The following is a 71,854-nucleotide window of genomic DNA, read 5'->3' on the forward strand; positions in this document are numbered from 1 at the left end:
ATAGATTAAGACAATTCGGATCGAATGTTTAACAAATTTTGTGAATAAATTAGAATAATTAAAAAACAATATGAGATCTAGCTGCTACATATTTTTAATAAAAAAATAAGAACAATTTGTGAACAATTTTGCTACAAGAATATTTTAAAAAAGCAAATTGGTTCAAACTCGCAAGTAATTTTGTATATTTTCAACAGAAAAATAGATGTGCATGTCACAAGACTAAAGTATGCACGTACATTTTTTAGATTTTACCATAAAACAATTGATAAAATAGCAAGATAAAAGGTGCTACACCTAGGTTGAATTAATACAATGGTCTTGCAATTCTAATATGACATGCAACAATTCAATTTCTAGGAATATAAATTGTAATAAAGTAAATAGCACAAAGAGATATGAAAATTTTATCCTACGATATTGATGACTTGCCGGTCACCCTTAATCCACGTTGACGTGAGTTCAGTTTCTAATTGTTCATCTATCAAATATGCAATTCTCATAAAGAGCAACTTGATCTTGAACCAGATTGGTATAATAAACTACTTTAATATCTTGATTTCACTAGAGTAGCACTTTACCGTTCCGGTGAGCTGTGCTCCAAACCTCTCATAAGCTTGAACCTCCAAGATGTGTGCTCTAAACCTCATTTTAAAAGGCTCAACGGTCTCAACTCCTGCAAGCCATCTAGGAAGCGGCAACCTCCAAAGTAACAAGTTGATGTCGCTTGCTTGAAGAATCCCTAGTTCCATACAGCTCAAATGACGCAAATCTATGCACTAGATGATCTCACACTCTGAAATATGAAATCACTAAATCAAGAGAGGAAGAGAGGGATGACAAGAGCTCAAGTGTTCAGTTTAAGTGTGCAAGGGAGCTTCCTTAAGCTGGTGGGGGTCTATTTATAGGCCACACTGCAAAATGTGATTTTTACCTTTGAAATCCTCAAAAGACTTTGTTACAGCGGTTAGATCGACCCTAGTGACGGTTAGACTAGCCTCTCATCCAACGAGTTAGAGCATTAAATGCTCTGAGATACAAAATATGAGAGTTTGAATAGGGTAGCGGTTAGACCGCAAGCACGGGTCGATTAGACCACGACCCCACACTTCAAATGCTTTGGGAGTTTTGGACTCCTTCGGTTAAATCGGTTGGCGCTTGAGGTTAGACCGCTACCCTCTTCTTTTATACTGAAAATGACAAGTGGTTAAATCACGTGGGGTACCTGGTTAGACTGGTACACCCTCTCAAGCTGCCTCTCGGTACACCATCTTCATGTACTTTCCTCATGTACATCTTCTAGCTCAAAATTCAAATCAGGGACTAATCTTCGTACATTTTAATCAAACAGGTTAGTTCATAATTGATTGTTGTCATTAATTATTAAAATACGAATTAGGAGTCTAAACCCTTCAATGCGCTTTTCGACCAAACGACTCCTGCAGAGACAAGTCACGAACCATGAAGGCATGCGGCCACCCATTCTGTCCAATCTACAATACAATGAAGCAGTACTAAACCAAACCAACATGCCTGCTGCTTATCCTCCACTCGTTTTGTGTTGTGTATAATTTAAAACATTAGCTATAAATTACTTTTTATGCATTGAATTTGTATAATTGAAAATGATATGGGTGGATTTATCTTGAAAAATAGTTTCATATTCGTATAACTTTACTATATTCTATAAATATATTTAAAAATAATAGTCAAAGATATATTTTAAAATAATACTTATTTGTGACTGGGGATAGTACTTTGCAAATCTTACTTGGAGCATATATTTTAGCGTGAATCCAGAGCTTAACTTAGAGCCGTTTCTAATGGGATGCGTATTCCGGCTCTAAGTATTAGTCCAATGCTCGATGATCTCGTCACCCTGAACTATTTCCATGAGCACATTGATGGAATATAAGGTACTTTTAGATTTAATTTAATCTATAAATAATTTATAAGCAGAAACTGATAAACTGATATGATCATATCATCAGAGCATAATCTGTACATATATATGAAATCACTACATATGACTAGACTTACTATACTCAAAATTAGGAACTGTAGGAAATAAAGTACGAGAAACATGATTTTTATGTATTGGTCCTGCATGGTGAAGGTTGTTGAAGATACTGGTTACACCGTATTGATGGCACGATCGATCCTGCTGACGACGCGTCGAAATTGTTGACGATGACAGCGGACAGCGCCCAAGAAGACGAGCCGTGATGAAGAACTTGAGCAGTCGCGCGGAGCGCTTCCCAAAAACCTTATTCGCCCTCTGCCGGTGCAAGATCTTAAAATCGAGGGTTTCAGAGACCTGCTCTCCCGACATCGGGATGAAGTAGACTACAGCGACAGCACAATAGAAAGAGAAAGAGGCAAAACCCTAACTCTTATATAGACTCGCTAAATGAGAGCGTTCTCAATTTTAAAGCTACTCTCAATTAGCAGTCTATATTGTACGTGTTCTTAAAGAGGTGGGGGTCCTTGCATATATATAGAGGAAACCCCCCCCCCCCGCCTCCACCTCCATTAGCAATATGGTACTAATAAAGGGTGGATCTCAACATGGACCACATATCCATAATATGGCCATTTAAGATTTATTAGGAATTATTACATGGACCGGCCCTAATAATTCTAATAATCCCTCACCAGATCTCAAAGTCCCATAGAGAATTACCAGTTTCCCACTGTTGTTTGATATACTAGTGTTTCAATGGAGACTGTTAAGTTGAACATCCACCTCAATCATCAAGCTACACTCATTCACAACTTGAACAATGGACTATGCCTTGAATTACAAGTTTTGTGCAAATAAGTTTCACTTAAAGTTATAACTGATACTTAGCTACCAGTAGACTACCCCGTGGGTGGAGCATATAAGTCCTACTCCATGATCTCTTCATGAGTTTACTAGAGATCACCCAAATCTCATAGACTGCGACCAACAATCAGACTCATATAGGTGTGTTCTTTCAAGAATGCCCTGTAGGTCAACATCTTTGCTACTTAAAGCCAACAGAACACATTAAGGCATTAGCCAACCTGCCTTACAAATATCTAAGAGTATTGCATCTTCACTCGAGTGGGTCAAACAACAAAGGTACTCTCCTCTAGTTAGATCAACAGTCTGTTCTTCCCAGGTCCTAATTCATGGGATCTCCGATCACATAGGTTGGGTTACCACTATGGTATAACTCACATGGGTCTTATACCCATCTTCTTGGATGCATTATCTATCACACTCTGTGATAGTCCCTTTGTAAAGGGATCTGCCAGGTGCTTAGCCGTTTAGATATAATCCAAGGTTATCACTTCAGAGTTTCTTAATTTCCTGACAGACATCAATACTCTCTTTACGTGCCTTGAAGACTTGTCATTATCCTTAGAACTGTTTACTTTGATAATAACCGTCTGATTATCACAGTTCATAAGGATAGCTGGTACTGGTTTCTCAACCACACGTAAGTCCATCAACAACTCACGCAGCCATTCTACCTCAACAGTGGCTGTGTCTAATATAGTGAGTTCTGCTTCCATAGTTGACCTCGTCAAGATGGTCTGTTTGCAAGACCTCCATGACATAGCAGCACCACATAGAGTGAATACATATCCACTTGTGGTGTAAATCTCATCAGCATCAGATATCCAGTTTGAATCACTATAACCCTCCAGTACCGATGGGTACCCGGAATAGTGAAAGCCATAACTCATAGTACCAAGCAAATAGCGCATGACTCATTCAAGCGCACACTAATGTTCAACACCTGACAGACCATACCTTTTACTACAAACCCATCAGGTTGTTCCATATAAATTTCCTCATCCAACTCTCTATTAAGGAAAATTGTTTTAACATCCATATGATGAACGATGAGACCATGTGAGGCAGCCAAGGAAAATAGCACTTGGATAGTAGTCAATCTCGTAACAGGTGAATAAGTATCAAAGAAGTCTTCACCTTCCTTTTGGGTATAACACTTGGCCACAAGCCGAGCCTTGTACTTTTCAATAGTAACGTCGGGCCTAAGCTTCTTCTTGAACACCCACTTGCAACCCACAGATTTGCATCCATAGGGTCGTTCTGTGACCTCCCAAGTTCCGTTTGCGAGGATGGAATCCATTTCGCTCCGTACAGCCTCCTTCCAGTAGTCTGCATCTGGAGATACAAACGCTTCTGAAATAGACTTGGGAGTATCATCTACAAGGTACACAGTGAAATCATCACCAAAAGACTTTGCAATTCTTTGTCTCTTACTCCTCCTAGGAGCTTCACTGTCATCCTCCTCAAGATCTTGCTCATGTACTTGTTCAATAATCTCAAGAGATGGAGTAGGTTTAGAGATTATCTCAGAAAATAGTTTAGACATGCTATGTAAATCTTTCATAGAAAATATGAGCTAAAAAAACGTTGCATCATGAGACTCCATCATTATATCGACATGCACGTTAGGTACCTCAGATTTAACCACTAAAAACCTATAAGCAATGCTCCGATGAGCATATCCCAGAAAGACACAATCCACTATTTTAGGTCTGAGCTTGCGCTTTTTAGTTATTGGTACATTAACTTTCGCCAAGCATCCCCAAGTGCGCAAATAAGAAAGTGATGGCTTTCTCCCTTCCCATTCTTTATATGGGTTTTTTTCCTTATCCTTGAGAGGAACTTTATTCTGGACATGACATAAAGTCAACAGGGCCTCCCCCACCATGCCTTAGATAATCCCATAGTGTCTAACATGGCATTAACCAAGTCAGTCAATGTGCGGTTCTTCCTTTCGGCAACCCCATTTGATTAGGGTGAATAGGGAGGCATCCTCTCATGAATAATCTCATATTTCTCACAAAATAAATTGAAATCACTAGAGAAATACTCTCCATCACGATCCGTCCTAATTCTTTTGATCTTTCTCTCTAGTTGATTCTCAACTTTTGCCTTATAGATTTTAAAGTGATCTAGAGCCTCATCTTTCGTTTTCAACAAATAAACATAGCAATATCTAGTCGCATCATCAATCAAAGTCATAAAATATCTTTTTTCACCCTTCGTCAACACACCATTCATTTCACACAGATCTGAATGTATGAGTTCTACCTATCGGACAAAATCCCGTGGCATCTTGAAGGCAAGCACCTCCATGCCGGAGGGATGCGAAGCCCACTAGCCCCCGACAGGCGCAACCAACAGACCGAAGAGGTATGGCCCACATGACTCAGACATGTATGGTAACAGTCACTACCCTACAGTCTCATCTAAAGACACAGTTCATACGTCGTTTTATGAAGGTCATGCTGACAATAAGTAAAAGCCCACTCTGCGTGGCACGGGAAATAGTATGGTATCCCTAGCTGGTTGTTGCAGGAGCCGGGCAACGGCTAAGGGCAAGGGGGTCGAGGATCACCTCTCCCGTCTGGCCTTCGGCTTCGCCTCCGACACGCCATCACAGGCTCTAGGAGGATTACCTCCAGAGCCAGGCAGCAGCTACGGGCCGAGGGGATCGAGGACCACCTCTCCCACCTGGTCTTCGGCTTCGCCTCTGACACGCCGTCGCTAGGCTCCGGGTGGATTACCTCCAGAGCCGGGCAGCGGCTAAGGGCCGAGGGGGTCGAGGACCACCTCTCCCGCCTGGCCTTCGGCTTTGCCTCTGACACGCCACCGCCAGGCTCCGGGCGGATTACCTCCGGAGCCGGGCAGCGGCTAAGGGCCGAGTGGGTCGAGTACCACCTCTCCCGTTTGGCCTTTGGCTTCACCTCCAACACGCCGTCGCCAGGCTCCAGGCGGATTACCTCCGGAGCTAGGCAGCGGCTAAGGGTCGAGGGGGTCGAGGACCACCTCTCCCGTCTAGCCTTCGGCTTTGCCTCCGATATGCCTTCGCTAGGCTCCAGACATATTACCTCCGGAGCCGGGCAGCGATTAAGGGCCGAGGGGGTCGAGGACCACCTCTCCCGCCTGGCCTTCAGCTTCGCCACCGACACGCCATCACCAGGCTTCGGGCGGATTACCTCAGGAGCCGGGCAGCGGCTAAGGGCCGAGGGGGTCAAGGACCACATCTCGCGTCTGGCCTTCAGCTTCGCCTCCAACAGGCCGTCTCCAGGCCCGGGCGAATTACCTCCAGAGTCGAGCAGCGGCTAAAAGGGTCGAGAACCACCTCCGGACCTTGTCCCCTAAGGTTCCAGATGGGTTGCGCTGGGTTGGAAATCTGGAACAAATTTGGAAGAAGACCCTACCAGCGTCGAGCCTGAGGAGCACGCGATAACCAGAAAAAACAAGGTCGCCATCGCTTCACTTGGACCTACTTAATTACCCTACGTATCCACCACCGCCAGATTCCCGAGGCCACCTCTCCCTCTGACGGAACAAAACCGGCGATGATCTATGCGAAGGCTCGGCAAGTCGTTCGTCCAAAAAACTAGACATCACTTGCGAAAGGGACCAAGAAAAGCGGCTCGAAGGCACGAAGGCACACAGACACGCGGTCCCCTGCTCGAAGGACCCCCTCACACTTCAGCCCAAAAAGAGATACAATCGCCCCAAGGGTCCAAATTATATTATTCAACAAATCGTGCATCTGGAGGATGCGTATAAAGAAGCAAACAGTACAAAGGCCGCTGCAGAGGAGGCAAACCAGGGGAAAAAGAGTACAAGGTTGCAAAAGATAACTATGACTCACGGCAGGGCCATAGTCGAATGGTAGAACAGGGATGTCCACGAAGCACCCTTGAAGGCCACCTTCGCCTCCTACAGATCCCTGCAGGGGCCGCACATGGAACGGTGTATACACCTCGTCTGCGTCCTGCCACCACGTAAGCTGATGCAGTAGCCGACCCCTGAGCTGTTAGAAGATGAGGAAGAAACCGAAGGAGCCACCATTGGGTCCTCCTCCCGCTTCTTCCCAGCCCTCGCCGCCGAAGTCCGCTCCTTCTCGTCACTCTCCCTCTGCAGGAGATCCCAGTCGATCCCCGCATCATCGTCGAAAATATCGATGCTCTCGAGAGGCATGGTCTCCCAAACCGAGGATTGAGCAGGGGTAACAGGCAGCTATGCGCCCCGTAGGGACGAAAGCCGGACGGCCACCGGCGCCACCACCGGTGGCCGAAACGGCCTAGCCCTAATAGAACCAGTCGAGATCATCGATGTTTCCGAAGAGGATGGGGAGGAAGATGATGCCATATTCAAAGACAAGTTAAGTGTTCACTCCTGAGGCGGTGATAGATCCAGCCAGATGACCCCCACTTTATACTCAGGCTGAGCGGCCACGCCCGCCCAGGAAGAGAAGCGGAACCAACTCGACATCGCTCTGTGGCATCCCTCATTAATCTCTGGAGGCCCGTGGCCATATCCCGCTCGTCCCACCGATACATGGCAACATCCCACGGTAACGCCTTATTTTCTCGCATGAATGTCCCATCACATTCATGACCTAGACCCCTTTCGGCGGCTGCCAGGGGCATGGGCACAAGACCTAGATGAACCCACACATTATCCAGTCAGAAACGCACCAGTGACACATCCCATCCTACCATCCTCAAACGGGCAAACATGGGGATTCCCTGATCCCACACGTGATCCCCCACATTGACAAACTCAAATGGTGAGCAGACCCATCACTAATACAGTCTGAAGAATCTAAATCAGCCTCGGCATGAACCCTAGAGCACATCACCTCCACCAACGCCCCTCAGGCCTCGAGTCCCGATACCGCATACTCCAACTCCAACAGGCTTCGAAACGTACCTTGTCTGCTGATACGTCTTCGGTGTTCGACTCCGACTTCGATGCCGACTGCACCTCCGTCCTCAGCATAACCCTAGGGTGTGCCGCCATCACCAATGCACCGTCAGCATTGAGCTTCACCATCAACGCCCGCAGTTCCCACCGAAATACTCCTCAGGGATAGGGAATGGCCTTCAGGCATTCTTGTTACAAACCCAGGTTGGAGTTGGTTTTCCTCTACATCCTCTCACCCCTCCAAATGTTGAGACCAGAGAATGAGGGGGTACTGTTGGAGGAAAATAGACCAGCCTGAGGATAATGGTTGATGATCGCTATCAAAGGTCCCTCCAGTGCCTTCGGCCTCCGAACTCAGCAGGAGGCCTTATCCTCGGAGGCTGCGGACCCCTACAGGCTGCCCCTCCAGCAAGTACGTGGCCCTTCAAAGACTCGAAGCTATAGCAAGGTCCTCCAGAGCCTTCGGTCTCCAAACTCAGTAGGAGGCCTTATCCCCGGAGGCTACTAACCCCTTCGTGCCGCCCCTCCAGTGCCCATGCGGTCTTCCGAAGCCTAAAGATGCAGCCGACCTCTGGAGATAATATTAGGGAAGAAAGTACACCCCCCTGCAGCTGACCTAACACGAGGTGACGGGCGATTAATACCGGTGCATGTGGTGCTTATCCTGACATCCCAACACGATGCAAGTCGTTCTGACACCTCCGGCAGAGTGGCGTCAGGCCGTAATTGGCAACCGGCTCACCCCTCAGGGGGCAGGCACCAAAATAGTTACCACGGTAGATATTTATCTTCCATGTAGGGTAATAGGTAGTTATCCAGAATAAGGCCTAGTAATTCGACCAGGTCCTAGATATTTGTACATCGTGATAACTTGTACACTAAGCTACGTACTATATTATAAATAGGGGGTCGTGGTCACCTGGAAGGGAGAAGAGAAAAAAGAAGGAGCCCACTCAACACAGCACAGAGGAGCCTAATCACAAAGTTTTTCTGTGATATTCCCCTTAGCTCGGTCTATATTTTTACTATCAATACATTCATGGTGTTCCTTACTCTCAAACTTCGTCTCCAAGCTTGAGTCTCCTCCTTAGAAGAAACTCTTCCCGTACTTGTTGGGGCAAGACGAACTCTTGCTCCAATAGATATCATCCACGTATATTTGAATAAGTTGGAAATCTTTTCCATACATAAATGTAACAAGGTTTTATCCACCAACCTCATCACATACACATGCTCTAGTAAGAAAGACTTAACCTATCATACCAAGCCCTAGGCGCCTGCTTAAACTTATACAAAGCTTTCTGAAGCTTGTGTACTCTATAAGGGTATTTGGGGTGCTCGAAATCTGGAGGTTGCTTAACATATCTTCTTCTATGAAACCATTTAGGAAAGCACTTTTGACATCCATTAACCCTTATGACGCCGCAAATACTAGGAGGATCCTAATGGCTTCTAATCTAGCTACTGGTGTAAGGATCTCTCCAAAGTTTATCCCCTTTATTTGAGTGAAACCCTGACCATAAGTCTAGCTTTGTTTCTAACTACAGACTCATCCACCCCCTGTTTGTTCTTGAAGACCCATTTGGTGTATATGGTGTGAATGTTAGGGGGTGACTCTACAAGGACCCAAACTTAATTTCTCTCGAAGTTTTCTAGTTCTTCTTGCATGGCATTAACCCAATTTGAATCAAATAAAGAATGTCCAACATCATATGACTCAAAAGAAGCAACAACTACAGAATCAGTGAAATGAGCATAATGAGTAGATTTGGACAATCATTACCCTTTCATTGATGTTGACAATCATCATATGTGAAGAGTGTCGTCGCTGAATATGTTGAGGAGCTTCGCGCTGCGAGATGATCTCCCCTCAAATATTGCCGGTGTAGGCTTGAAAGCAGGTGAAGTTGAAGTAGATGTTGCACGACCCTCTGCCGATGTAGAAGAGGCAAGAACCAACTCGAGAACAAGTGTGGTAGTAGGAAGTAGTAGATCATCCTCGTCATCCCCGAGAGTTGAATGGTCATCATCTACAAAGATGTTTTTACTCATCTTTTGATCACCTGCACACTCAAGAACAAGGCTAGCACAAGAGGTTGATTCATCAAAGGTCACATCACAGGACTCCATGATGGTGTTAGTGTCAAGATTAAGAACCCTGTAAGAATGACCATGAAGCAAATACCTCAAGAAAATACCATCAAAAGAACATGACTCAAACTTGTCAAGATTGTCACATTTTAGGATGAAGCATCGACAGCCAAAAACTCTCAAATGAGAAACATTTGGCTTCCTCCAAAAACGCAACTCATAAGAAGTTAAATTCAATATCGAGCACAAGAAAATTTGATTGGAGATGTAGCAAGCAGTGTTAATAGCCTCAGCCTAAAACTTTAAGAGTCATATGCTCATCAAGCATCGTCCTAGCCATCTCCACCAAAGTGTGATTTGTGAGGAACCGTCCAAATAATATCCTAATTAATCACTAGGAAGATCATTATTCATAATCACCACCTCGATGATTAACCAGAATATCATCCCGGTAGCCCCGGCACGTGTTTTGTGCCCAAGGATCGGAACACATGCCTTCCAACAGGTACATCACAACATAGCTTAATAAAGAGCGAGTAATAAACATTTACATTACAAGTATTAAGCATGCAACTGATTTCAACAATTTACAACAAAAGCGAGCTAGGAGGAGACAAAACCCCTCAACTCCTAACCAACAAAAGATCTATGCAACGGAAGAAAATAAACTATACAACAAAAGGATATGGAGCCACATACCCTTAGGCTCCATACCAAGAGCACCGAATTAGGAGTAGAATGTGCTACTCCTGCCTGCCACCTTGATCGGCAGGCACAAAGTAGCCAAACAATGCCTATTCCTCGCCAACCTGTGAACCTGCAACAACTTAAGGGCAGCACCCTGATTACGAAGGTACTTGCAAGTCTTACACAGTATGGGTATATATATTCCCGACTCCAAGTGTCATGCATTAAGCAGGTAGCAAGAATTAACATGGTTAAGTTAATTAAACGGTAAGCAACCTAGACATAGGTGTGAGCAACTAGCTTAACCAACATATATGAAACAACCCCGCACCACCAACTGAACATATATAAACGTAACCAACAAGTGTATCAAAGTATAACCGGTGCCAACTCGATCACCATGCCCAAACCACCACACTATATCCAAACCACATCCACATCCACATACCCGAACCATAACCACACCAAACCATCTCATATCCGAACCAACACCACTATAACTCCAACATAACCGATCCACAAACACGTAGCCGAACCATCGCCCACAACCGAGACTCTACAACCGGTGCAGATAAGTGACAGACATGCTCATAACCAAGAGTGCGGCAGTTCGAACTGTTTTTACACCCTGACCCACACAACACGAGGACCATACAGCTTGTGCCACCGGCTAAAGTGCACACAAGGGGTACCCGTGACAACCTTTCCCAACCAGCCCCAACCGTGTGTGACATGCAACGCTCGGCGTGGCGGTACCAGAACTACTCCCGAAGTAAACTAGTACCGCTTACAAGCCCGCCCGCCCACATCGTCGTTGTTCAGGCCCCACAAAGCCACAGCTGCAAAGGTATTCGGCTCGCCTTACCATTAGATCGGCATGCGGTGAGTAAGGTAAGTGTTAAGGCCGACTACACCGACGAGTGGTGCTTAACCAATGCAAGCGGTCTACGGTGCCCGGTTTTCCTCTACCGTCCTACCCAGGGGAACTCCACATTCGGGCAGGCTAAACACCCTCCTAGCACCGCTCACACCTCGCCTCATACTCACCACTCAACCAACCACCACATCTCAACCACCTTGACATCAAGTATTTGTAACCATAAACATAACTTTAAGACAGGAGCGACCCTAAGCTCGCGAACAACAGAGTACGCCGCCGTTCGTCTTCTACCGATGACCTAATGCATTGCTAAGCATATAAGTCGAGCTTACACCTAGACAAAACATCATCTCTGGGCTACAAGGAACATACATGAACAGGTGACCAAGGTAGAAGAATGCAACGGCTTAGGTTCTACCCAAGGGTACCCAACGACACATGCATACATACATAAACATATTTAACAATTTAGACTTCAGGTTAACACGATGCAATATGATAGATGCTTGCCTTCCTGTCCTAGATTAGAAAGATACGGCGCGACGGGATCGCCTTCGGCCTGCGGAATCGACTGATCGGCGGTCACTATAAGACATACACGCGTGCAATGCCATGAGTATGAATAAAGTGCAACAATGCATGCCTCAATATTCATAAGATGAAATGCCATAAAAATATGCTTTACAATGCATGAAAACATTTTTTCTAGCTAGAAAAAGTCATAAGAAAACTAGCAACATTGGATTCACCCACTTTGGACTTGTGAAGAATTATCGGTGAATTAATGAAGCTTTAACTTAATTAATTAATCTCAGAAATTTAATTCAACATTTAATGGCTGGGGATATTTTTAATAGATAGAGTATTTTATTATGAAACCAACAAAATTGGTTTCATAATTTTTGGAGTTACAGAGAATTTATTATGAATTTTACAAGTTTCAGCCAACAGAAAACTGTGTTGTCTGGGTATACAGCGGTCAGACCGCATGTATACTGGCGGTCAGACCGCCAAGAGTCACGGTCAGACTGCCAGAAACACGGTCAGACTACCCACGTGTAGAGGATTTTGGCCTCTGGCGGTCTGACCGACCTTGGGGTGGCGATCAGACTGCTGTGAGTCGCCGGGGGCACTTTGGGAGCTCATCGGCGACGATTTCGGCGACATTTGGAGTGGGGACTTGGACCTAGAGCATCACATTGACTTCCTCTACTGCGTAGGACAACATGTATATGCCAAAATCGAACAAAACTCGGCTATTGCTTCTAATTCATCAAGAACCCATGAACTTCAAACTCCTAGCTCAAAATTCAAAATCCAACCATCCAAAAGGCGGATTCTTGCCATGGGAGTTTAGGGGACTCACCTAATGGCCTTTACCGAGGTTGTGGACCACCGATTGAAGGAGAAAACGGAGGGAAAAGCTCGGGAGGCGAAGAAATCCGGTGTTCTTCACATTTCAAGCCTAAACAACAAAAGACATTAAATCCGGCTCAAATCCTCCGGGAAAACGAAAATGAATTGGAGGGATGGATAGCTCATGGGCTTGTGATCACAATGGTACCACATACTCACCTCAAATCCCTCTCTTGAGCTTGAATTTTGGAAGAAAAGAGAGAGGGAGTGAGAGGGAGAGGGAGAGGGAGAGGGGAGGGGAGCATGGTGGGGTGGCGTGGGGGAGTGAGGGAGGAGAGAGAGAGGGCTACAACTCTAGAGGGAGAGAGAGTGGGGTGGTTGGCCCACTCCGGTGGGGCCCACATGTTAGAGAAAGAGTCTGTTTTAACTACGAATTTCATTCTTTTCTCTCCTGGATTTTTTCCTCTCATCCAATTGACTTGAAATGAATTGCTCTAGAGTTACAAAACAAATTACACAAAATTAAACATAATGCTTAAGAAGCATAATTATACTTAAATATGTGATTAAGGATTTGGGACGTGACATGATTCTTTCTCTCAACCACACCATTCTACTGAGGGATGTGTGAGGTAGAAAATTGATTCTCAATGTCATGTTCAAGAGAGAAAGCATCAAAGAGATAGTTTTTGAACTCGGTGTCATTATCATTGTGAATTGCTTCTAATGCACCAGGGAGTTCCTTAAATAAACTCAAAGTCAAGTTCTGAAAGTGTGAGAACACTTCATCATTGCTTACAAGAAAAAAGACGCAAGAGTAACGAGAGAAATCATCAACAATGATAAATATATACCACTTCTCTCCCGCTGAAAGACCCAGGAAGGACTAACAGTGTCTATATGGAGAAGTTATCCCGGTTGTTCAGTCATCACATATTAACTGGTGGGTGAGCAGCGGCAACCATCTTGTCATACCAACAAGAAGCACAAACAAGGTTCTTCTGAAACTTGAGCTTGAGAAAACCTCGGATCAAGCCTAGGGCACACAAATGAGAAAGCAAATCAAAACTCATATGTCTTAGTCTCCTATGCCACATCCAAAGATCAGAAGAGGATTGAGCAATTAAGCATCGAGAATAACCAACAGACTCAAAAAAATCAGCTTCAAAAACTCTCCTAAATCTAAAAATCTGACAAATCAAAGCTTCCGAAGAATCAAGAATTCAAGAAGTATCGCGTTTAAAATGTCCTTCCAAGTCCCCATCCAATAAATGAGATACATAAAGTAAATTATATCCCAGATGCTCTACCAAAGCCACATATTTGGGAATGAAATTCTCATTCACCCTTACCACACATTTGGTTTTCACCATTCCCTTTCGATCATCCCCGAAAGTAATATACTCGTGTTGTTTCGTCAGGGTGAGATTGGAGAACCATGATGAATCTCCGGTCATATGGCGCGAACAACTGAAGTTGATGAGTCACTTGTTCTCTAGGCCTCCACCTGCCACCTACATATAAGAAGAATAGTAGGTGGACAACTCAGTACTGGGGTTAGAAAGAAACCTCTTGGAAATCCAGTAATGGGTCATCTGCCCCAAAGCAATGTAAGCAAGTGCATGCAAATGAACACTAGCATACTGGGAGCGAGTACTACGAAGAGAAAAATGTGGTCCGCCAAAGCATTGTGACTCAAAGCCTCTTACACGTGGATCAAAATCATATAAGTCATTGTAACATCCAAGCCAGGCACCATCTCTAAAGGAGAACTAAAGAACGTTTGAAACTCGTGGGTGGGGAAGTGAGGAAAAGGCTCATGTACACCAACAAAAGGGCGGTACATGTCCCGAGTGCTCCACTCCCACTCACGTCGCTCATCTCTCCTACGGCGAAAGCAAAATCCAACCAAGTGACACTCTCTCTGGTAGTAGGTGCAATTGTAGTATCTCTCAGAAACTCAACTGTTAGTTACTCTGGGCTCTCCCATAGGAACTCTCACCTTAGGTTGTGAAGTCTTCTTGATGGGTTGTGATGTGGTTTCTTCTTGATGGGTTGTGATGTGGTTTCTTCTTGATGGGTTGTGGTGTGGGTTTTTTCTTGATCGGTTGTGGTGTAGGTTTCTTTTTGGATTTTTTTAGCTTCTAGGGTAGTAGATGTGGTGAACATAGTCTTACTCTGCCCATTGTAAGCCACCCTCTCAAACCCTAACCCAAGAGCCAAAGCCGCCTTATCAACACACATCTTGGTCTTGGCCAAGATCAAATTCATTTTTCCCTTGCCCTCTGATCACTTCTCCACTAGAGAAAGGAGGTACTCATTCTCGATCAAGAGCTTCTGAACTTTCTCTCTAACCCAGCTGGGCTTGTCCTGAAAAACTATGTAGGTGGAACAATTTGGCTGCATGTCCTTCAAGCACCCAGCACTCTCCAATCTAGATTCTACCTTCTTAAAGCGCTTGTCTTTCAATTCGACATCATTTGCAAGTGAAGGGTAATTCTTGCAAACATCTAAAAGAGTAGACCTAGACTCCTCAAGGAGTTTCTTCTCGGCAATCTCAAGTCGACTGACGACTTAGCATGCACATTCCGAAGCTCGACAAGTTCAACCAAGACAATCAAACTCTCATATTCCTCAGTATCAGACCTAAACCTAAGCAATGCAAGTTCAGTAGACACAAACCCATACTTAGGCCTAAGCTCCTCAACTCATGCACAGGTAACCTATCCTGGCTAACATGAGCATCATTCAAGGTTGACTTGGACGAAAAGATGGTCGTAGCAAGGCAATACCTCGGAGGAATCGAGCTCGGGGTTGTTGTTGTTATCATCATCGAACGCCATGAAGCAGAGGCCGGTGAAGTCCTTGTTTTTCTTCTTCTTCTTGTCCTTTACTGGCATCTCCTCCTCCTTCGATCTCTCCTTCTCGCTTGAAGAAGTGTCGATGTCGCTAAGAGCTGCTACGAACGCCCTTGAAACCACCTTGGCCACCTTCTTAGCCATCTTGTCACAGTTCTTCTCAAAGAAGAGCTTCTTGTTATTCTTCTTGTGCTTGTCTTAGTTGTGGTTGCGATCTTCCCTCTTCTTGAACTTAGGGCAATCTACCTTGAAGTGAGTGGTATCACCACACTCAAAACAAGCACAAGAACCTCTCTCCTCCGGTCTTTTCTGTTGTTGTAGAAGCGAGTGAACTTCTTCATAATGAGCACAAGTTCCTCATAATCTAGTGTGTCCACCTGCTCCTTTGTGATAGAAACCAAGGAAGACAAAGCAAATCCACTCGGTTAAGTGTTAGCACAAGAGAAGCTAGCTCTAGCCTGATTGCCACCATTAGATCCAGAAACTAATGCCATGTTCTAAGACAAGGGGTTTTCGAGACCTATCCGAGCCGCTTTGGCTATCTCGATGGACTTGAGCTTGCTGAAGAGGTCATCACAAGTCAATGTGTCATAACTTGGCAACTCTTCAATGTTTAAGATCTTCATTTCTCATATGCTACGATCAAGAGTATAGAGAAGCTTGATCGTACTTTCATGATCAGAGTAGGGCAAAATATCAATGGATCTAAGGTTACTAACAATTACATCAAATCTAACAAATATAGCATCCAAAGATTCATCGGGCCCTTGCACAAATATTTGATATTCTTGATTGTATGTGCTTTGGCGTCTAACCTTAATCTGATTAGTGTCTTCATGAAAAACACTTAGAGTAGACCAGATCTCCTGGACAGTACAGAGGCACTAGACCCTGTCAAACTCATTCCGATTCACATTTGTAAACAAAATACTTATGGCCTTATTGTTGACCTCATACTATTTGATTTGAACCTGAGTCGTGTGAGCAGCAGGGATCTCATAGTTGGAATCAACTATTTCTCAAATTATACTTCCTTAGCTTAAAGATAAGCTTCCATGTGCACCTTCCAGTATGAAAAATCTCGATCGTCAAATGACGAAATCTTCCAACGTCACTCCATTGTCGTCTGCGGATCACATAGCCGGTTAAGGTCAACAAGTGATTAAATTGTCTCTGATACCAATTGTAGGACCGAGAATGGCAATTAGAGGAGATAAATTGGTGCCTTGCAAAATTCCTTCGAATCGGGTGGCCTTCTCCTTTGTTTCACCCAACGCACCTAAAAAATTCACGTAGAAGCAAATAGAGAGAAACAAAGAAAGAAAACGATAACATGTGACTCCATGAATAAGATATAAACACAAAGTTTCATTTAAGATCATTCCATGACCCTAGTCATAAAAAACCCACAACTTTGAAAGAAACTCAAAAAGATGTTCACCGGATGAAGAAACTCTCCAAATTGATGATTTAGAGGCAAGAGAATGCAAGACCCAAATTTGTACTATTTTACGAACATTTATACCCCTGGCAACAAAGAGATCAAATTCACAAGGGTGAAAAAACTATAGCTAAAAAAACAAAAATTACAACCGAAAAAGAAAAACTTGCAAGAGAAGTAAGAGAACCAAAACAAAACAAGAATATGAACACAAGCTCATGTGAGAATCTGCGAGAAAATCAACTTCATTAAGCAAATAGGTCAGCCCTATTTTAGACAGATTACAAAATATTTTTCTCTCACAAAAACTCTAACTTACTACAAAGGCTAAGGCTATCTTCTCCTCTCCTCTAAAATCTATCACTAAGCTCTCAAATAGTTAGCTCAACACTCCCCTACAGCTCTACCCCTCTATTTATAGGCCTAGGGAGGTCCCTTAACCCTTAAGTTTCGTTGTTCAAAATACCCATCACTCACAATGGCTCCTACCACCACCAGGGTATTTTGGTCTATTTTCTGCTCCGTTCATCGAACGACCATGACACCTTCACGACTTAGCTTCGCCTCGATGTTTGCTTCGCGATGATGCCATGTGCACTCCATCCCTCCACGATATTGAGGCCAACCCGCGAAACCTCCTTGCATGCTTCTCAAAGCGTGACTCACTATTGCTTGCTTTGACCCCAAGCAAGCAATCCGATGTCGACACGTGTACTTCGTCATGCAATCATGACCGCTAAAAAGTCTCCCCCAGCCCCAATCCCTCGGGTTGCGTTGTCACTTGCACTGGCATCCCTTTCACTTGACTTTGTCACCACGTCATCTTCATCCTTCTTTCCATACTTTGTTTGACCTCCATGTACACAGCTAGGATCACCCTTAACTCTGTCCGGCCTCCTTAATCATCTCACACCAAACTCCTCGCTTAGTTCTGATCATCCCACCAAAGACCGCCAAGTTGCATCTATCACTACACAACATTAAATAAGCAAACATGTTTCTCTAAACCTCCAAAAACATCTCCAATTAACCCAACATCAAAATCCATGTCGAAAGACCAAATCCATGAAAAATTGTGAACACCAGATGTTCTGATGTGTACCCGTCTCTGAACACCGAATCATCCAGTGTGTGCACTGGTTTCTCTACTGAAAACCTCACTAGTGAAACCTCCGGTGTGTACCAAGCCCATCACCAGATTATCCGGTGAGTACATCTATATCAGACCCTATTTTACAACCTCTGATAAATGATCCGATGTACCCTCTGGTGTTCACTCTGCTCATCGCCGGATTATCTGATGTGCATCTTCTCTTGCACCAAAAACAAACTTCTCTGAAAAACTATCTGGTGTGTACTGAGCTCTATCCCCGGACCATCCGGTAGGTCGAACTCCACCTGACACTAAAAACATACCTATCTGAAAAATACTCTAGTGTTCACATCCCCTGAACACCAGATCATCTTGTGTACAATCCATGTTTTGCCTCTATATAGAAAAAAACTTTGATGTGTACTACATATGATCACCGAACTATCTAATGTGTATAATTTCCCTGGATTCAAAAACAAAAACACAAACTAGTTTCCTTTTCACCGTTGGTCTGACATTATTATATTTACAACATATATACATGCACATACAACCTAAAAACTCATCAAACCAAAACTGAAATCTTATCCATCCCTTATTATAAATAAATCAAAGCACAATTCCCCTTGATTTTTCACCGATGCTGGGTAAATAGTGGCTTGCTTGGGTGCAGATATCGAGGGATGTAGGAAGAGGAGGAAATAAGGTTTCAGAGTGCAGTAAAGCGAGCATTCATACCAGGGCAGTAACAAGCAACAAAGCTCCTATTTACTTTTACCCACCACTTACCAACAATCCACATTTAACTTACCATGACCCGTGCCCAGGTCTGCAGCGAATCAGGGGGAGTAAAGTTAGAATTCAAGGCGTCCTCAGCTTCGTGGCAGAACGCCAATGCGAAATTGACAGGAATTTTGCCCAGGGAACAATGCAGACAATAGTGGAGTACCACAGTAATTCTCAATGGACAAAGAAATGTCACAGATTTCAGTCACCAAATTTTAGAAGGGGTTATCATGTTGTTCGGTCTGGGAGAATTTCTGGGTACGCATTAGTCAGCATTAGCACCAGTTTTTGTTTTCTAGCCAGTCTGGGAACTTTTTTGAAATAATATTATTTTATTAGAAATTTGTAAAAATAATATTCAAAATTCGATATTTGTATAAATAGATACTTGTCGTCACGTAGAGTGCCGACTTAGTAACTTGCCGGCACTCCACGTATTAGAAATTATTTTTACGATTTTCTAATAAAATAATATTATTTTAAAAAATATGTCATTCTGTGACCATAACTGGGGTAGCCAAAACTATTTGGCCAAATTCTAGATGGGAAGAAAAAGTTTTAAACCAATCAAATACTATGTACCAATAAAGTTTCGAACTTTAACTTCTAATACTATGCAGCTATTTGACCTGTTTATACTTCCACTTTTATTAGACTTTCATCAAAAGGAAGAAGCATTTGTACCAATTTTGAGAAGCACGAAAAACAAAGCAATGAAGTTTGATCTTCATTAGAACATGGATTGTTTCCTGTAGACGCACTGAGAGAAGATAAAAAAATTTAAGTTTTTACTCAAAGATAAAAATTTACAGTTTATTGTTTCCTGTACGATATGAACATACCCTACAGTGGCTGCTGGCAAAATGAAAAACAAACTATGAGCAGGCACCGTTACAAAATTTAACTCACACGCATGGGAGAGAGAAACCACCAAAAATTTAACTCAGCACAATGGATAGACGATTACCAGTACTTGAACCACCTAGTAGCAGATTTTGAGAAACCTATCTTAGTTCCAACTAGAAATAATCTTGACAAAGGAAGCACGGCAATGGTCGAAAGAACAGAGAGGTTTTTGTGTTTCACTCCTCTGTTAGCCGAATACAAGTTCTGAAGTACAAGCTGCTGATGTCCAATCTGCATGGCAATATATGATAATTACTTTCATGAGAGCATACTTGTTGGCCATGAAAGGGAAGTGCATGTTTTGAAAAGGAGAAAGTCATACATCACTTGTTGTCCTTGAAAAGGAAGTTAGTGCGATTTTGTTTCTTGAAATTGATACCACATCCTGACCCCAGACAGAGAAGTTGGAGATGCCATCTGGATGACTTCTGAACAAGCTTGACTGGGTTGCCAGGTTCCTATAACATTTTCCAGCAAAAAGCTTTGAGAATTTTGTGCAAATTGGAAGGAATATTTTCAAATCGGCTAGCCAAGCCTAGTCGTAAGGGTACCAACTAGGCGTGTTTACTAGGCGACTAAGCACGATTAGTTATCGATTAGGTCTGATTAGTCGGTGGCTAGTCGGCTAGTCGAGCAGTAAAGTCGTCTTGTTACTTATGATGTATCGTGTACTATAATATAAGTGTATAACTATATAAGTAGTTGATCACTACTATAAATTATACTAATTCAGTAATCAGTACTATACTATTAGGCTACACTACTATAGCAGCATAGCACCAGTGCACACTGCACAACGACATTATATAAATTGGTAAACAAAGCAAGCATCAAGCATGGTCACTTACTTGCCCGGAGCATTTGTCTTTGGCTCTTTGCTGACTTGTTGACTTACTGCTAAAACAACAAAGAAAGAAATAATTAGTTATACAATTAGACATGTAAAATAATATTAAGAGTAGTAGAGCATATAAAAAATATGAAGGAACAGAATAAATAATTAAGCCAGCAAGGCAGCAACTATAGCAGCTAGCAAATACATAATTAAACAAGTTCTCAAATGAAAATGACACATATCTGGGAGTTGCAAAATAACCAAGACATCAAAAGCTGAAGTGCTGAACACAATCAGCCATCTAAAGTCTAAAGTTCTAAAGCAGTAGATCATCATCCAATTGGAAGCCCCCTCCACCATCATCTTCATTCCCCTCCAAAGCTTGATCAGATTCACCTTGTGAACCTTGTGGCTGCACAAAATCTTCATCTCCCTCATCATGTTCACTGCTTTCTTCATCTTCAACGATATCTTCAGTTGTAGTTGTGCTTGCATGCTTCCTTTTCCTACCATAAGTATGCCTGATAGAGGTAGACTTAGTAGTAGTAGGCATAGCATGAGCAACAGCAGTCCTAGGCAAATTACGACCTCTCAGACCCTGAGTTGCACCAACAGCTTCATCAACTTGAGCCCAAGTTATATCATTCCTATCTGCTGCAAGGCCTTGATGAACTTGTTCACAACTGCCATCAACCCACTCATTCTCCCACTGAAATTCTTCTAGGACCAACGAGTTGTATTTCTTTCCTTTGGAACCGAGCTCTTGTATCTTTTCAAACCTATTTGTCATCTTCCAGTTGTAGCTAACAAACATCAACTTGTTCAATCTCTTGTGCTCTAACCGGTTCCTCCTTTTGGTATGGATCTGCAAAGAAAAAAATGCAAATTCACATGTGAAAGGTGGCATGCAGCCTGATGCACTCGAATTTATAGCTACCAATTACTTACATGAGCAAATGCACTACAATTGCGCTCACATCCGGATGATGAACAACAAAGACTGACGATTTGATTTACTAAATATTGGAGCTCAAATGCAAGGCCACCATATGCACCCCACCAATGAACTACAATACAAATTACAAAATGATAATCATTAGTTCATCATATAGAGCATAAAGAAAAGGAAGTGTTGAACGTAACATATAGTTATACTCTTAGTAACTTACTAGACTCTTTCTATCTCTGTCTCTTATTGCTAATGCCTTTGAGAAGCAATCACCTTCTGACCTCTCATAATCATCAGCTTGGCTGCTTATCTTGCTTTGTTCATCATCATCAGTCACCATCTTCCATAGCACATCATTGAACATTGACCTTAGCCTTGAAGCTTGTCTTTTGTCAGCTTCCCTTATGGGAAAGAACTTGGTTGGATTCAAGAAAAGGGCTACCCCATACAACTTTTGCTCTATTTGGTTGTCCCACCTCATGTCAAAGTGGTTTAGTACCTCATGGAGTAATTGTTGTTTTCTTCTCAAAGAATCCTTGATGTTGTTCTTTGCAGTATCCATGGCTGCCATGATCTCAGGAGCTACAGGTGTCTCATCACCATCTGCTATCCTCAAAGCAATAAGAAGTGGTTGTGAAGCTCTCATGCAATTTTCCAATGAAGTCCAAAATGTCATGGAAAGGATAATTCTCTCAACCATCCCCCCTTCAATTCCTAGATTAGACAAGCTGCTACGCTGCCACTCCTCACTAACAAATAGATTTCTTAGACCATTCTTGTTCTTATGCATGATTGCCAATGTGAGAAATGAGGTAGCAAAGCGAGTTACAGTAGACCTCACAAGATCTTTATCTATTTTATCTCTCATTAGATCAAGAACCCTCCCATGCTTGTAGATAAATATGCACACCTTCTTTGCATTATTAATGCATTTGTTCAATTCATGTATCTTTCCAATGTCCTCCAACATCAAATCCAAGCAGTGAGCAGCACAAGGTGTCCAAAACAAAGTTAGGATCCTCTCCATTAAAATTCTTCCCGCTGCTTTGTAGTTGGATCCATTGTCTGTGACAATCTGCACAACATATTCCTTCCCAACCTTCTCAATTTTTTTCTCCAACAAGTCTGCTAACATATTTGCATCAACCACCTCACTTGAAGCATCCATTGAGCCTATGAAGAAGGTTCCTGCTGGACTATTGGCAAGAAAGTTGATGAGATGGCGGTGGCTCGTGACAGTCTACCCATCGGACATGAGTGTGGAACCGTATTCCTTCCAAGCCTCCTCATGCTTCTTTCTGAATTCCATTGTCTTTTTCACTATCCTATCAAGCAACGAACCCCTAATTTCATGATATGAAGGTGACCGGTACCCAGGACCATATTTCCCAATGGACTCAAGCATAATCTCGCAACTTCTTGAGTTAATGGCATTGAATGGTATGCCATTCTCATAGAAGAAATCAACAACATGATCATCAACAGTTTGTTAGGAACTTTACTCTTCTTTGTGTAGTGCTCAAGAGTGGGTTGAGAAGTCTTTGATTTATGCCTTTCTGCAACTACTTCTTTCGGTGTCTTGCAAAGCATGGAACTCACTAACTTGGAGTACTTTTGTGTCTGTGATTGTGGTGGACCAGAAACCATAAAGGAAGTAATCGATGCTTGAGCTCTTTTTTTTGCTTGCTTTGCCTTTGTCCCAGAACTTGGTACATGTTCAGCAACAACAACACCTTCTTCACCTTCGTCTGCACCTTCACCTTCACCTTCTTCACCCTCTTCCCCTCCCCCAAACTTAGGTAGGCGAGTCCTTGAATTTTTTATCAAATAGTCATGCATCTCTTTCCTAATTATCGTAGTTTCTTTTGGACACTTCTCTGCATCAGCATAACTCCCAGCAAGGTGTTGCTTGAATCTTCTAATTCCTGTAGTTATATCTTTTTGCAGAATATGCATTGCACTGATTCCCTCTTAGGATCTTGAGCTAGGGCAGCAAGATCTGCTAGCAGTTCAGCTATGGCTTTAGCTACTAGGGATGCAGTAGCGTTATCTAGAGCAGCTGAGGCTGAGGCAGCATCAGCAGTAGCACCTAGGTCAGCAACATCGTTAGAACCAGCTGCTTCAGGTTCAGGGAACACCACTTCCACTAGCGCACACCGATCTGCACATACACAACAATCATCAAAGAATCTAAGAGGCTGAGAGCACGCAGAAGATCATCAGCTACTAGAAATATAACTGCTAGCTATAAACATCTACTGAGAGTAGAGCAAAGCATCTACCAAGTGCAGATCAGAGCATCAACTAGCTATTCAGCTACTGAAATGAGAGCAAAGCATCAACTAGCTATTCAACTACTGAAATGTGACCATTAGCTACTGAAATTTCTGTAAAAATCTAAGCTGAAGTGCATCAGCTATCGGAATAAGAGCAGAGCATCAACTATTCAGCTACTGAGAGCAAAGCATCAACTATTCAGCTACTTAGAGCAAAGCATCAATTAGCAAAGTAGCAAGATTCAAGAAAATGGAGGAGGAGGAGGAGGTATACTAACCATTGGAGGAGGACGAGGAGAAGCTCATCTTCAGCTCTGTTGCATCAGAGGACTAGCAGCAGCTTAAGCTCTGTGGCAGACTTGCAGTGCGGTTGCTTGAGCTCAGTACTGCATTGACTACAGGGGCAGCTTGGGGCCAACAACTCAGGGACTGCAGGGGCACTTGGAGAGAGAGGGGGAGGCACAGGAGAGGAGGAGAAACGGCAACGGTGGGCTGGCCACCTGCCGGAGGCAAGTGCGATGACGAGTTGGCTTGGACGAGAGAAATTTCGTTCTCTCGCTCGAGCTGTGTCCTGGGCAGCGGCTCTGTGTAGAGAGACTGAGAGAGAGGAGGCAGAGCACAGCACATCTCCTTATATAGATGGGCTCAGATCACCTAAACCCTAACGGGCCAAAAGCACATCAAGCCCAACTTGCTCTTTCTTCCTACCAGGCAAGTCATCCCCGAGTAAGCTGAACGACTAAGCGTGCTTAGTCGATGACTAAGCGAATGACTAGGTTCCTAATCGAGCTAATCGCTTCAGAGGACTTAAGTCAAGGTTCAAATACCGATTAGGCCGACTAATCATGACTAATCACGACTAAGTGGACGCTTTAAAAACATTGATTGGAAGAGAAAAAACTCATGGGCCATAAGATATACATGTCATCCATTTACAAACTTGGAGAACACAGTACTTCGCTGTGAATTTGTGCACTTAGTGCTATGATCTTACCAGCAACTAGTGTTACTACGATACAAACAGGATACATATATATCAAGAACAATTCCAGAAAAAAAATAGCAAAAGAAATTATTCTTGTACGTCTCTTATCTGTCTCAAACTCTCAATGCCTGCATACATTAAAAATAACAAACTGTATCGAAACAGGTAAATATAATCAAGAGTTTTCACATTAACAGAATAATACCCTCTTAGGTCCCACACTCAGAGAGTCCTGGCAAGGGAGCTGCTTGATACAATTAAGTGGTCATCCGGTGCTGCCAGCTTCATACATAAATGTGAAGAAAAAATCAATTAGATAGGAAACTGGCAAAAAGTATCAAGGTTTCCTTGTTATATTCTGTGGTAGGGGGCTAGGGGCGCATTGGCATATCTTTGTGATGTGTCCATCATGTGCTCGCCAAACTGCAATGATGTTCCCGCTACGCTCATCAAGCAATCGACAATAACCAGAACTTAGACCTGCTGCTATCCAGGATGATGAAGCCACTGAGCTTCCTTTCATAAGCTTGTCTGAGCCACATGAGCAAATAGCTGACACAAGTGATGAGAAGGATATTTCAGCCGAATCACTCTCCCATAAATGTAGCTTCTGATCCCGGGAAATGTCAATATATCTGCATGAACTCAACCAATGTGCAACCCATATTAGCAAACAAATAGAGGGGATAGAGTGAAATCACAATGAGATGCAGCGAGAAAGAAACATGCTCTCAACATAGTATTCTAATCCTTCAAGAGAAATAAACATGCAATGCTTCCAAACTCTCATTGCATAATGACTACCTAATTGACTGAAGTAAATTCTCTCCCCATTTTGCTATGGCTTTGGCAGCATGTTTGCACGGCTGCACATCAGGTGCTCCTGGCCATACATGCAGTTCTCAATCAAAGAGTATGACATTTTTTTTCTCAACATATATTTATAGAACATAATCAGATCAAACTGATGACACAAGGTTAATACCTGATCGAACCGTTCCCCGTGCCAGCAACAAGTTTACCTTCGGATTCCATATAATGCATAGTCGTATACAAACTACCGCGAAATATATTCGACAATATTCCACCTGCGAGTGCATCCTGATTAAGCATGTTTGCCTGCTCAATAGATGCAGTTTGGAGAGGAAAGCTTTTAGAGGACTCGGCATGAGCTGTAAAGAGCTTTCCTGTCTACCATTCCATATATGAATAGTGCCATCAGAAGAAGCCACTATGCCAGTAATTGACAGGATGCAAATGGAATTGACAACCTACGAAAACGAGTTGATAAGAAAAAAATGGATAACGAACTGTTTGAACATAAGCCGGACATTTTATAGTCTGATTTTTTTTCTAGAAAAGAATATTATGACAATATGGAAATTTATGGAATATGCATACATAAGAGTTTTGATGTTTTGAACAGCAATAGTTGACTACATATTTTCTTGACATTAACTTGTCCTCTTGGGTACGACGGAGAATGAGTTGAGAACAAGTAGAAATAATTCAAGTCATGTGCATTTCACATTGTCTTTAACTTCAATTTTGCTATTTGTCTTCAATTTGGCAGTTACAAGTGCAAAATCAAATCAAGACGTAACAACAAAGATAATCTTGAACATCCCATGCCTACTTTTGCTTTTGATTTATCTCCATGCCTCCTTATTGTACTTATATGCTACTTTTTATACTTAGCAGTGTTAGAAATAGCAACTTGTATTCAATAGTAGCTCTTAAAGGCAATATATAGAATATATGAGGGAGTACATGATAAGAACTCTATATTTTTAACACCCCCCTCTTCCTCCAATATAAGGCGTATGCAATAGCGTTATATTTGAAAGAGATAACAAAAAGTAATAAACTTAGACTAATGCATCCAAAAATTGTCTCTTCAAAGTTATCGTAGAGTGAAGTCTTGTAATCTTGTTGAATCAAACCGAATAAGTGCAAAGGAAAGCACAAGAGTAAAGTCGTAATAATGGCAATAAAATAATATCATTGGTCAAGAATCATAACAAAAGACGATAAGTAGTTAGACGACAAACGAAAATATCACTAAAGCTACGGAAATACCAAGATGATACAAGAATGCCCTAAATCAAGAATTGCAAATACAACAATAACAAGTAGAGAAACAACAAATGAAGTTGTCACTAAAGCTACGAAAAGATCTAGATGGCTAAGTTGCATCAATAATGACTGGAAAGAAATCGACTAATTGCGAAGGAATATGTGAACTCGCACAGCAAAAACGGACTCAAAAAGAGACTAATACGAGACTAAGACACTAGCAGACAGCAATAGGATACTAGCAGTGAAGACAAAAGCTACACAGAGATACATCAGTAGCACAAGTCTAGCACAACAGCAGCAGCACACAACAAAGCAAACAGTATGCACCGCTGAAGCTAATTGTAGCTTACAGAAGCCAAACAAAAGTCCATTAGTAGCAGCAGTAAGAGCACCAAAGTTGTGCTGGAGCAAAACCGAACCAAGCTCCAGCCCAAAAACAATGACACTGATGAGACAGCCCAAATAACACCAAGATGATGCCCAAAGAAAAGTCATTGTCTAGGAGAGAGTTGAGTTGCAAAGGCTGTGAACCCAAATCGGCCCAGATTGGTCCCTTCCCAAAGGAAGCAAAGGCACAAACCCATCTCGTCGGCTCTCCGACGACGGAGACAAGCAAAAGCGGCGAAGGGGCGGCCGACAGCAAGTAGCGGAGGGACCTGCTCGATAGGGTCTGAATCATGCTGGAATCGATATGTTCCGAATCTGGCAGAGGAGCGGAGGGGCGGAGTGAAGGCGCGGGTGAGCAGACGGCTGGGTGAAAACCATGCACGTCAACCAGGCGGACGAGCGGGCGGCCTGGCGAAGCCCGTACGCCAGCCGGGTGTGGGAGCGGGCAGTCTATGAAACACCAATACTGCTCAAGGGTGTCGTATCCAATGCGGATATGGCACCAATACGTATTTGCAAAATATTTGTAAAAAATAATTCAAAATATCAGGATACGTTCTAGATACTTAGCTGATACTTCTACGATACGGCTCAGCCCAATATCGATGATCCTGGCCCGTTAGTTAGCAAACCGAAAACCGCTGCCCTGCTAAGTTCTATTTGCTACACACCGTCCACGGCCCCGTATCTCGTCTATCGGCTCCACAGCCACCACCCCGCTGCTCCCTCACGGCCGCACGCCTAGACGAGTGGACACCCGACGGCGAGCCGAAGCCAGAGCGACCGACGGCGAGCCAAAGCCCAGCGACGCCAGCACGCCTGGACGGTGGATGCCTGCAACGCCTGGACATTGCGCCCGAACGCGTGGACGCCTGCGCCTCCGCCTGCTATTATGCCTGCTGCCGGACGACGACCATCCACCGGATCTGGTGAGTTCCTCGCTTCCTCTCCTCCCCTCCCTCTTTTCTTCCTTCTTTTTTCCCTAGCGTGCCCTGAGCCCCTGGTTGCATGTCTGCCGTCATCACTCATCATGCCTGCGGTCTCAGTTAGTCAGTTATTACAATTAGTAGAAGCAGCATCTTTACAAAATTCTTCTGTCCAAAGAACTCTGAACAATGGGCGTACAAGCTTGTGACTAATAAAATTCGGTGAACTCTGAACTGTACAAAATTCAGTGGGCGTACAAGCTTGTGACTAATAAAACATGGCACTTTCTAGATTCAACTCTAAACAGACAAGAATGGAATTTGGTCCGACAACAATACATATGCATGGGTATTGGGGACAAGTAAAAGTATCCATACCTGAGCACATAGTGTTTTCGATAACCATGTTGTTATGAACATGTTACCTGGTTGTTAATTTGTTATGTCCTTTAATATGTTCTAAATTGATACTTTTAAATATGCTATGTAATATAATTTAAGTAGAATATATGAGTAACTTATTTATGTTTTTTTAAAATGTAAATGTATCCAATATCGGATTTTTTTTTGTTGGAAAAATGACGTATCCCCATATCCGTATCAGTGCTACATAGCGGGTAGTAGACCAACGGCTAGATCCCACGCGTCCTGGGTGATAAAGGCCTGATGGTGGCCGGCGACAGTAAGGATGACAAACCCAACGAGCTGACGGCCGCGAGGTGAGCCTAGGTGGTGGACGAGTCAAAGTCAGCGTCAAATTGGGACGAGTCGCGGTCAGTAGCAGATCGATGAGCACAACGGCGACGGACGATGGAGTCGGGTGGGCACAGGAGCACGGCAAGTCGGGGAGGAGCCGGACCGACGGTTGGATGGAAGGAGCAGCCGATGCGTGGACTACAAGCCGGTGACTAGATGAAACTGACGGGAAGAGAGAGGGAGTCGGCTGACGAGAGCGAAAGCAGGCGGCAACGGGTGGCTGGATCTGGATGAGTTGCAGTGTCAAAAAAAACCTAGTTCTAATACTATATTACAATAGCAACTTGTATTCAATAGTATCTCTTGGGGGTAATTTATAAAGAGTATATGAGGGAGTACATAATAAGGACTCTAACAACCTATACATAAAGGATAAGGTCTCTATACTCCTAACAAGCAGTACCAAAATACCAAAAGTGCAAACGGAAAAGAAACATAAGGCGGCACTGGTTTTTAGATGATAATGAGCAATTTGCTAACTCAAAATCGAGCACAAATACAAATTTAGAACCACCCAATTAGCAAGAATTCTTGGCCAATTACTACCAGGAACAAGAATTTACATTTAAATTCAATTAAATAAAGGAGGATTTCTAAATGCTTATTACAACTAGGAATTCTGGGAAGCACCAGTAACCAGCCTGTTTTTGGAAAATTTTGAAATCCTTGGTAGGACTAAACAATAATAAATGCCATTATGAAATTGTCTGTTTTGAAAAATGCCACTACATAGTGCTATACCTGGCTGGTGTCATTATGATTTTGCCCGGCTTCGAAACATGCCATTTTGTACACTCCCGATGCTCTTAGGCCCACCTGTAGACCACCGTATTTTAGTATAGACCCCATTGCTCTGCCATAGCCTGCGCGATCTTTGCCAAGGCTAGCGCTGTGCTCGCCATCATACGCCGTGACCTCCACCACACGCGCACGGCGGCTGACGACGCTACGGCTGAGCACACGCTCGCTGCCTCCCTCTCGCGGCCTCACCTTCACCCTCGCCACCGCCGGTTCGCCCTCCTCCTTCCCTATCGCCATCTATTCGCCCATCCCAATTAGCAAATTCACCGTGGAGATGTTTTCGGCAACAGCATCACGCCCCATCTCCGTGACGAGCCGAATATCCTCATCGGGGTTGGCGCAGGTGTGGAAGAGGAGGACCAAGATGTGGTTGTAGTAGAAGGCATTGTGGCGGAAGCCTAGGAGGGAAGTAGCGGCGAAACGGAAGAAGGCGAGCACGACAGCGGTCAGAGCCGAGCGCCTTGATGACCTCTAAGGCCTCGGCGGCGGTGAGGGTGAGGCGAAGGGAGTGGAGGTAGTCGGCGAGGTCGTGGAGAGGTGAGAGGGAGGCCGGGGAGAGGAAGATGCAGACGGCGACGCAAATGGCAGCGCGGGTGCCGCGCTCCTACCTCGAAGGCCTTCTCCAGCGGCGGCACGTGGGACTCCTAGATCGGGCTGTCCGGCAGGGAGTCCAATACCAGGCTCTCCGACGATAGCGACTCCGCAACCGTACTTGCCGTCGCCGGTGGAGGGCAGTACTCTGACTCCCGCAGTGCCCCAGCCGCCTTGAGTAGGACGCCGCAGGTGTTGCAAAGCGCGCCTCGCCCCATCGGCCCCAACCTTCATTGCGACTTCTTGGCCAAAGGACTTCACGTGGGGGTGGCAGGTGCGCGCCTTGCACAGGACGATGATGTACATGCGACGGAGACAACGACGGGGAGGGGCAGCGCTACCAGGAGCGCGAGGATGTAGACGACGGGGCCCTCCCGTTCTCGCTCCTTCTCCCCGCCGGCGGAAGCCATGTCTCTGGTCGCTGTGGTCGCCTTAGATAGCGACAGGCGGGGGCAATGGGGTCTATACTGAAATACGGTGGCTTACAGGTGGGCCCAAGAGCGTCGGGGGCGTACATAATGGCATGTTTCGAAGCTGAGCAAAATCGTAATGGCACCGGCCATGTATTGCACTATGTAGTGGCATTTTTCAAAACATGCAATTCCATAATGGCACGGATCAAATTAACCCTTTTCACTAAGCCTGCATTAGAGATTTGCAATCGTTTGTTTATGCATGATATCTGAATTGAAAGCATGCTGAAAAAATAGAAAAGATCGTTAAAATGTACAATGATTTCTTGTTATGAATTCAACTAAGGCCTATCAGACCTCCAATCATTTTTCATAACACAGGTAGTTTATTTTTCATTCTTTTCCTGTTAGAGGTTCTGCAAATGTAAGTCATATTTTGTGTTTCAATGCCAGGTGTGAAAGGTGTGGTTGCAGATGAAACGCTGCCTGCTTCTAACTCACATCATGAGTTTCATGATGCTGGTGTGTATACTGTTACTTCATCGCCATGCTTGATTTGCTCTTCCCTGTGTTCCAAAAATTATGTTGTGTTTTTGCAGACATTAACCATAAGTCACCTATTTAGATATTTGACTCAGGATATGAAATTGTGTTGTGGATGTGTATAGGGGGGTGTGGACCATAGTCATGCCGTGCATTGAAGTTGTCTTGCATGATTGATGTTTTATGCAAAATTCAACAGGCTGTAGGAGCTTGGTGATTTTGGCTCTTTTCACTAGATATTATGTAGTAAGTAGTAACCAACCATCTGACAAACTGGTTTATTATGATATATTAGCTGTCTTTTTTGTAGCGATGCTCCTATTTATTGAAGCGGTCACAACTGGATGTTTGTTTTGTTACTGACAAGCTGTCATGGGTATAGAAAACATGTTTTAAGGATAAATGTACGAAAAATAAACTTTCTGTAACATACATGAGCTGGTATAGGATGCCTGACAACCCAGACGTTGGCATTATATGATATGCCAATTGACTTGTGCCATACATGCTCTATATTTTAGTTTCCACACCATGCATGTTTGGTCCTTACGCACATGCTGTTATTATTATTTCAACCGATGCTGCTTTGGAATTAAACGCATAGCCTGAACCTTTTTCTGGCAGGCACAAAATCGCGTGTGGAGGATGTTTGGAAGAAAATGAACAGCGGGTTGCCTAATAAGATTCCCAAACCTGCAATGACCAAACTTAGTACAGCAGCAAAAGAAAAAGAAAAGTAAGCCGACAAATGTGAGTAATCTTTGCGCTATTAACCTCAGTAGCAAATTAATATTTTCTCATCTGATGTGTTATACTTCTATTCAAGGCTTTATGACTTATCTGACGGTTCGAGTTTTGATAATTATCTTTTCTTTTTGGAACATTTTTTCCATAGAATTGGATGACCGTTTTAGGCCTTTCACAAAGCAAGGCTTCTACTACTGATCTAGGCCCCAAAAATGGGCAACAACAGGCACAACATGAAATGAGTGAGGATGCCAAAAAACTTGCAGCAAATGCTCTTGCAGCTGTCAAAGATGCTGCCTCTGTGGCTTCTGGAAGAGGGAAAGTGGAGGTAAATCTGAACTGTCAACTGTCAACATCACACTTCCTTTGTTGTTTTTTACCATTGGGTAATGTTAAATAGAGGTTCTCAAGAACGATTGTAACTGTGCATGGCAGATCTGTAGCTAAGTTTCCTTTATCATCATGTGTGCTATTTCAGTCAACTGGCTTAAAAGTTTAGAACACCCATAATGCTGGACTAGCATAGAAGTGTGGCCACTCCCTACCATCATAATTGAGGGTATAGATGACAAATTCTGACAGTTTGCACAATATGTCGTGACAATGTTAAAACTTCTACTTTCACATGATCCAACAGATAACTGAAGTAAGGGACTTCGCTGGCAAGGACATTTAAATCAAGAAATTGGTGGATGCTGATTCAAAGGAAGCGATCGAGCCAGCTGGCGCCGCCCCATCTGCTCTCGACAACATTCTTGAGCTGATAAGGAAGAAGCAGAAGCTTAGTGTCCTGGACAAGACGAAGAAAGACTGGGGAGAGTACAAAGAAGAGAACAGAAGTGTGGAGGAAGAGCTGGACGCGTATCGTTCTTGCAGAGAGCTGATTACCGAGAGTTTGAGCGCGAGAGGGACGCACGGCTGTCGATGATGGCTAAACGGAAGACCACCGATATGCGGGAGGATGATGCGTAGGCTTGAAATGTATCGTCTCTGGCTCCGCAAAAAAAAAAAGAAATGTATCACCTTCGGAGCTCTTTCTCCCCCCTTTGTTGTAGACATTCTTTTGAGATAATGACAGATACCATTTTGTCAGTGCCTTCTAGTCTCTTTCAATCTGTTGATTAATATGAACGAAGAAGATGCAGAACCGGTTGATACTGTCCATAAGTATGTGGACGTGCCAGTCTATCGATTCGTTATTGGAGAGGCTGTGTTTGGCAACGTTTCTGAAACTGGGAAACTCTGACAAAGCAGGGTGCTTTCCAAGTGACAGCATTAGCGCGTTTTCGCAAAACTGCAGTGGGCTATTTCTGCACGTAAAGGAATTAACATTTTAGGTAATGCAACGATTACGGCACCATGGGGGCACGATAAATGATTAAAATAGCAAGATGTCCTTTTTTTTCCCCTTTTCAATCTCTGGACATCATCATCAGAAAATAAAAGCTCGTGCTTTCACTCGTACGCCAAAACTACTCAAGTCAATTCACTTGACTGAAACCTGACAGCTCAGCCTGAGCCACCCCAGTACGCCAAGTGCGCTCATTGTATATTCTTGTGGTCGCCACGAGCCCACGAGGCAGTGGCTGCGCAACCATACAGCGAGAGAGAGAGAGAGAGAGAGAGAGAGAGAGAGAGAGCCATGGCTGCCTTGTACTACCACTCGGCCGCCGGGAAGGCGAACCTTGAGGCGCTCGCCCCGTCCTCGCCATCTCTAGGCCTGCGGCCATCGCAGAGCAAGGTACATCTCATCAGCAGCAGCAGGTGGTGGATGCGGAGGAGAAGATGGGAGGGGAAGGCGAGCAGAAGCATCAGCAGCAGGGCAAGAGCAGGAGCAAGGCCCGCCTTGTTCTCTCCTGTGGCCATGGACTGGCAGGAGTGCACGTACGCGTTTCTTTCCTCCTGATTTTGCCTGATTCCTTGGACCACATGTCAACGCCTGCAACCTGATCCGTGCCATGTGAACTGCTATGAGGGATGAGCCTTTGAGTTTTTGGATTGAATTGATATAGCCTTGTCTTTCTTGTTCCAAATGCGAATTAGGATTTTTCAGCTTTGACCTGTGCTGCCCATATTACTATTGTTACTGCCTATTGGTTGACTCGGAGAAAAAAATACTTTTCCCCTTTTCCGTATCTTTATTGAGCTTACTCCGCTTGTTGATTGGTATCATGAGAAACCATGTTTACTTGAAGAGGAGTAGAATCCGCTTTTCTTTTACTAAAATGGTGAGAAGCACAACGATTGAAAGACCTTGTTACTGGAAGCGCGTAGACCCAAAGGATGAATTGAGCCACAGGTTCTTATTGATTTATGCGCATCTACTTCTTCTTTGTTTTAGGTCAATCAGGTTAATCCCTCTCGCTGAGACTTGTTCTGCCGCTTCATTCAAGTGATTCTATAAAAAAATATGGCCTTTTATGGGTTATAATAATATAGTAAGTCGATGCTTTGTATCGGGGACTGAAATTATTTCTTTATATAGTGTGTTCAGTCTAGCTAATTGAAAGGGCCTATGAATGACTTCCAACAAAGCGGCCGTTCACGTCAGGAATTGAGGCCGTTAAGGATGTACTTGCTTCTACTTTTCAAAATCGAGTTTTTCTTTGTGTTCAGTGTATTCTTCCGAAGCTTGTGCGGCGTCAATAAGAATGATACAGTATTCTTCTTTTTTATCATGTATTTATTTGGTTAAAAACCAAGTTTTTTTATGTTACATGAATTTTATGTTGTGTACAGTCTGGTAAGAGGGTGAAATGTAGTATTAACAGCTAAGAACGGTGGTCCATGGAAACAGCAATGAATATAGCCTGTGTAATCTTGAAATGAGTATTTCTCATTTTCTGGGCAGCCTCAACAAGTGCAGGCTTGCATTGGATAAGGCTGGATTTTGTAGGGCCCAGCGTGTAGATGCTCCATTTCCAAACTGTATCTTTGTGACTGAGAAAGCTTTCTTCCATCATGAGGCAGAGGCTCTTTGTTGTGGGGAGAAATTTCTGCAATTTGGCTATGGCTTGAAGCAACAAATGTTGATGTGTATTTGCAATAGGCAAGGCTTTATAAATACGACCATATTAAGTCTGATCAGAATTCTAGATGCGCAGAGACTGTCGTTTTACCTTGCTTTATATGTGCCTGCTGAGTACTGTATTATGCATGACTCTTGACAAAAATCCACCCGTATTGACAATTTTGGTCCTACAAAATAGTAAAATCATACTGCAATCTTCCATGCATTTGAAAACTGGGGGCAAAAAGTCATCTTGGCAATTGTTGTCAATGACCAGCTTGCTGAACTTACCTGCTTACCTGCAACGGATTCGATAGAAGTTCATTCATCAACTTTTCCTACATTGTCAATTTTGTGACTGAATATCGTCTTGGGAGCAGCACTGAGCTTGAAGTTGACGTTCCATGTTCAGTGGCCTATCAGTGTTACTCAGAGCGTGAGACCATTCCTCAGTGGATGCCATTCATCTCGTCTGTTAAGGTGATTATGAAGCTTTAGTCAATATATCTTTCTCATCACATTTTCAGCATGCCTTGCTTGGTATTCAAAATTTTTACTAGTGCATTGCTAGGGATGGACGATGATGCCATTTTCTGTGTCATGAATATATAAGCAATAAAGATATTCTTTATTTTGCAAAAACCAAAACAAATAGGTATTTCGTAATCTATCAGTGGGATGAAACTACAAGAAAAACATGTTTCTGTTGATTGTGTCACTGTGACTTATGTTAGTTCACGTAACCAACAAGTGACATAAGATACACCAGAAAAAAATGCAATTGATATCCTACAAAATAACTAGATTGCATGATTCTAAGAACAGAATGCTATTTTCGGAAACATGTGTTTATCTGATGTGATTGAATTGGGAGGATACTTTTCATTTCTTTACAATTAATTAAGAACTAACAGCATAGATTACATCTTCAAAAATCCAAACGACAGTATTTGTATATCCAAGCAAAGTTTTCATAATACAGGAAGAGTAATTTTTTTGTCAAGAATGCAACAAACTTTGAACTTACATCATCAAATATAATTCCCCCCTATGTATATATGTTATGGGCTGGGCCCTGGGCCCGAGATATAGTTTGTTTGTTAGTTTGTTATGGGCTGGAATTGCTGTATGGTACTGTAGCAACATGTACTGTAGCAGGCGTTAGGGATAAAGGGCAGATTAGATTAGTAGAGATAAGATTGTAAGGAGATAAGATTTGTTAGTTAGGGCCTTTCCTCTATAAATGAGGGCGTATCATATTGTAATCAAGTAAGAAGAAACTGAAGAGCAGTCAGAGCCTCCGAGAGAAGGGCGACTAGCCTGTTTCTTCTTGCTAACCCATCTACCCTAGCCAAATCATATCAATATATTATTTTAAGACTATAAAATCTACACGAACCTTTTTGAATCTATGCTTTAGAGCCCAAAATCATCCACTAAGATTCATCATAGTTAATCATAGTGATGTTATAAATTAATATGGTTCTTACGCACTGTTTCCTTTTCATTAGCTTGGCTCTGCATATATCGTGCTGCGTTACTTCCTTTCAGTTTCAACACACATAGTTATCCTAATGCAGGTCCTTGAAGATAAACCAGATCTTTCACGCTGGACTTTGAAGTATGAGGTACTTGGTCGGAATGTAGAATTTTCTTGGCTTGCTCGAAACATGACGGTAAGTATTTGCTATCAAAGGGTTGCTATCAGTCTAGCTGTGAATATTCTGTGATATCATTTTTTTTTCCACGTGTCAGCCTATTAAAAATCAAAAGATCCATTGGCGATCTCTTGAAGGTCTTCCTAATAGGTAACTATTACAAAAATCTGCAGTTATTGCATACATAAATTAGTCCTCTTAATACTTCATTTCTCTACAGTATTTTCCCACTTTGTTGGTTTTAGTTAACTTTAGTACTATAATTTTGTGAGTCGTCCATGGTTTCAGCTTTGAGACCTTAAAAGTTATTAAAACTAAACAATTTGGCTTGTTGCAGAGGTGCTGTCCGATTCTTCCCCAAAAGCTCTTCCTCGTGTAGAGTACAAGTGAGTATTCAGCCATGTGAATTTGTAACACCTGTTTTTATTTTAAGGTGATATATTTATCTAAAACATTGTATTCCTTTTATTTACTGAACGCAGCTGACTGTGGCATATGAAGTCCCTGAAATTTTGGCCCCGATCGCATCAGTAAGTGACAGATGCACACATCTTATGCTTACATTGCAAATCCTTGAATTGACCAATCTAACTGTCATTCACCAGGCATTGAAACCGTTTCTGGAAAGCTTGCTTCTGAAAGGTTTGGAACGCTTTGCGACCTTCGCGAAAGAGCGTAACAGCAAGATCCCTCAGCCTTGACAGCCATTCTTCATTTTCCTTGGATCGGCACTTCATTTTCAAGAATTCCAGTTTCATTCCAGTTTCATTCCAGTGAAGCCAGAGGATAACAATTCACAGTTGATGTAAAGATTGCATAATGTCATTCCAGATGTGGCGAAAATAATGTACCTAAAAGGAAGGGAATACAAGAGTGAATACAAATGTGGAGAAATTTAAGCTCAACAGCTGCTGTCATGTTATTTGACCTTTTTTTGTTATATCGTTATAATCGTTGAATATACTTCTTGGGAGCACGTCACATGCCATCTCAGCGAAATACACCAGAAGGCAGCAAGGAACATGAAACTAAGGGTATAATTGGTTCACGTTATAGATTTTTAGATAGCTGTTTAGTTGACTGTTATAACGATGATAAGCCATATTTTATTAGCCATTTAGCTCATATATCATACATTTAATTCTTTAACTAATTTTGTCATATTTATAACTAAAAATTTCTTAGCTATATTTAACTAACTTAAGACGTGATAAACTGAGGCGTAAATCAAACTTACGCTAAGGCAAGCATGTCACATGGCATTCAAGTCTCAACCTCGCCAATGTCGTTTCTTTCATAGAAGTGGAAACTTTTTTCATATGAAGCACAGTCTTGGATAAGTTGTATTTCTATGGTTAGTAGCATTTAGGCTTTCTAGGAATTTTTTAATGATATTATTTAATTGAAAATTGTAAAAATAATATCCAAAATCATAAAATTGCAAGAATATGTACCTGTTGGTACTCCGCGTGTTGATTTCCTACGTGGCAGTGGGTCCGGAGCCTGTCGGCACTCCATGTACCGGCAGGTGGTGGGCACGTCGAATCGGTGGTGGGCCCATTGAATCAGGGGTGCCACGTCATGGTCGAGCCATACTATTTGGACAGAGTGTACAGGTAATTTGGGTATCACCAACACTTCCCTTGGAGTGTCAATCGATGGACTACACTCACATGTAAGTATTTCTTATTATAAATGTTTTACTAATCATATTTTCAGTTTTATAATCGTAAATTTTTCTTGCAAGATGATGAGGAAGGGTCAAAGTATCGTGTACGATAGAACCTAGACAACAAAGATGCAGCCATGGCTAGAGCAGTGGGCGAACACAGCTGCAAACCTCACTTTTGCTACGGAGCCTGCGGTGGCGTACCATGCCATGGTACGTGAGACTTGTTATATTCTACTGACTTGCATTCTTATATTAAATGTGTTCTCTCATGCATTGTAGTCAAACACGTGCATGGATGTCGACAAGGAGTTACTAGACTTCGTGAACCACTGGGAGTTGGTCCCACCTTAGGTTGACCCGACTGAGCTGATGACCAGTTTGCGTTGGCTCGCACATCATTGCCTTGACGGGTTTCAATGTGCTTTGTGCCAGAGGTTACCGGACGTCGTCGAGCCTAGCTCACATAGGAGGTCTTCAGCACGCGCTCGGGCTACGACACCACACTTAAACATAGAACCAGCGCCGTCATCTCAGCCACCACCGGTGCGCTACATGCCGACTCCAGGTTTCTTCGCGGGTGCTACAGTGCCAGGTCTGTCGCACTCAATTTGATCACTCGGGATTGCACCTTACAATTTAATTATTATGTGATGTATGAAATTTGACATGATGGTACCATGCAACAATTCTAGGCTCCTTCGATGTTGCATCCGGATTGACGCACTCCCTACCAGACAATTGATCCGCGATTCAGCTCGACGAGGAGGGCTCGTTGTAGACAGTGGGGGCACCTCTATCGACGCAATCGTCGCAGACCGGCCCTAGCACCCCTACATATACTACAAGACCTCGCTACACTCTGCGCGAGCCCTAAAGTATTCTACCAATCATGTGCGTCACAGAGCAGCTATTGGCGTAGGCCAATGGGTGTGCCTAATAAGAGCGCCCGAGGCCATGGCGACGCCCCTTGACTGCGGCATTATACATGTTATTAGCCATATTTTTATTACATGTGTTCTCGTTACATCCTAAAGCATAGCATCATGCAATTGTATCTGCTTTCAAATTGTATCAGTGTGACGTCCTATGTGATGAACCATCTATATAATATTCTAATTAATCATTAAGTCAATTATTTATGTAATCACGATTACAATGATTAATCAGAATATTGCTCTGATAGTCCCAGCATATATTTTGTGCCCAAGATTGGAATACACACCTTTACAGTAAGCACTTTATCATAAGACATAATAAAGAGCGAGTAATTAAATTAAGTTATAAGTCTTTAAGTAGATTAACTTTATAACAAAAGCATAAACCGAACATTGTTAGAGTAACTACGTAGCGGAAAGAGTTATATAATGATAAAAGATGGGTAGCACCATTGCTCTAAGGCGCTACCCCAAAATAACAACACTTGAGTAGAACGACACTACTCTTGCCTGTCACCAACATCGACGGGCATAAAGTAGCCTAAGTCTTTAAATAGATTAACTTTATAAAAAAAAAGCATAAACCGAACATTGGTAGAGTAACTACGCAGCGGAAAGAGTTACATAATGACAAAAGATGGGTAGCACCATTGCCCTAAGGCGCTACCCCAAAATAACAACACTTGAGTAGAACGACACTACTCTTGCCTGTCATCAACATCGACGGGCATAAAGTAGCCAAAAACTAAACCTTCCTCACCTGAAAAGCAAACGAAGCACGTGAGTACAAAGGTACTCGTAAGACTTAATCCATAATATGCACTTATAAATAGCCTTACTCCAAGGAGAATGCAATTTGGATAATTAACAAGGACTCGGCCACAAGGTTAAGTAAATTTTATATGCAAGAGCAATTTTGACTCAAGTGTAAGCATCTACACCTAACCATAAGCAACCTTCTATCCTGAGACCATTACCATACCATAATTATAACTTGAACCGTATCAAAACTTCAACAACATCACTATACATTTTCTAACATACCATCACGACCACAACCGAAACTCTACGATTGATGCAAATGGACAGAAATATGCTTATAACCAAGAGTGCGGCAATTCAAATTGTTTTGCACCCTACAGGAGAGGGGGGTACTCTATTACCCACACGACTTGAGGATCATATGGCTTGTGTGACCACACATGTTCACACAAGGGGGTACTCATGTTAACCTTTCCCAATTAAGCTCCAACCATTTGAACATGCGTCTCAGCATGTGAGGGTCATCTAGAACTACTCTCAAAGCAAACTAGATACCATTTCCAAGTCTATTCGATAGCACCCGAGACTAGCATGCCAAAATTCATAGCTACATAAGATATTCGACTCATCCGTCCCATATACGAATATGTGGTAAGTACGGATAAGTGCTAAAACCAACTGCAACAATAGACGGTGCTTATTCGATTCAAACGGGCCTATAGCATCCGAGACTCCCTTCTCGATCCATCCCTATTGCCCGCCCGAATCTCGGCTCATCCTCACTAGCTTACATCATCCTCCATCATCATTATCTTTGTGATATAAGCTAAGCTTTAAGCTCGTGAACGATGGCCGAACCACCGCTCGACTTCTACCGAGGACCTAAGCCATGCTAAGCATAACACATTATTTTAAGTTTGACCATTATGTGACATGAACAGCCCAAGTTACAAAGGATCAAGCGATAAACAATATCAAGAGAAGGTAATGCAAAAACTAGGATCTAACCTAAAACCCGACATAAGACTAATTGACATGCAAACATACACAAAGCACAACTTATCAATTCACACAATATATGATCCAAAGTAATGGGATAAAAATACTTAGATGCTTGCCTTGTTGATCAGCTTTACAAGCAAGGGAACTTCCGAATCGCCCTTGATCACACCCGTGTCACCCTCCGGTCCTTCGTTCACTAACGAAGATCGCATGCAATGATGAGCATGAAAGAGATACAATGAAATTGCTACAAAATTTTAATGGAGATGTGGCACTGGGTAATGAACATAATGCAACAGGAAACACTCGAATTTAAATACATAAGCTCATGGTAAAAATTATTTATTTAAGGTCTGTCCAAAAGGGATCTTAATTAAGCTAGTTATCAAGACTAAATGAGCTTCAACAATTAAAAAAATACTTTCATACCAAAGTATATTTTTCCTAGATAGCACTAATCATAATATGAATTGTTCAAGTGGTTCCATAATTTTAGGACATGGTATAATTTAATTAAACTTAAGTGCATTTAGTTAATTAATTAATTATCAGAAAATATTTCAGGAGTTCCAACACTTCTAACATGTAGTTCATACTCATACAAAGCTAACACAACCAGTTTCATGATTTTTTAAGTTTGTATGAATTAATTACAAATTATACAACTATCAGCAAAGTAAATAAAAAAGAAAATCGTCTGATGAACAGTAACTTCAGAAGTTCCAATACTCGGGTTGGAACATTCGGTGTTTTACGAAAACAGGGTTCTCGGGTTGCAGCTCTATTTAATCAGAAGTTCCGGTATAAAAGTCAGAACTTTCGATCGGGTCGGATATTCTAGACTTATACAAAAATGAGGCTCTCGGTTGGGTTAACTCGATGTTAACGGGAAGTTTCGATCCAAAATTCAGAACTTTCGATGCTTCCAGTTTGCCTAATTTTGCAAAGAAACCAAGGCCAATTCGATTTGCATGTCAAAACCTAACCCACATAGGTATGTATAGGCACTAGTAAGGGTTCTACACCTAATTTACCCATTCCACCAACATGAATCACTAGCTCTTGTTCATTCAAACATCTCACACTAGCTCCATTCCAACACGAGCAAACGGTGCTTCGCAGCTCACTTGTTCCCAACTCAAAAACTCCAACTTAACCGAACCAAAATGTGCATTCGCACCAAGGGAAACCTAAGGGACTTACCCAAGCTACTTGTGGAGGTTGGGGATCATCGGTTGGAGGAGAAATAGGAGGGAAAAGCTCGGCGAAGAGGGGCCAAACTGCTGCTGAAAATTCAGAGAAGATGGATGACAAAATTGATTTGGAACTCATCCAAATCTCCATGCATGAGATTGAAACTTGGATGGATGGACAGCTAGGGATGAGGGGAAAACGATGGCAATACAAGCATACCTCGATTCTTCTTCTTGAGGGTGAGATTTGGGGAGAGAAGAGAGAGTTTGAGAGAGATAGAGAGCAGCAACCTTGCTGTTCTTTGGGCTGCTCGGTTGGGAAGGGAGAGTGAGCATGAGAGAGTGAGGAAGTGAGGGAGAGAGGGGCGTGGGGTGCTGCTGCTGAAAGAAAAGGAGAGGGTGAGGTGTGGGCCAGCCAAGTGGGCCCACATGTTAGAGAATAAGCTCATTTGAGCTGCAAAAATTCTATTCTTTCTCTTCCCTTAAATCCACAAAAGGTATTCCGCTGTTCTGAAAAATCTAAGAATTTTTATGTAGCGATCTTGAAATGAGATGAACCCATTTTAAATGGTTTCAACCGCAACACCTATGTATAACACTTCGCAAAAGTTAAGCCGCCAAAGAATTTTTAACAAGCACTCAATAATTAAACATAATTCTCATGATGCATGTTTATACTTAATGATATGATTAAGGGTTTGTGACGTGATATCCTATTAGGTAATAAATCATATCAATGTGTCATCATGCAAAGAAGTAGAACGCGAAGCAGCACCTGAAAGAAGGGGGAACAAACCCCAGTCCATGCAGTAGGATCTATTGTAAATCATTCATTTGCAACTTTCCAAATAAAAACCCTTCGCGTTACGAATCCTACTACTATTACGCATGCAACAAGAATACAACGTTACATGACAGAGTAAAATTTATTCAATTACAAACAACACTATACCAGGAAATATAATATAAGGCTAAGGCAACACATCGAGGTATATTGCTTCTAGTCATACTGACATAAAATGAAATGCGAAGACTCTCCTGACTCCTAGCATCCCCCATCACCATAGTGCGCCAGTGATGGTGGAGGAGGAGGAGGGGGGAGGAGCAAACTTTTGGTGACACGAGCAGGGGCATTAGGGATCGAGGCATATGGTAGGATCGTCAATGTGGATGACTAGCTCGCTCTACTTTGAGGGATTGGAATAGAATCAATCTCACGCTGCAGGTTGAAGATATCGTCTTACAGGTGATGGATGTACTCCTAGATGTTATGTGCAACGATAGGATCAACCCAGCTCATATAGTGACAGCTCTTGTCATCGTCTTACTCCTGCAAATATATAGAAATTAAAGACTAAAATATTCTAAAATACGATATTGAACTTATTTTCACTCTCACCCTTCCAAGAGGACATCAGAAGAATCGATGGCCTCCATTAATGCTACCATCATACATCTGCACAACACAGTTATATCTGTGGGAGCACTTTAGCCACTTCTCTTTCGGGTGGTCGTAAGTCCTCAAATGATGAGGTGGCCAAAACTCACTTTTCCCCTACAAAGGGAAGTTCTCGAGTGGCTCCTCGTACGCGCTAGGACCAAAGGAACTCGACCATATCACCGGTGCCCTCCCCGCGTTAGTAGATCCTCTAGTTCTCCCTCTCCCACCTCTAGCATCCATTGTTTTGTTGTGCCTATGGTTCGAACTATGTGAACCCTTTTATAGATGCACTACCATAAATTAATTATGCTAATATTACTGTTAAGCCTTACGTACGATGTTTATTGTAATGTTTAACCCTAATCCAATGATTTAAGATATAATCTTTTCAAACGTAGGCTTTTCAGAACTAGTATTTTCAGAAGTAACTTTTTCAAGTGTAGCCGTTTCAAAAGGAGGATTTTCAGACATAAGCTTTTCAGATGTAGACTTTTCAAAAGTAGCCTTTTCAAATATAGCCTTTTTAGAAGTAGCCATGAACTCAATCCATGAACCAGCACTGTTTTTTTATATAAATAATAGCACAGGAGGCAACTTGTCCAAACAAATCAAAGCCTTCTCCTGCTACCAATATAGACTATGATCCTCGCCCAAAGAAGTCAGTACCAGATCTTTTGTCTGCTGGGGTCGAAGTTCTGATGTGCTAGTGCAGAGACCTATGTAGGGTTAGGAAGTCCAACTACTTCTCAAACACCTACGACAGGAAGTTCTTCATGTGCTCCAACTACGAGTATGACCCACCGGAAGATAACATTTATGGTGGCTACCGCAGCTAGGTACTCACATATTGCAAAACTAAAACACAACTATCTATCGTTTACCACTTACGAATTTTCCTTCTTTGCCAGTCTCGGCCATCACTATGCAACTTTATACAATGGATCAATACTGAGCAGAGTCAACCAAATGTGTTCCTCCTGCACACCCAACACCAGGCGACATAGAGACGATTCCATGAAATGGAAGCTAACGAGAGGAGAGAAGCGACCTGCAAACGCTTACAGAAGGAAGAGCAAAAGAGGAGAGAGGAGTAGAACTGCCTCAAAGCGGAGGCGCATAAGGCAGATATGGAACAAAAGTGCAAGAGGGCACGTCAGGCTTGTGAAGCTGGACCTAAGATAGCGAAGAAAGGAAAGTACACATATTGCACTCAGTAGAGTGTCAGTAGTAATCGGCTTGTTTCAATTCCCTAAGACATGTAGGTTTAGAATTGGTACATGTCTAGGTTATTTTTAGAATTATATCGTAATACCAATGCCGTTGTTACTTTATGTATGTGGTTTCTTTGAATTTTCTAATACATGTTAAGTTGTCATCGGTACATGTCTATGATGAAATAAAAAATATACCGAACATGCTACTATCGTTGTTAGAGTTGGTGTGTGGCTTGTGGTACTTCATGTAATTTAACATTTTAATATTATAAACGGTATTGTCTAGTGCCAATATGCGGCTAACCCTATCATATGATGTACGTTGAATTTTACTTTGCCTATGCTCATTAAATATATAATTCTTTCTAAATTAAAAAGCCACTAAAAAATAAAGAAAATTTATCTATCAACACGTCGGTTGCCAACAGGTCTGTCAGCTTTCCAAATATTGATAGCCCTACCGGCTATCACCTAGGCCAACAGACATCTCGGTGTCTATGGGGGTGGGGAGGGGGTTATCGGCAGACATGCCTTTTCACCTCACATGGTGCGTTTTTGTTCGGCACTGAATGTTTCATGCTGCTACAGCTACGGTAGTCGGTAGCAGAACAATTCCATTTAAGTTGGAGATGCAACAATATATCACATTCAGATTGAAGCACAACGGTGAAGCAAGAGGTACAATTAAGAGGGAGGGAAAGGCACAAATACAATTGTGTTCATCTCCGATGTATCACAAATACCAGAACGTAAAAAGTAAAAAAAGCAAATACTAGAATGTAAGAAATGCATCCAGCAGTGGTTCATGGAGATACACAACAATGCAGTATCAGGATATTATTGGTATAGATGTAGCGGCTATGCGAGGAAACAAAAACTGGCAACTGTCAAAAGGTCAATTCACAGTACCGTCAACAAAACAAAATGGCAATCAGGGGCTTTTTGGTTCCACAGATCCAAAATTATTACGGAAGTTTGGGATTTGTTGAGCCAGTAGTTTGGATGTAAAGAGACAACCAGAAATCATATGTGGATGGCTTTCGAGAAGGTTTGCAAACAAGCCTCCTTCAGGGCTTCGCTCACAGTGGGATGTGCATGGCATGTACGAGCAACATCCTCGCTCGATGCTCCATACTGCAAGGCGAGCACAGCTTCGTGGATGATTTCACCAGCATTGGGCGCCATTATGTGCACACCAAGAATCTTGTCAGTTTCCTTCTCAGCCACCACCTTGACTATCCCCTCAGCATCATCGATGGCCTTTGCACGGCTGTTTGCCAGCAGAGGGAATTTGCCAACGCGATAGGCAATTCCTTCAGCCTTCACCTGCTCCTCAGTCTTGCCAACAGATGCAACCTCCGGATGTGTATACACCACACCAGGCACTGTGTCATAATCAACATGGCCTTCCTTTCCAGCAATGAACTCGACACATGCGACACCATCCTCTTCAGCTTTATGTGCAAGCATGGGCCCAGGGATGGCATCCCCAATTGCATAGACTCCCTTCACATTCGTCATGAAGCGCTTATCAACGAGGATCCTGCCAGCCTTGTCTGTCTCAACACCAATAGTGTCCAGCCCGATCCCAGAAGTATATGGGGTTCTGCCAGCAGAGACAAGGACAATGTCTGCTTCAAGGGTGCTCTGCTCACCACCAGCTGCAGGCTCAAGAGTTAGCTTTACGCCATCTCCACTGGTATCAACCCCAACTACCTTTGTCTTGAGCATGAACTTCATCTTCTGCTTCTCCAACATGCGTTGGAACTGCTTCCTGACCTCGCCATCCATTGATGGGACTATATCCGACGCAAATTCAACAACAGTGACCTCTGAACCAAGCCGATTCCAGACTGAACCCATCTCCAGGCCAATATAACCTGCTCCGATTACCACCAATTTCTTTGGGATTTCTGACAAGCACAAAGCACCAGTAGATGAAACAATTTTCTTCTCATCAATAGTGATTCCAGGTAGTGATTTTACATCTGACCCAGTTGCGATGATTATGTTTTTCCCTTTGACAACAGTGCTACCACCATCAATCAAATCAACTGACACTTCCGAGGGGGAAGCTAATTTCCCAAAGCCTTTAACGTACGTCACCTTATTCTTTTTAAAGAGCCCTTCAATCCCTTTTGTTAGTCCTGCCACAGCCTTGTCTTTCTGAGACATCATGGCTGGGAGATCCACTTCCAGATTTGAGAACTTAACTCCATGGTGAGCAAAAGAACTCTTTGCTTCATGGTACATATGTGATGAGTGCAGAAGAGCCTGAAATACGAAATTGGAAGCACCGATAGAATTAGAAATGTTCTCAATGAAGCACATCCATAGTGGTATAACACCAAAACGGATAATTATCCAGGTGAAGAGATACAGATGCTTAGATTCCAGATTATGACGCTCATCTTATATCCAGAAAAAGGAAATACGCTTCACTAGGTTGATGATGTATGGGAACACTACAATATAAATCTTACACTCGAGCTATAATAAGGATAGGCCTGTAAGCAAGAAGTTCAGATCTCATGTAAACATGTTTAGCTTGTATCCATAAAAGACGAAAATGTCTGCTTGGATAATGATTTGATGGAATAACAGACTCTAAATCATACTGTGGACTTAAGGATCCACTCCCTCTAGTCATAAATACTTGATGCTTTGACCAAGATCCGGTCAAACTTTTAAAACTTTGACCATCAATAGCTTCCAAAATATTTAGTTTGGAAACATAAAAATCATACGCATATATTTGTCTTGAAAATTACTTTCATAATAATATATTTTTATTAGATATTATAACTATATTCTAATAGAAAATAGTGGTCAAAGTTGCACGTCGAAGACTGTAAAAAGTCAAAAACGTCATGTAATTTTTACCGGAGGGAGTATCAAAATATGCTTATCTCCACATGAAGATAAGATATTAGCACTTACTCTGATGCAAAAGAAAAACAAAAACACAAAGCACTTTGACAATTTATGCTGTTCACGTAGTTAGTTAGGTTCAAACATTACACCCATTTAATTTGTCATGAATGATAACCCCCACAGGTGAATACAAAAGAGCCTCATATATGGATGGTAAAAGAAAAGGTTCAAGACACGAGACTGAAAATATGAATAGCTTATAAATCTCAGAACTGGTGCAACTCATTACAGTCATCTGGGGTATTGTCACACAACCAAGTCTTGAGAAAAAGGACAGTTAATAAACTAAAACTATTAACTGGAAAAACTATGACCAAAGCGCAAAATACCATGATAGTGACTCATCATTTCAACCAAACTACAGCCCAATGGTCCCTTGACTAAAAAATCGCAAATGCTAACAAAAAGGTCAGTTTCAACATATAAAAACATTTAGCACATAAATCCAAATACATAACATTGCTAATAAGTATTGGTTTGTGAATCATATCAGTTCTTCATGACCCAACTGATGAGAAATGGTAAATGAAACCAAAATAATTACTCATTCCTTTTCAAAATATATGTTTGTAACAACAATGCACACAAACCAATGAAGCACTAAGTCTAAGGAAAAAAGAGAGATGACCAATCATTTAACCTTAGGCGTAGGGTGGATATATTGCACTAACCACACTCTGGTTTTCCACCATGGACAACTACTTTCAAAGGGCAGCTAGCAAGAGAAGGGACAGATACTGTAAAACAGAAGGAGTGCTGATGCTTAGAACAATACTGTGCTGAAATTTTTAAGATTTGTTATCCAAGAAGATGCTAACGAATCAAATTTCGAAGAGATATAGTTTTATAAACAGTTTATATAATTGTTTGCACGAAATTTCAAATGCACGGCAGAAACAAAGCAGAACGCCTCTAATAATGACAGGAGATTGTGCAATAATTGACAGTAGATTCGGATCACCAATTTGTATAAGAAGCAGACACGTGCTACTACACAACTAATAATGCAAAAAAGAAAGAGATTGCAACTCAAACCCTAACCGCACAGTCCATCAAATATGCTCAGCGCATCACCATATCCTCCGCAGATCCATGCTTCACGCACCTGGCTACAACAGGATGAACCTAACAGCCACCGGGATTGACCTAGTTTACCCCCCGAATCTCGCAAGTCTCAACAGATCTAACGCCCCAAATCACGTAGGCATCGCAAGGCAAGACTGAGACGGCACGAAATTGGGAAGGTATGGGAGGCGAGGGGAGGGGAGGGGAGGGGAGCGCAATTGCGAGGACATCGGACCTTGGACGGGATGCAGCCGACGTTGAGGCAGGTCCCGCCGAGGGTGCCCCTCTTCTCGATGCAGGTGGTCTTGAGCCCCAGCTGCGCCGCCTTGATCGCCGCCACGTACCCGCCGGGCCCTCCGCCCACCACCACAACGTCGCTCTCCTCCCCCGCCGCCGCCGCCGCCGCGTACGCCCTCCACGCCGAGAACGCCGCCGCCGCGTGCGGCCGCCGCAGCACCGCCTCCGCAGCCCGCCGCCGCGCCAAGATTGCCAGCACCATCCCTCCCCCCCCCCCCCCCCTCTCCCCGCTTGGGTCTTCTTGGTCCTCTCTCTCTCTCTCCTTTGGAGTGGAGGAATCCCTACCTTCTGCTCCGCAAGAGAGGGGGAAGAAGAGAAGGATGCGGGTTTGCGCTCGCTCCAGGCCGTACGAAACAAAAAGAAAGAGAATTTCTTTTTTGGGCGGAATAAATTCCTGGTTAAAGAACGGGAAATTTTGGAACTCTTCCTCCTCCTCTTCTTTTTTTTTTGCAGAATTTGGCCAAGATAATCGAAGCCAGTTTAGCAGCAGCCTCTGGTCTCTACAAAATGGAATTAAGGCAAGTTTGTTTGCTACCAGAAAAGCTGCACTTTTAGTTTTTTTAAAAGATACTTTTGAAGTTTAGCGGTTGATTTTTATAATAAATTTTTAACTTTCAGCATATAACTTTTCAACAAAACTACTCTAAGCTTCTTCATCTTCTCCAGAGCTTATGGCTTCTTTAAAAACTAATTTTTAGTAATCTTGTTTGTTTAGATTTTTGATTTCTAGTATAAAAAAAATCAGAAGTAAACAAACAAACCTTAGGTAGTTTAACCTGCCTATATTGTAATGGGCCTTAGGTAGCTTAACCTACCAATATTGTAATGTTAGCCGCTATGGCTGACTTGACTATCATCACTTTATTTTTTTATTTCTACTAGAAAAATATGGACTAGTTGCCAACTTTTTGTGAAGATATTTCGTGCCTATTTGCAATATGCATGAGGCCTTCTGGCTGGTAGTGTACTTTTCATTGTCTCTTGGGTCGTGCAGGTACGTACGTTTGTGCAAAGAGAGACGAGAGTGAAGTTTCTGACTCGCACTGCACACCCAATCCAGTCGAGGATATGCCGCTGCTCTTTGTACACCACTGAGACCCTAGAGGCGGCACTGCCCTCGCATGTCAGATCGCACTTGTCCCTGCCAACCATGCAAAACCAAAAACTTCTCATTATATTCTATCATGTCTTACAGCAAATTGTTTGGGTTTGGATGCTCACAACTTTGTCATGCTGAAACTCCAGCAAGCATAATGTCTCCTTTGAAATCTATGTCTGGTACACATGGCAGATCGACCATTAATATCATCTAGTCCTCAGCATAGCATGATTAGCAGCAAATGCAGATCATTTCTTAAGTACCCTGTCTTAGACCATCTCTAACAACTATTCTAAAATTTCATACTCTAAAACATTATTACAGCATCCTCTATCGCTATTACAGCATCTCTCATTTCATCCATCTCCAACAGAAACTTTATATCTTATCCATTATCTTCTCTCTCCTATATTAAATGGTTTTTTCTCCAACCGATATAACCGCCAAAGCAACATCTTTTTTTACATGTTCTCATTGCAACGGCTATTGAATAGCACGGTAAAAGTTGGTGGGACGTGTATTAATTTTATTTATTTAGAAAAAAATATTTTTTTTCCGAAAGGACTGTCGCACTACAAATTTGTTCAATCGTTTAATTCGGAGGGACCAATTTTGTTGGCATGAATTTTTTTAGTACAATTTTTTCCTGACAACTGCAACTAAGCAATCACAAATGATTGCTTCCAACGTACGAAATGGACGGTGCTACCGCTGCAATTTTGCTTGTAGACGAAGGTCACTTGTCTTGCAACGGAAGCCTCACGACCAGTGGCTTCCAAAGGAAGGAAGTGTGATGGCTTCCATCACAAGGCTCAGCATCTCACTATATATATGAGGCTGGGGTACTCACATATATGCAAGGCAGCTAAATGGATCCTCGTTTAGCCTGGAAGCAGTGCTTGAGAGAGCTGTGTTTCTCCTCCAATGACTCTTCCGATGAGGAAGATGATATGTTCTTATAGACTCTGAGCGTCTAGCAAATGTACAATACTCCATTAATGGGTACCATTACACCATGGGTTACTATCTTGCAGACGACATCTATCTGGAATGGGCCACATTCGTGAAGCCCATACAATCTCCAGTTGGGAGGAAACGGCAACACTTCGTGCTTCAGCAGGCGGCAACACGGAAGGATGTGGAGCGTGCCTTCAGAGTACTGCAGTCCCGATTTCCCATAGTCCCGGGGGCAATGAGGTTATGGGATCAGGAAACCCTTAACAACATCATGACCGTCTATATTATCATGCACAACATGATAATCGAAGATGAGAGACTGGATGAGGAAGTCGAACACGTGTACGAGGGTGTTGGTGAGGATGTGCAGTCGTCACACGACCTAACCCCCCCATTGCTAGCATTCAGCCAACAGTACGGTGCTATAAGAAGTAGGCAGGGTCATCAGCACCTCCGTGATGACCTTGTTGAACACCTTTGGCAGATCCACGGAAGAGAGTAATATCAATCTCTTCGAGTTCTATGTTAATATGTTTAGTTCTATGTTAATATATTTAGCACTATGTCCTATGCAAGTGCGTATTATGTGTAGTATGTCCTATGTTAGTGCGTATTGGAGTATAATATTGTAGTAAGCTCAATTTTTATCATGTAAACATGTTGGCAAATGGAAAAAAAAATGCTCAGGCCGAGCTACACCTTTGCTGAAAATTTATCCCCGTAAGGACAATGAGGGCTCAACAACCCAAATTGTCAAAGCAACGTTCAACATAACATAATACAGTTGTAGTTGTCCAGCGAATGAAGGTCCATACAGGTTTCGCTTAACCAAATTCACAATCAAGATCACAAATTAGACGGATGGCCCAGAAGTGGCACGCCTAGCTGCAATAATGCTCTACTTGAGGCTTTTGTAGTATGCCTTCTGATCCTCATCCATTTGGGAAAGATCCATGTTCATTATGAGCATCTCCTCCTTTACCTTTTTCCATTTGCATACGCTCCTCATCAAGCCTGAGCCTCTGACGCTCCACATTCATCATCTCAGCGAACCTCTCTGCCCTATCCTTCTCAATCCTTTCTTTCAACGAGAATAGGTGGTCAAATATCTCCTTCATGAAGGCAGAAGCTGAGTTCGATGAAGAAGAACCACGGGCAATCTCCTTCGAGCGAGTGCGGCCAGGTGGTCGTTTAGGACGTGGACTGGCAATGAAAGCAGGGGCATCCCCAGCTTCTGCTCCAGGAGAAGACTCAACGTGCTGCGTCGAGGCGGGGCTGCCGGCGGTGGAGGTCTTCTACTTCTTGCACGAGGACTCCGATTGCCACTTGGGATGATGATGCAACTCCCTCCAACAAGGCAGCAACGTGAACTCTTTGTGCTCTATGGCCTGGAACATCTTGCATGCCTCCACGATCTGCCACCAGTAACCATTTTCATCATGACAATATCATAAAACAACAACACTTATAAATCAGTTCGAAAAAACAACAACATGTATAAATCAGTTCTACACCACACCGTCTCGCTCTCGGTCGTCCCACTCCTCCTAGAATACAGGGCCCTAGCATAGTGGCTGCAAAACTTCTGCACCATACCGTTGATGAACGTCTACCTCCCCTGCAGTGACTTCTTATTGCGGGTAGAAGGGAGGTCTTTGTTGTCATGGAAGTATGTCTCGATCCTTTGCCAGAAAGCCCCTAAACTCTGGTTGCTCCCCACCACGAGATCCATGCTCACATTTAGCCATGAGGACACAAGTAGTAGGTCCTCCTTCATGGTGTAACTTTGTCTACGGCCACCGCCAGCCGCTATCTCTCCCGGTGCCTCTTGGGATTGCACCTCTACCAAAGGAGGTTGTGTGCCGATGATGCCTTCTTGGGTGTGTGGCACAACATCGTCCAAGGGATGCCATTGTCGTCACCACGAAGGAAGTCAGCGTACTCCATAGAGTCCCTGCACACTAGCAAATAAGCATTGAAATACAACAAGTATTGATTAACTTGAACATGCTTTCCTTCCTGTGAATAAGAAAGTCTTCCACCAAGTGTCATATCCAACATTCTTGAATAAACATAGACAGTTCACACTTTTTCATAACATAAATAGGAGACACTCGATAACTTAAATCACATTACGCTAAACGTCATAAGGGGAGTACCGGAGGTCATGACCAACAACAAGAGGTTACGTCGACTCGATAAATCCCGAACAACTAAGTAATAACCCTACCCGACTACAACCTCCATGAACGACCCGATTCAATGGATATGACATCATCTGAATCAGCACACAATAGGGTATCCGAGCTCCAGTCAGCGGGAAGGACGTCGTCGTCGTCAATGTCCTTTGATCCTGACGCTTCCTCATCCACTGCCACGCTTCTATTGTCGGCATCGCCAACATGGTTAGGCACGCCACTGCCGCTCAGAGCATCTTCAACTTGGAACACGAGCTTCTCCAACTCTACCGTAATGGTGTCGACCTCCAGAAGTGCTCTGTTGAGTTCCACGGCAGCAGGGGTGCTGTCCGTACTCAAGTTGTCGTTGGCTACCTTCTTCAACACCGCAGCCGCCTCCTGCAAATGGTCCTGCATCATCGACACAAGAGCGTCAAGCGCTGCGGCATCCATCTACAAGCACGGAAAAGGCGCTTCGACGATCTCAAACTATGCCAATGAACGTATATACTAAAACTAGGTGCTGACAAGTATATGCATGATCATAGTTTTCAAAATCAGGGGTAATAGAGTCTACCAATATGGCAACAACTACAGACAGTGAAGCAAATATCAACTTCAGACATGAGCAAATATTTTTGAACATGAGAAATACATTTCCGATTACGTAATAGTCAGTTTAGACTTCAGAATGCATAAGCTACAAATTCAGACAGTGAAGGCAATGCAAGAGAGCGAATTTGCTTAATTATTGAACAACACCTAACAGGTAGGAGCTTCATGCATTCTCTATGAACTTTGAATAGTCTAAAATTAATTTGCAGCTATGAATGACATTGTGTTCTTCTGGATTGCTGATTGCCATGACACTAGGCACATCAATTTGCATACTAGGTTTTCATATTTGAGCAGCAGCCAGGGTACAAAAGTACATAGTAGGGCCTAAGATCACGATGCAAATCTCAACAAAATAATATTTTCTCCACACAAGAGGAGACAACTATACACAAGCATACACGAGCTTCAAACTAGATAATCATTTTAAGCAAGATTCATGCTTCTTGCTGAAGGCAAGGCAATGTGAGTCGGAAAATTGGCAAAGAAGGTACACAGCAAAGATTCCAAGCAACATGAATCTTTGAACCTCTAATGGTCAAACAATCCTCTCCATTTTCACCCAAACCCTGTCTAATTCACAGGAGGGTATCAAAACAATTGATCGATGCAATTGATTCACACCAATAACCGGGTTGCAAACAATCCTCTTCGATTTCACCCTTCAATGTCTACTTTACAGGAGGGGATCAATTGCTTCGGCTATTGCAGAACGATGCCATCTCCTGCTAAACCAGGCACCACAGGTATCAATTCCTCAAATAAATTCGCCCAGCTATGCACATACAACGGGAATAGCAACATACAAAATCAGCAAAACCCCAAGAAGGAGGAGCAGTGGAGTGAGGCAAGACGAAGAAGAAGAAGAAGCACCCCCGATTCACTGAGGGTGAAGGAGACAGAAGAATAGCTCCTCCCCTTGCCTCTCTCTCTCTCTCTCTCTCTCTCTCCCATCTTCCCTCCGGCGGCGACCAACCAGAGATCTGGCCGGCCACCTCGCAAACAAATCGATATGTGAACCCAGGACTTACCAAAGGCTTGGGGACGACCACGGACCTACTACTGCGGCCGAGCACACCGACGAGGGGGGGAACCTGGGAGTGCAGTCGCCGGATCTGCGATGGCCCAGTCGTCAGCCGCGGGGGATGATGTGTCGCCTGCCTGGTCACTGGATGTTGCTCGCTTCCGCCAGCCACCGAGGCCGCCTGCCTCGCCTTTGCACGCGCCCGCCAGCTCCCCTTCCACCGGTCCGCGGGAGCCCTGACCTGTTTGGTAGTCCTATCATGAATAGGGAAGCAAACATCGCATCCCTCCGCAAAAATGTTGTCGCCGAACCCCTCCTCTCAACCCTGTTCAACTCGATACGGACTCCGCTGGAGACCGCATCCGGCCTCACGCCGAGCGGCATCCGACGTGGATGCGGGTCATGGGCTGGATACGGTCTCTGCTGGAGTTTCCCTTACAGCTCTTATCTAACAGCAACATCCGTATACATGGATCAGCATTTTCCTCCAAAAATCTGAGACCATTGACCCAGAACAAAAGAATACAATGTAACAAGTATTGTAACAAAATCAAGCGGATGGGCAAGTAGCCTGATGGCAAAACCTCTAAGATGAGAGTGAGTTGATGGAGGTTCGAGCCCCCGTCCCGTACACCCCCATTGAGGCGTCTAACAAACGCCGGGTAAAAGGGGCCCTGGTCTAAAAAACAAAATCAAGCGATCAAACATCAAAATCGTAGTAAATGTAGTGTACAACAGCGACACGACTAACCCTATCACTTCCCTACCTGCTCTCCTACTTGCAGATGTTGGTTCAGAGGCTATTCACAGCATACCGCTTGATTTTCCCTCTTGAACTTCTCCCACAGGCACATCATAAGCCTGGGGCTCTGATAGTGGGCGAGGACATAGTCAGCATCGCATCCTCCATTGTAGAAGCGATCATCGGTAGGGATGACAGGTTTACTTGTTTGCTCGATTAACTACGGGTAAATATCTTAATATGGTTGAATTTGTTCCTTATTTATTACTGTCCGTGGATATATTCGTGGACGCAAATCGTTACCCGATAGGTATACAATTACAAGTATAGATGAGACATGCCCATACCCGTAAAATCCGATTACCCATCAAGAGTTCGTTCGTGATGGCCTCGGACTACAAACTTAGCAATGTCACGTGAGATTATGTATCCGGGACCATGAGCCCATGGTGGATTCACGTCGAAAGGCCATTCCAGTGTTTCTCATGAGTGAGAAAAAGCAGCCAAAATAATTGAATCTTGGTGCAGTATGATTGGAGCTAACAATACCTTTGGACTGATGAACCATTTGCTTTCCTTATCTCTGTGGTGAAGACTGGAAAGATATAAGACCGTACAGAAGGCCACAGGAGTTGCACTTCTTCAGGTTTGAGATCACTTCATTGATCCTAACAAAAGCATCATCATCTGTTTTCATGATGTACTTTGTAGGAACAATTTTGGTCTGCGAAGTTGCAATAGCAAAATATATGGTTATTTTTGCGGGGTAACAAAAATATAAGTTTATGTTAATAGGATGTGCATACATTTATTTTAGCTCTGCTCATACGTGGAATTTGTAAAGTTGCTAAATCTATGCTGCTAAATCTATGCACCATATATAACATAACAAGCAAAATCGTGATAAACTAAGTTCCAACTTTTTCCTCCATCAAGTAACAAGGAAACAATACCCTGTGCCTCAACTTCCACAGTTTCAAATTTTGTGAAAATGTGTAATTACACAACAGACGGTGAAGCTTACAAGTTGGAACTCAATTATTCCATCTAATTATTGCATAAATTACATAGTTATGCTGCAATTATAGTAGAAAGTAAAAACAACAAAATCTGCAAAGATCTATCTTCTATACTTCAAGGAAATCTCTTAGCATCAAAACATGAACAGTTCCAGTCCTGCCTGTCAGTAATAAAAGAAGTATCGGGAATTCAAGGGGCTGGATATTTAATACTATAGTGTAACTGTAGTTAGTGCACTGCCTTGGAAAAATGCTCCACCATTGCAATTTGTTAAGTGCTTTCTAACAGTACTTCTTTTAAAGGTTAATGTATGATATGGACGAGCCAATGAATCTATTAAACAAGAGGGTTTGGACACAGGATACAATCCACCACTAGTTTTAACAGACTGCTGAATCTGATTGCACATGCTAGCATGCCCTTGAAGTTTTAGGATGAAGCATTCCAAACAGCTTGTTTTTTTATTAATAGATTACCTAGCAAAACAATTCAGCTCACCACTCCTGTGGAAAAGCTTTTTGGTACAAAACCCTCCTACAATTTTCTCAAAATCTTTAGGTGTGCTTGCTGGCCTAACTTGAGACCTTACAACCGCCACAAACTTCAATTCAGAGTGTTTTCTTAGGATATAGTAGTCTTCATAGAGTCTATAAGTGTATTGATCCAAAATTTGGAAGAGTTTACATTTCCAGAGATGTCAAGTTTGATGAGGTTATCTTTCCCTTTTCTGCAATGTCACCAAATTCTGGGTCTCTTCAATCTGAATCTCAGCTTTTGCTTCCTTTACCACCAACCAATATGTAGATTCTTTGGGGAGTAATTAATATATGGATAATGACCATACAAGTGTTCCTGTTGTTTTACCTGCATCTGTCTTTCAGCATGTTGATGACAGTCTAGTCATTATCGACAATACCACTTTAGCTGCTGCAATGCCTGCTGAGTCTGAACTTGTGGCTTCCAGCACTAATGCTACACCTTCCAATCTAGATATGGTTGATGTTGCCAACTCTACATCTTCTACATCCAATGAATCTACATCAAGCTCTTCAGTAGCAGCACATGTACATCAGCATCACATGAGAACAAGGCTTTAGAACAACATCACCAAACCGAGGCAGTTCACTGATGGAACCTTCAGGTATGATGACACTGTTGTCACTGAACCAGTTGTTCATCATGAAGCTCTCAAGCATGCCAAGTGAAGGGAGGCAATGGATACTGCGTATCAAGCTTTGATGAAGAATGACACTTGGTAGCTGGTTGAACCAAAGCCAGGTATGAATTTGATAGATTGCAAATGGGTTTTTAAACTCAAAAGGAAGGCTGGTGGATCAATTGATAGACATAAAGCTCAGCTAGTGGCAAAAGGGTTTAAACAAAGGCAAGGTATTGACTATGATGACACATTTAGTCATATTGTTAAACCCGCAACCATATGGTTGATCCTATCCTTGTCATCTAAGGATGGTCACTGAAACAATTAGATGCCCAAAATGTCTTTCTTCATGGACTTCTAGAAGAGGAGGTCTATATAAAGCAGTCTCCTAGTTTTGAACATCCATAGCAGTCAGGTGTGTCAGCTCAAGAAGGTTTTGTATGGGTTGAAACAAGCTCCAAGAGCTTGGTACGCACAATTAAGCTCCAAGTTGCAAGAATTGGGTTTTAGACCCTCTAATGCAGATACCTCACTGTTTATTTTTCAGTCTTCTACTGCTACAATATATGTTTTGGTCTATATGGATGATATCATTGTTACAGGCTCCTCAAATCAAGCTGTGACCAACTTACTTCATCAGCTCCAACAAGAATTTGCAATTAAGGATCTTGGTTATCTTCACTTCTTCCTGGGAATTGAGGTTCAGAAAACTAAAATTGGTCTTCTGCTTCTTCAGTCCAAGTATATCAGGGATCTATTGCAAAGAGCATCAATGACTCAGTGTAAACCAGTAACATCTCCAATGTCCGTCTCAGAAAAGATAACAAAGTCTGATAGGGAACGATTGTCATATGAAGATGTAGTCAGATTCAGGAGTATTGTCGGGGCACTTCATTATTTGACACTCACCAAACCAGACATTGCATTTGCGGTCAACCAAGTGTGCCAATATCTGGCGGAGCCTACTTGGATTCATTGGGGAGCTGTGAAATGAATTAGGTATCTCAAGTTTACTCTAATGACTGGGCTTGCCATTAACAGATCGAGCTCTGAACTGTTAAGCGCAATCTCGAATGCGGATTGGGCAGGATACTCGGATGACATACGCTCCACCAGTGGGTTTGCGGTTTACTCCAGTGCTAATTTGATTTCATGGAGTTCTCGCAAGCAGACCACAGTTTCCATGTCCAATACTGAGTCAGAGTACAAAGCATTGGCTAATGCCACCGCAGAAATCATCTGGGTTCAATCACTGTTGGGTGAACTTGTAATTCATCAAGGTCGAGCACCGTGTCTGTGGTCTGACAATTTAGGAGCAACATATCTTTCGGCTAATCCAGTCTTCCATACTCGCACCAAACATATAGAGGTGGATTTTCACTTTATGCGTGAGCGGGTGGCTCGGAAAGCTTTGGAGATCATATTTATATCAAGCAAAGATCTAGTTACAGATGTCTTCACAAAGCCATTGTCAGCAAGACCACTCCAGCTGAGATTGAGGGAGGCTGTTGAAAGAGGACTCAGATATTCAGTCTATCTTTGATCCTCCCTTAGCGTTGAACTGACTTAGTCTAGATAGTTGGTCACGTCCTAGAATATAGCTAAGTCATGTGCACACGATGTAACAAATCGCTGGCTAATAGCCGAGCCTATAGTCATCACTGAACTGATTGTTGTCATCAAACAACAGCTATATATATTGAGCCTAACTGCACCGATTGAAGGTGTGAAGCATTCTGTCAATTCTTCTTCCTTCTGCGCCTTAATTCTTCTTCCAATGGTAACAAACCAACTGATCTTATATATATGGATATTCTAAGTAGGATGTAAAGCATCCTCCAGAAAGGGGGGGGGGGGGGGAAGCACGAACGCTAAGCAGGCAACGCCGACAACTTGACATTTCATTCTGGAATTTGAAAATACAAAATTCGTTGCCAAAATTTTGCTGAACCACGTACAGGCACACCTGTAAGGTGCCCCTATTAGCCAGAACAAGCTCTCGACCTCTGGCTATTACATCCTAAAGAGGCTGGCTGCTACATTCTGAAAAAAAATCACCTTTAGCGCAGATATATACAATGTGAGCTTCATACGGAGACATGCTATGCATCTATGCGGGGATTTGCGTCAGGAATTCCCTACAGGATGTACTCGACGATCCTTTTCCCGAAATGAACTCACTAGGTTGCCAGTGTAGATAAGGATCGTCTTCAAGATTTAAACACCTAATTGGAACGAAACCATGTCACTCCGGTTTCACTGAGAGCCTCTCTGCAGATTTGACAGATAAAAAAAGAGTTAATAAACCTGGCGGGCTAACCAAGGCCATATATATTGATTTCTAAAACTGGGCTTACTTATGAGTTCATATGTTACAATCATTGATGTACCCCACAAAGACATGTTAAGAAACCTCGGACCAAACCCTCTATAAAAACCACTCCATCCATCTTCCTCTAGCAGCAGCCTGCTAGTTTTCATGACAGATGGCCTACCGCTACCATAGTTGTCCATCACCTGAAATCACACATAGATATTATTTAAATGGAATTCGGCCGAGTATCATGCAAGATCATAATTCCTTGTATGATAATTAGTAGTTAGCTGTGACAGCATGATGTTTCAGGCGTATATTCTGTCATAGTGAAGATGGTACTTCAAACACCTGGTTTATATGATCATATCAGTACTGTTGACATCATCCACTATGCACTAGCACAGGCAACAACTAAAACATTGCAGTGCCAGCCTCGAAATGTCATTTCGATGTGTATAGTGCGGTTGAAAAACCGAGGCAGTTTCCTGGACACAGAAGAACAAGATATGTGGCCCATGTCGAGCTACCTCACAAGCTACCTAGAATGAAGAAACCACGCTACTTTGAGGAGCTAATTGGCAATCCTGTATAGTAAAGGTACCCATATGTCACAAGGCGCGAAGTATAAAACTGTAACTTTGCCACTCAATGTTTTGCAGCCAGGGCACAAGGCCCACAACCCTTTCAAATTTTATCCTGCAACTGCAGCTACAACCCGTGATTCATCCACGCTGCCTAATCATTTTACTAACAGGGAGTTGTAAGTAAAATTATGCTCACTTTGCAGTGTGCCAACAGAAAAAAATAACCAGGAAGACCCTCCAGTAGGAAACCCCTAAATGCACTGACACTCAAAATATGAGTCAATTTGCCAGTCCAAAATCCTGTCTAATAAAGAATATCTTGACAAGCAATTGGGTTGAGTAGGCTTGGAATACCAGAAAAGAAAGTGCTTATCAAAGAGAAAACATGATGAATGTTAAAGAAAAAGAGCATCCAGCAAAAATACATAACTACGTGTTCAGAAGAACAAATATATTTATTTACCTGAAGCCGTGTCTTAATGGTATCTATTGGTGTGGTGATAATTGACGAGCAAGCACCAGCAATTGTTCCTGCCGTTGCTTGGACAGCAACAAGTTCTGATTGAGATGGTTTCGTTTGCGAATCATTTCCATAGCCCAAGCTCCTAAATTAGGACCCCAAGAGCATCAATCAAGCATGGCACTAGAACCTTTGGACACTCAAGGAACAAGAAATGCAAGATAAAACTAACACACCTCCAAATAGCATGCTGAGCACCACCATATGCACTCCACCAAAGGGCAGAAGCTGGTGATTGAGTCAACATGGTAATTCCAAAACCTCGGTAAAGTCCCCGGATCCCTTCAGTTCTGACAACCTTATTTATCACATCAAATGAACCCCTATATGTTGCCATCCCCGGCAATCCTTGAACCATGAGCCTTTGGCAAATCTACGAGCACAGAAATAAGGGTAGTATGTAAAACAGCTTGCAAAATAAACATATTGTGAACTACAGATAAAATGCAGCTATGTGCGGTTCTTGAGAGGAACTAAAATATTGTGCAGTAGAATTAATCTAAGTGGCAGAATTATTTCTAAAGCGATCAGCCCTTTGTTGGTTACTGAAATATAGATATAATAATAACATAATAACTTCATGAAATGGCACAGTGTTTATTTTGTGACATGTAACTAGCCATACATCATAACAATAATGTGGTGCCTAAACTCCAAAGCAACCTAAGAGAGAATATCAACAGTTGATGGGGTTTCAATCAAATTGTGACATGCATAGCTTCAATACAAAGATTTTTCCAGTTAAAAGGTCATCAAATGAGTGTTTCGGTGTTGATACATAGAAATGATTTATGTTATTGTGTTTTCCCTTTTGGAACCAAAGATCGCTTGGACCTCAAGGTCCTAAACACAAAAGGTAGAACTAAAAACATATGGGGCTAGTATGAAAGAATGATTACCACATCTAGAGGCACAAAATATGAGCTTGAACAGATACTTGACACTAGGCCTGCCACGCCGTTTGCTACAGCAATCCTTGTTGCCTCCGACATATCAAAACGTTCAGAGTACTTAAAAGCCATTTCTTTGGAGACCTCCAGTGAAGTTAGAGCTAGGACTCGCCCAGGAAGAGCTCCAACTGCGGAGGTGCCAAAGCCTCTGAAAACACCAGGGATGCCATCACTTCTCAATATCCTCCTAAAAAGGGTAAATCCAGACATGTGTGCAAGCCCTCCTTCGGCAACCTGCATCCTGGTCTTCACAACAGCTGTCGGGTGCAGAGCACCTTGTTGGGCTGTAAAAAGGATAGCTCCGATCACATGAAACTTTGTCTTATCCAACCTTCAGTGCGATAGAAAAGGATAGCTATATCAGTTACAAGAATATGCAATCACAAAGAGTCGCTTTATAGGATCTATCTTCACACGAATTGCCATGACATAGTCATGATCTTTTCAATGATCAACCTCTACAAGCCTCATAGTGTACAACTGGCATACTGCATAACAATCAAAGTCCCTGTCTATTAAATCACTGATAAAAACTGTGCAAGAAACAGTTGCCACAGTTATGGATTTTATGCACAAAGCCTAGTACCCTGTGGTCAGTGCTCCCCAGGAAATGGAACTGGTGAGTCTACTGACACCCCTATGACAGTTAATATGACACAATGAAGAACAAAAATAAAACACCAATACAAATCCTGCGAGTTACGTTGTACATACTTAAGATCTGAACCGCAGTATCGCGTACATGAACAACTAGGGCATACTAAGAGCCAAGAATTTGGTTTTTTTGTACGCATTCAACTTTCTAGCAGTATTTTCATGCAGAGAAGTACAACTATTGGCCTGAACACAGCAGCTACCGTTGCGCTATGGGAAGTACAATTCATCTCTACATGTAAAGCGTCCCTAACCAAATTTACAGCTTTCCGCGGCAGGAAGTACAATTCATCTCTACTTTTTAAGCGTCTGAAACGAACTTACGGCTTCGCGGAAGACCTAATTTCCGTTCCCCGTCTAAATCGATAGCAGAGCAATCTCGTGACCCTCCTGACTGCTCCCACGCCCCAGCCAAAAAGACTCCAGAAAAGTTGGGGAAAACCCCAATGCGCCCACGATTCGACTTCCTTAGAACCAGCACCTTCCATCACCAGTTTCCCGTTTCTCACCCTAACCGGCGCAGCGCACTGCAGTAGGCGGATTCAACCGTATCCTAAAGGTAAGCTGCCGATGCGTAGACGAACTGAACTGAAAATGCGGGGTCGCAAACACCCGCCCTTGCATACTGCGAAGAAAAGATCCTCTTTTTGAGTTTTGAGTCTAGAGGAAAGTCGTGGCGCGTACCTCTCCCAGTTGATGTTGGCCTCCGCGAGCGCGATCCCGGCCGCGGACGCCTCCGAGGTCTCCGCCGCCGCAGCAGCAGCAGCCATGGACTCCTACACAGGCGAGAGGAGGCTCCGCGAGAAGAGGAAGTAGACAGCGGCTCGCCTGCTTCCCTCCCTCCCTCCTTCGCTTCGGTGCGTGCTTCTGGTGTTATTGATGTCGGCGCCGATGCGAAAATGCGCACGGGGAGTCGGGGAAAGAAAAAGAAGGCAGCGGAGGCGGAGGGACTACCGAGGGAGGGAGGGAGAAGGGTGCGAGTTTGCTCGGGTGGGTCGAGTCTTAGGGGTTTGGAAGTTTCCAGAACGGTCGGCGCCCCGGGGAGCGCGCCGCCGAGGTTGCCATTTGTCCGGCCCGGCTCACCGACGTGCGGGACCGGGACGCGGTGGGGCCAGGAAGTCGGTCGTGGCCCGGGCAGACGCGTGGTGGGCGTTTCACACTTCTCCGGCTCCCACGGAGGGGGAGGAGTCATGGGCTCGGAGCCGAGGAGGCGCTGCCAGCGAGGCGTGGTGGAGACACGTGTTGGACTGCAATTGAGCTTCGCTGTCTGACGTCGCCTCGTGGGTCAAAAAAAAGGTTGGTGGTGACTGGTTTTTGTACGTTGTGCCGTGGCAGTGTTTGGGCGGCTTGAAGCACTAGCCACGAATGTGTCCTTCCGTCGCCACAATGACCGACGTCCCCTCACGTTAGTCAGCGCGTCAGTTAGTTAGGGTGACGACGTCATTCACGTAGAGGTTTGATTTTAAGGCCAACTTCAGCGGAGTCTCTAAATCTGTAAATCTCGTGCTACAGTATTTTTGACTACTGTAGCACCAGGAATCTTCTCCGGTAGATAACATTCCTGACGCGCGAGGTGAGGGATCTCGGTCGCATCGTAAGCTCATAACACGGATCACATGACGCAAAGCCACAAACTATTTTCCAACTTTTTAACTGATATTTAAAATAAATACCCCAATCCAAATTTTAGAAATTATTTATTTGGCTCATCATAGGTCGTGCCTTTTGCGAGAGCGTGGAGAAAGCAGCCCTGCCAAGGAGCGGCCACAAATTCATGTACATCATAGCTACTACAGTACTAGCTACTAATGCTCTCTCTTCTCTTTTCTCTACGTAACAGAAATACTTACATAGATTTATAGTGTAACTTAAAGGAGACGCTCCAAGTAAAAAAAAGTTCGATCTTGATTAGACTCAAAAATTCTAAAATAGTGGCATCGTTTAAGTGATTTCAGTAAAAGAGCAAAGAGAAGAAAAAAAATAGGGAAAAATACCCACGCAACCATAGAAATGATCCCACCAAGATTTACCTTTTTTAAGCCCACCAGAGCATTTTTATAATCAAATATGGAGAAAAATAGGTAACTTGGAGTCAAGCTTGGGTATGCAGAGAGGAAGTTGGCTCCAATGGCCATCATATCAAGTTGTTTGATGTGTTAGCATTGGTGAAAAGATTTACATGCAATACGACTAATATTAGAAACCAGGTCAACCGGCTGACCCACTGGTCCAACCAACGAACAAGTGAATCAATAGCCTAAGCGAAGTGTGGGCTTGGCGTGACACTCCGTTTAGTCACGCTAATGGCCATGGCGCTGCCAAATCCTTACAATGTTGGGAATTTTGTCGGGCATGGTAGCCCATTTAGCCAGCTTATGACATGGTCAAAAGATTCATTTAAAAAATAGTGAGGGAGTTTGTTAAATATTAATTAAAAAGGTATACAAAATAGAAAAAAAAAACCTGTTCCATGCATCCGTTAGGAATCTAAAACCATATCTAAATACAAAATTTTCATTATAATGTAATATTTACTAAGAAAACTCTTTAACATTGGATTACTTTTCCATTTATATCAGTGCAAAAATATCATACACAATTTGATCTTAAAAGAAACTCTTCGGTTCTAACCCAGTTTGGGCCCAGCCAAGCTTTGAGTTGCCTCCTTCAATTATTGCTCAAGTATGTTTGTCTCACTCGAAATGTAAAACCAGATATTCCATATGCACCAACTATTCAAACCGATTCAATTTACCTCATTAACTGTTTTTTATAGTGATTTTGTCCTATACGGTAGTAGGCCCCACATGTCCTATGACATCTCATCTCTTCTTCTTCCCTCTTTTCTCTCTCAAAAAAAAAAGACGACTGGTGTGCACATCGGAGCACACCCGCCTTGTTCTCGCCGATGAGCACATCGGGGGAGCGGACGAGCCCTGTCGTCCAGCCGCGCCATACCACAAGCTATGTGCTGACAACGACATTCGTATCGATGTACTCCTTGAGGAACGCCTCGACCATGATCCTTGGGTTCGTGGTGAGCAAGCATCGGCACCCACACACCAAGAACACACGCCACGACTCCGGGTGGAGGTCGGAGCAGTAGAACTTGGGCAATATGGCACGAGCCACGGTCTCGATGTCGGTGACCCTGATGCCAGCCATGGATGTGAAGATGAGCACCTGGATGTCGACCGTCTCAGACATGAGGTAGTAGAGTAGCAACAGCCGCAGCACGCTGCTGATCTTGAATGCCATGTGCGCGAAGCAAATCGCCGAAGTACAGGAACAAGCTTCGACCACACAACAGTGTGCCATCTAGGTTAGCTCGAGCAAGGGATCGCCGAGGACGGAGATTGACGTGGTGAGCTTGCCACCGGACTTAGAGAAGAAAGCGCGCGGACCCTCAATTTTTTCCCAAAAATAAAGCACCACCACCGCCGCCGTCGATCTCCAGCTCCGGCCGTTGTCCGACCCCAAGGTGAGCATCGCTTGCTCCTACTCTACCTCCCTGGCCCCTCCTTTCTCTCTCTCCACAGCCGTAACCACTTCCTCATCGATCCACCATGGCCGTCGCCTTATCCTGCTCATCGCTAGTCGCTAGCAGGACCTCCCCGTTCGATTCGAGCCTATGGCGAGCATCACCGTGCCCCCACCTCTCTTTCTCATGCCCTATCTCTCCCTATACATGCCCGTGTGAGGCCCTCATCGAGAGCACCTCCTCCTCCACCCTTCTCTATCATCGTTGGTCATCGGCGAAGCCGTACCGGCCAAGGTAACACAACCGGAGCACCAACCGCACCCCACAGCAACCTCTCGTACCTCTTGTTTAGCCTCAAGCCACCGCCACCACCAACTCCGGCAAGCTCTTGCCATCACTACGGCCAGCATACAACGACTTGGACCCCACCTCCATAGGCACCCACAGCAGCGACCGGGTACCGCGAGGATTCATGGCCGACCACCTCCTCCATACGAGCCCGTGCCCGTGCGAGGCCACTGACAAGCCACCTCCTCCGCTACCTTTCCTCTCCACCGTCGACTGCCCTGGTGCGCCCCCGAGCCAATCCGAACCGTGGACGAGCTTCACTACCTCCCATGGGTCCTCTTTCTGTGCTCCACGTCAAGCTTCCGCACCATTTGGCTGGTTCTAGCAAAACTCCAGCGAATGCATCACCATCTACATGCTGTGCTGAGCCACCCCTCTCTTTGTTTGGTTAACACGTGGGACCCCCTGTGTCACCTCAACATCTTTTGACCTGATCGAAGTTGAGTTGTCGCCACGTAGGATGAAACCACTGTCGAAACCGCCATAGGGAGGAAAAATAAATGGTTTCAATTGTTGCGAGAGCCTCCATATCTAGTTTTTCGATTCAGGGAGGAAAATTAGACAGAGGCAATAGTTGAAGGAGCCAAAATAGACTTTTTCCTAAATGTTCTAGACCGGGCCTAGGCAATACGTTATCCGCCTAATATTAACCAGGAACAAGTTAAGTAACAGCACTACAAAGTCCTCAGGCAACCTAATTGGACTGGAAAATTCCAGACCTAGTGGAATGGAATGCGTTTTCCTTAGCGTGGCCCATGATACGCTCAAGTCTAACTAGGCGGGCGGCCTAGATGTCATGCGAAAGCTGAACTCGTGTTGTTCAATCTATCAAATTGTATTCAGGTTTTGGTTGTTAGCAATTTAGGGGCACTTTTGTTTAATGGAATAACAATTCTGTTATAAAATAAGGGAGGCACTACGTGTATTTCGCTCCTTAGCCATTCCTCTCACGCACTCCCTTCTTGCCTCCCCAACAAATCCCGCTAGTTCTGCTCCTCCACCTCATCCCACCGCCAGCGCCTCCTGCCCCTCCGCGTCCGCCCGCCCACCACGTCATGCCCCCTACGTTGAAGTCATGTTGCACGCCCTCCCACTAAAACCACGCCCGCTTGCCCGCTGCCTCCTCCCCCCCCCCCTCCTCGGTGCTTGCCCGCCCTCCATCAACCGCTAAACGTCTCCAATGAAGTCGCGCCACACGCCCTCCCACTAAAACCACATCGCCACACCGTATTTGCCCTTCAGCACGTGACCCCAGGCGTTTTCCTCCCACCGAAGTCGCGCGATACCGTGTGCTTCCCTCCACTCCCCTGCTTTATCGCTTCTGGACACGTCTTCAGCGACAGGATCCGATCGGGTCGACAACCACGACCAGCGACCCAAGCCAGCGAGCTACGCGTCACCACCGTCCTGTTGCCCCCCTCGCGTGTCACCACCTCCGTCACCACGCTCGTCGTGCACTTCCACCCTGCACTGCTTTTGGACGTAGCTTCAGTGATAGGATCCTATCGGGTCGGCGGCCATGAACGGCAAATCGTGCAAGCCTACTGCGTTCATCAGCAGCACACATCATGTGGTCTATTGTTTGATGTTAAATCCCTCATGTATGTCCAATTAATTTACATCATTCTTTCAATTCTATGGGCAAGTCTCTTCCGTTTGAGGATTGAACTGATGCATTCTTTTTTCTCAGCGTATCATGTAGTGAGGTTATATCTGGATTACCATTGGTTTGGTCTCCAATTCTATTCTAAATCTAATATCATGTGGATCCTTCTTTTTTCTGTTTTGTTCATTTGAGCAAATCAGTTAGTGGAAATGTGGAATCATGTACAGATGATCCTAGATTTAATTATTCCCGGTAATGAATAATTCTGTGTTTTGTCTATTGATTCATATATTTTTCAGGAAATCGAGTGGCGAAATTGAATGGGTAAGAACATGCAGAGTCACTTCCATGATCATGTTCTGCTTGCTTGAATAGTGTGTGATGATACAATACTCTTATGTTTCGTTCCTATTTACAAGAATTGAGATGATATTATGCTATCCTCTATTTCGCATCAGTTGCTAGAGAGACAATTTGGTGCTTTGGTGCCTCAACAATCACATGTGCAAATCCAACTGGTCAATTTGTATCATGGTTCTTTGACATCAGTGCATACTTTTACAAACGAAATTGATACCGTAATGATGCAACATATTGTGGTTCCTTTTCTGATCATGACAGTATTAACATGTAATGATATTATATGTTAATGATGCAATCGAGTCTGCATCAAACTTTATGATGAGCTGAACACTCGGTGGTGCCATGATGTCTTCCTCGAGTCACCTGACCATCTCGCAGCCACATTCTCATCAGGCTATGCACTAAGTTTCACGCTCGCAGGACAAATGGGCAGCAACAAAGATCATTTCAGTGTTTCATCCTCAATATTTTTTTTTAGAAGACGGTCGCGTAAAGATATTATAACTAAATGGAGGTAAAAATACAAAAGTAGACTCTAAAACACTAAAAAAAAACTGGCCCCACTATTTTCAGCACCTAAGGTATCAAATACGGCACTGCTTACCCGTATTTAGCACCTGAGGTACCAAAAACGGTGAACAATACTTGAGGTGCCGAATACGGCCAGTGCCATGTGCCGCGAGAGAAGCTGAAGCGTAATTCATGACTTTTTTAGTACAAAAATAGTCCAAAAATTTTAAAAAATTTCATGAGCAAACTAGAGATCACTAACAACCTATTTTAATTGGTTTGATCCAAAAAGGCTGAGCCAATATTTAATTAAAATTCTCCAAATAAACCAACTTTTATAAATTCTAGCACTATTTAATGCCTCAAATAAATTCTCAAAAATCTAGAAAAATTCACTAATATTCTTCTCATGTGATGTACTAATTTATAAAAATATTTTCAACCCTATGTTATTTGGTGAAAAAGTGAATTCCTTTGTAATGCTCCATTTATATGCATTTTTACCATTTATGTGATATTCTCTTCTTAATTTAATTTGAAAAAAATAATTTAACATGCACAAAACCTTGGTTCTCATATTAATATTAAGCCTTTGTAATACTCTATTTATATGTATTTTTATCATTTTATATTAATATTAAACTTTGTTGGAAAGAATTCTGCAAGGTAATTTTGCAGTGAATTAACGTTGGGAGGATACAAATTCTAATTTATCGAACATTAATAGTTATGAAGAATAATTATCATATTACCTAGCATAGAGATTACATACGCTGATAAACCTTATATTTGATATAAGGTTTTTCGTCGGTGCATGAATGGACACTAACCATAAAGAGATGACGATAACAAATATTAGCACGTACAGTACACCTAACGACGAACTTAATAGCGTGTCACTACTTAACCTAACATACCTTAAGAAATAAAAATAGACTGGGTTACAGAAGATGGGCTCTATTGAGTGCACTTAGGATATTTGCCCTTCCTCAAAGTATCAGGGCCTGAAGCCTTAGAGCGACAGGCCATCTCCCACTTACTTTCCCTCTCATCCTCATGAGCTTCAGCCGCGATGCGCTCCTCTGCTATCTTCTTCATGTGCTCCTCCTCCTGACGCTTAAGCCGTAGTTCCTCCTGCTGTTGCTCGTACTCCTGACGTTTATACGCTTTCCTCCTCCATCACATGCTCATTTTGACCCACTGTTTCTGGTCATCACTTTGCTTCATATCTAGCAATTCCATGAAGTCACATAGAGGTGGAGAAGACTAGACAAATGAAAGAAGATGAGAGATTAGTAAGACAGTGTATGAAATCATATGAAAAGTACCACATGAGTGATGTATGTCGCTATACCGGTGGGCACTCGTACGGTCCATATCGAGGCTTGTTGTACTGGTAGTTGGCACATATGAAGAAGCATAGATAATAGGTGTAGGAGATGTCCTGGGACTCGCGAAGCCTACAAGGGTCATCACAGAAGCACATCGGCGGTTCTACCCCCTGAGGGATGAAAATCTCCAATATTTCTTGGGTGGGTTTGGTGGAGCTGAGTAAGATATTGTAGTTGAGAGAGCTGAGAAAGGATTGGTCTATCCATGGATGAGTGTGGGGTTATTTATGATGGTTGGGGGCTGGTGTTTGGATTGAGTGCATGGACATGGCTGGGGCTGGAGCATATGATTCTGTGTGAAAGCTGAAAAGGTTCTGGCACTAATGCTTTGCAGAGATTCTCTGGCGAAAGCTGTTGCTTTGTGTGGTCATTTCATTCTGCAAAATTTCAGCATGAGTTATTGTTGCATCTGCATTGAGGCATGGATTCCTATGAAAGCTGAGTCGTGTAGTCACTTCATGTCTATTGCACGACTCACGATAGAAGTGTTGTCATTTCATAGTTAAAGCTACGTCGTGTGGTCACTTCCTGTCTAAACAACAACTCACGATAGAGGTGTTGTTATTTCATGGTTAAAGCTGTCGTACCGTCACTTCGTGTCTAAAGGGTGTCTCACGATAGAGGTGTTGTCTTTTAATGCTTAAAGCTCTGTCATGCGGTTATTACAAATATTAGATAAATTAAAGTAACGTGCCAAAATTATTTACAAACATTAGATCAATTAAAAGTAACTACAACAACAATAACAATGAATGAGACATAATATGGCTGACTACTATATTTTAGTGAATAGTACATATGTCATAAAGAATTACAAGTACACCAAACAACAACACTGTCTCCTCAACGACGACGACGATGACGCACGCAGTCCCCATGAGTATAAGTGTCTGGTGGGTGTGTAGCCCTCATCCCAGTGGCCTGCGCTGGCCCTTGCCTCGTGTACCCTTGATCGTCGTCATCATCGTCCTGCCCTGTATGACCCCCACCGAACATGTATCCAGACCCGCTAACTCGGCCCTTCATGTACCATGAC

The 71,854-nt window shown here is 43.2% G+C and overlaps 4 protein-coding genes, 1 long non-coding RNA gene and 1 pseudogene across 6 annotated transcripts; 2 read left to right on the top strand and 4 right to left on the bottom strand.

Annotated features, from left to right (window-relative positions):
• Positions 1-19,695: 19,695 nt before the first annotated feature.
• On the bottom strand, positions 19,696-20,286 carry LOC133909896 (uncharacterized). Its single transcript, XR_009908455.1, has 2 exons — positions 20,153-20,286; positions 19,696-20,061 (listed from the first exon to the last, which is right to left on the bottom strand). It is a non-coding gene; the product is annotated as an uncharacterized LOC133909896 (long non-coding RNA).
• A 695-nt stretch (positions 20,287-20,981) lies between these two features.
• Positions 20,982-22,782, bottom strand: LOC133903176 (uncharacterized). The gene is made up of 3 exons (XM_062344511.1): positions 21,888-22,782; positions 21,614-21,732; positions 20,982-21,530 (listed from the first exon to the last, which is right to left on the bottom strand). The coding sequence occupies exons 1-3, from the start codon at positions 22,780-22,782 to the stop codon at positions 20,982-20,984; spliced, it is 1,563 nt and encodes a 520-aa protein (XP_062200495.1).
• A 5,231-nt stretch (positions 22,783-28,013) lies between these two features.
• LOC133909897 (uncharacterized) lies at positions 28,014-33,210 on the top strand (annotated as a pseudogene).
• A 473-nt stretch (positions 33,211-33,683) lies between these two features.
• LOC133900772 (uncharacterized) lies at positions 33,684-37,691 on the top strand. 2 transcript variants are annotated; one of them, XM_062342010.1, is made up of 7 exons: positions 33,700-34,002; positions 35,509-35,608; positions 36,709-36,804; positions 36,884-36,936; positions 37,124-37,172; positions 37,269-37,316; positions 37,392-37,691. In XM_062342010.1, the coding sequence occupies exons 1-7, from the start codon at positions 33,761-33,763 to the stop codon at positions 37,485-37,487; spliced, it is 684 nt and encodes a 227-aa protein (XP_062197994.1). In that variant the 5' UTR covers positions 33,700-33,760; the 3' UTR covers positions 37,488-37,691. The 2 variants fall into 2 exon arrangements, with proteins under 2 accessions (XP_062198001.1, XP_062197994.1); XM_062342017.1 differs by lacking the exons at positions 35,509-35,608; positions 36,709-36,804; positions 36,884-36,936; ... (1 more) ...; positions 37,269-37,316; positions 37,392-37,691 and adding an exon at positions 34,970-35,502 and having other exon boundaries at positions 33,684-34,002.
• An 8,126-nt stretch (positions 37,692-45,817) lies between these two features.
• Positions 45,818-49,719, bottom strand: LOC133900788 (dihydrolipoyl dehydrogenase 1, mitochondrial-like). Its single transcript, XM_062342028.1, has 2 exons — positions 49,240-49,719; positions 45,818-47,279 (listed from the first exon to the last, which is right to left on the bottom strand). Exons 1-2 carry the CDS (start codon positions 49,501-49,503, stop codon positions 46,029-46,031), a joined length of 1,515 nt encoding a protein of 504 aa, XP_062198012.1. The 5' UTR covers positions 49,504-49,719; the 3' UTR covers positions 45,818-46,028.
• Positions 49,720-59,978: 10,259 nt separating this feature from the next.
• LOC133900793 (uncharacterized) lies at positions 59,979-64,067 on the bottom strand. The gene is made up of 6 exons (XM_062342041.1): positions 63,804-64,067; positions 62,415-62,796; positions 61,692-61,888; positions 61,459-61,600; positions 60,452-60,611; positions 59,979-60,365 (listed from the first exon to the last, which is right to left on the bottom strand). The coding sequence occupies exons 1-6, from the start codon at positions 63,887-63,889 to the stop codon at positions 60,340-60,342; spliced, it is 993 nt and encodes a 330-aa protein (XP_062198025.1). The 5' UTR covers positions 63,890-64,067; the 3' UTR covers positions 59,979-60,339.
• Positions 64,068-71,854: the final 7,787 nt, after the last annotated feature.

The sequence above is a fragment of the Phragmites australis genome, chromosome 2, assembly GCF_958298935.1.
Source record: "Phragmites australis chromosome 2, lpPhrAust1.1, whole genome shotgun sequence".
Lineage (NCBI taxonomy): Eukaryota > Viridiplantae > Streptophyta > Magnoliopsida > Poales > Poaceae > Phragmites > Phragmites australis.

Bases quoted from the DNA above. Each gene is read 5' to 3' on its own strand.
- LOC133903176 (XM_062344511.1), bottom strand. From the start codon at position 22,782: ATGGATGCTTCAAGTGAGGTGGTTGATGCAAATATGTTAGCAGACTTG. The intron at 21,733-21,887 runs GTGATTGCTTCT...TTTGTATTGTAG, and splicing joins TGATTATGAGAGGTCAGAAG to TTCATTGGTGGGGTGCATAT. The intron at 21,531-21,613 runs GTAAGTAATTGG...TTTTCTTTGCAG, and splicing joins ATTGTAGTGCATTTGCTCAT to ATCCATACCAAAAGGAGGAA.
- LOC133900772 (XM_062342010.1), top strand. From the start codon at position 33,761: ATGGCTGCCTTGTACTACCACTCGGCCGCCGGGAAGGCGAACCTTGAG. The intron at 37,173-37,268 runs GTGAGTATTCAG...TACTGAACGCAG, and splicing joins CTTCCTCGTGTAGAGTACAA to CTGACTGTGGCATATGAAGT. The intron at 37,317-37,391 runs GTAAGTGACAGA...GTCATTCACCAG, and splicing joins TTTTGGCCCCGATCGCATCA to GCATTGAAACCGTTTCTGGA.
- LOC133900788 (XM_062342028.1), bottom strand. From the start codon at position 49,503: ATGGTGCTGGCAATCTTGGCGCGGCGGCGGGCTGCGGAGGCGGTGCTG. The intron at 47,280-49,239 runs GTCCGATGTCCT...TTCGTATTTCAG, and splicing joins TCGGCTGCATCCCGTCCAAG to GCTCTTCTGCACTCATCACA.
- LOC133900793 (XM_062342041.1), bottom strand. From the start codon at position 63,889: ATGGCTGCTGCTGCTGCGGCGGCGGAGACCTCGGAGGCGTCCGCGGCC. The intron at 62,797-63,803 runs GTACGCGCCACG...ATCGCACTGAAG, and splicing joins GCCAACATCAACTGGGAGAG to GTTGGATAAGACAAAGTTTC. The intron at 60,612-61,458 runs GTAAATAAATAT...GTGTGATTTCAG, and splicing joins CCATTAAGACACGGCTTCAG to GTGATGGACAACTATGGTAG.